Here is a 72,089-nt window from a genome sequence, read left to right on the forward strand (position 1 = left end):
TGCACACGGTGATCGCGGTCTGTATTTGGGCTCAGACAGGCTCTATTGCAAGAGACATTCTGTGGGTGAGACGCTCCACGAGGGAGACACCTCATGCGGAGGCGGATTCCTGTTCCTGCGTCAGACCCTTTTTGAAGAGCTTTACACCCGGGCACGGATGTGTGCCCGGGCAGGTATCTATAAGTGCACCAACTATACACATGTGAGCAGCGCTGCCACACATCTGGGTGGGGGTCCAGGACACTTGGACACTGGTGCCAAGCACCCGATTATTGTGGGCACTATATGGTTGGGTTGCTATTAGGCGGAGAGGCCAAGGGCTTTAACCAAGGGGATATTGGTGCCCTTGCACCCAATGTATGTTTTGTGATGCATAGAGCTGTTGATACTCTATATTATGATACTGCGTGTTATGTTACTGATCCCTATAGTAAACCCTTTTAGCCATAACCTTTTGGTGTGGGCTGGTTACTTTATGGATGTTCCTATGTGAGGGCCATTCACACTCCTAGAATTTGACATAGGTGGAGGCGCTGATTGAAGAAACGTTCCATAGAAGCACCCAATAATTTATTATTTATTAAAAAAACAATTTGGTAAAAATAAAATATTTATTAACATTGTGCAGACACACACATACACACACACACACACACACACACACACACACACACACATATACATACATTTCAGCACCGGTAACGGCGCAAAAAGATTATTTTCCCCGTCTTCCCCGCTGTCGGCCGGATGCACGCTCACTGCCATGCGCGCAGCCCTTGTATTGAAGGGCTGACTAACCTCAGCCAATTATAAGTGCTGCATGCGCTACCACTATATAACAGCACTAAGGCATTATAACTAGCAAAGGTTATAGAAGGTACTACAGGAGAGTCAGAAAAAGGGGAGCCTGCTTTTAAATCTAAGGCAGTGAGCGCACATTTTGGATGTGTTTGCGCATCAGCGGAGCCAATTCGGCGGCCATGTTGTGGTTGTTGCGAGGTTCGCCCAATGCGCAGAGGTTGGCAAGGGTAGCGGTGGCCATTACAAGTGTGCAGGAGCTTTTGGAAGTTGCGCAGGCGCAGTTAAGCGTAGCGGCGACCATTACAGCATCACACAGGCGCAGTAAAGCTAGCGCACGTGGTCCCAATGCTGAAGAGGTCCTGAGTGGACTACAATTCCCAGCAGGTCCTGGGGAATGCCCTTTCACCCACATCATGTGCAGCCAGACAGCAAATAGAGTTTGCAGCTTCTCCTGTTGTAGAAGGATACAATGTTGCACAGAGACCACGCTACTCAGTTGGATCCAGGAAGAGATTGGGGAAGGTAGTGTACAGAGAGCAGTGCTCTGTTGAACTAGGCCAGAGAATTCCCCAGGCCCAGGTAGGCCCCACTCCCCACTAGGTTAGTGGGTAAGTTCATAGGGACGGCCCCTTAGGTAGGGACCCTGCCCTTATCTGAGTCTGAGTCTTGTCAGTGACACAGCTGCAGTGCTGTGTGCTCTGACAAGAAGAGACAGTGTGGCTTGCAGTGCAGCCACATCAGTTAGTTTGGCAGAATCAGGAAAGGCCCTGTTCTGTGCAACAGGGGGTTGCTTTATACAGTACAGTGTTATGTGATATCACCGGTGCCAGTTGCACACGGTGATCGCGGTCTGCATTTGGGCTCAGACAGGCTCTATTGCAAGAGACATTCTGTGGGTGAGACGCTCCACGAGGGAGACACCTCATGCGGAGGCGGATTCCTGTTCCTGCGTCAGACCCTTTTTGAAGAGCTTTACACCCGGGCACGGATGTGTGCCCGGGCAGGTATCTATAAGTGCACCAACTATACACATGTGAGCAGCGCTGCCACACATCTGGGTGGGGGTCCAGGACACTTGGACACTGGTGCCAAGCACCCGATTATTGTGGGCACTATATGGTTGGGTTGCTATTAGGCGGAGAGGCCAAGGGCTTTAACCAAGGGGATATTGGTGCCCTTGCACCCAATGTATGTTTTGTGATGCATAGAGCTGTTGATACTCTATATTATGATACTGCGTGTTATGTTACTGATCCCTATAGTAAACCCTTTTAGCCATAACCTTTTGGTGTGGGCTGGTTACTTTATGGATGTTCCTATGTGAGGGCCATTCACACTCCTAGAATTTGACATAGGTGGAGGCGCTGATTGAAGAAACGTTCCATAGAAGCACCCAATAATTTATTATTTATTAAAAAAACAATTTGGTAAAAATAAAATATTTATTAACATTGTGCAGACACACACATACACACACACACACACACACACACACACACACTCATATACATACATTTCAGCACCGGTAACGGCGCAAAAAGATTATTTTCCCCGTCTTCCCCGCTGTCGGCCGGATGCACGCTCACTGCCATGCGCGCAGCCCTTGTATTGAAGGGCTGACTAACCTCAGCCAATTATAAGTGCTGCATGCGCTACCACTATATAACAGCCCTAAGGCATTATAACTAGCAAAGGTTATAGAAGGTACTACAGGAGAGTCAGAAAAAGGGGAGCCTGCTTTTAAATCTAAGGCAGTGAGCGCACATTTTTCCTGCTGCGCCCCCTTGTCTGGCCTGCTCCGGATTCGCACCCCCCACCCCTCCTACCTGCAGTCGCGTCAGATGACACTCTGGGGTCAAGTGACGTCAGGTCACATGACCCGCGGCGTCATTTCACACCGCGTTGTCATGGAGACGCGTCACAACGTCTGAATCCCGGTAAGTTTTCTTGTTGCAGAGGCCTCACGCAATCCCCCGGCATTTAATTTAAATGCCTGGGGAAAGAGCGCAGAACCTCCGCAACCGCCCGCGCCCCCCCAGACAAATCTCTCGCCCCCTGGGGGGTGCTCCCCCCAGTTTGCGTACCCCTGATCTAAGGCATTATAACTAGCAAAGGTTACTGCAGGTATAGCAGGAGAGTCAGAAAAAGGGGTCCGACATTGAAACAGGATCCTTAGATACAGTAGTAGGGACATGAGACATTGAATCAGGAGTCTTAGAACCATTAAGGGTTACAGCACTTATTGCCGAGGAAACAGTGTGAGGTATACTTTACCTTGAAACAGGAGTGGTGGAGAATTAACATTTTGGCTCCTGGAATTCACGGTAAGCTTGCTGAAGCGGAGGGGTAGGTGCCGACAAAGAATCCGGGGGTGCAAGAAGAGGATGGTTGGCAAGGATTTGCAAGCTGTTGGTGATGGAAGCGATTACAGTGTCCCACATAGTTAGGAGGGCGGAGTGTTTATCCAAGATTTGGCCCCGGATGGACAACACCCTCCCTACATCAGCGGGGTCCATATGTGGCCTGAACATTATGTGACGGTGCTCATTTCTGATCAGGAAGGGGACCCGCAGGGCTGAGGTAGGGATGCAGAATAACCGACCAGAGCCCAGAGACGGGGTCCTGTTAGAGTATCCGTAGTCGGTAAGCAGGCAGGAGGTCAGGGCTGGCGGCAGTGGTGGAAAGTCCAGGCAACAGGCAAAGGGTCAGGGCAGGTGGCAGGCAGCGATGTTGGGGTCATGGTCCAGGGTCAGCAACAGGGATTACGAATGAACAGGCTAGCCAAAGCAACAGGCTAGCCTCTGGAACAGGGAAAGCTCAGCCAAGGCTAGGCACAGCTACAGGAACAGGGAAGGCTCACGAACAAATAAGGCTCAACTAATAGAACCCAAGGTGGCCAGGAACACAGGGAAGGCTCACGAACAAGGAAGGCTCAGTAACTAGAACCCAAGGTGAGCAGGAACACAAGGAAACATATACAATGCTCAGGCAGGGGCTGAAAGTCACCGGCTGCTATTTAAGCCCTTGAACAGGTGCAACCAATATAGCAGGCTGCCAGTAATCAAAATGTCCATAGCTGCCAGGTAAGGGCGGGTTCCAGCCAAAGCCAGGACTGGAACCCTTACAATATTGCCTGCAGACAGAATAGAGTTGACTATGGCAGCAATTGGGTAGTTGGAGACAAGTTCCAGATAACAGTGCTCAATACTGATGGAAACATATATTTCAAATAAAGTTGAAAATGGCAGCAATTGCTTTGGCAATGGCTGGGGCATCAAGTCTTAAGAACTTAGATTGCAGTAAGTCAGGTCCACATTAGCTGCTTAGTTTTAATTTGATGAGCGCTTGTTTAATCTCCTCTTCAGATACTGTGACAAATTGAAAATTGTGAGCAGTGTTGGGAGAGGGTGGGGATATTGGGATACTCTCAGAATGAGGTTCATGTTTGTGGTTTGGGTTGCGTTTCGCTAAATAAGTTAGTAGCACACCCCACAAAGTAATCATTGAATGCATTTGTAATGTCAGTGGGATTTGTCAGAGTAATATCCTCCTTAGTGATATTACTTGGTTGTTGATGGCTAGAAGGCTGGAATATATTGTGGATAACCTTCCAGAAGTTAGCTGGGTTTGGTGTATTCTGGCAAAGATTGTCAGAGTAATATTGTACTTTTGCATGTCTTGTTTGCATTGTATGCATATTCCGCATGCATCTGTAGTTATTAAGATCCTTGGTAGTGCCAGTTACTTTGTAGCTTTTCCACAAGGCATTCTTGAAATGGTAGAGCGCTATAAGGTCAGTTGTAACCCACGGACGGAAGGTGGGCCCCCCGTACTCTTATTCTGCGTAGTGGAGAACATGGATTGGAAATAGTCGAGCGCAGAATCGGGGGAGGGAAATAAGTCAATTCTGTACCAAGGGCAGTTGGTAAGGTCAGCCAGAAACTGTTGTGGGTTAAAGTTTCTAAATGTTCTAGTGAGGAGAAACGTAGGGCTTGATTGGGGTGGTTTCATTTTCCCTACATACTACACTATTGCATTGTCACTGAAAATGTCAGGAAGGATGCCAGAGGATTGGATTCTGCTGAGATTTGAGGAGAGAATCCAGTCAAGCAAGGAGTGGTTGTCAGATTTCAGGTTTGTCTGTGTGGGTTGGGAAATGAGTTGCATTTGATTAAGTGACTTGAGTTGTATCTGGATTTTGTAGTTTTTAGGTTCGAGCCAATTGTAGTTGAAATCCCCAAGAACTAGCAGCTCACTCTTCTCATTCAGAGAGGAAATGGAGCCAAGAAACTGGGTGATATCAGTCAGGAACTGTAGAGGGGCTTTAGGGGGGCGGTAAATGCCAGATATCAAGAAGACGCTTAGAAAAGGGGAGGCAGATTTTGCCAACTAGGATTTCCAAAGAGGGTGGGCTTGGGGGGCAATTTAACAGTGTAAATTGTAAGGTGTCTGCAATATAAAATAACACCCCTCCTCATCATGTGATCATTTGCTAATTTTCATTGCTCCACTTCCATTCTTACCACTGAAGACCTGACTTTGACCCCATGATCACTAACCCAAACGTAGCTCCCAACTGTGAAAGTGTTAAATTAAACCTCTTTAAGTACAATCCAACACAATACACAATATTTATTGGAACCCCTTGAACTTATTGATTAAGCCCTTAGCAGTTGCTTGGTTTTCGTATGCCTGTATTAAACATTCAGTAGCTTGAATTCCTTTAAGACTCATGTTTGTTTTAATCTTCATGTAGAATCCCCTGCCAGCAGGGACCAATGTAAGTGATGCACAGCTTCATGCATGGACCCCCACTGGCTGCTGCTGTGAGCAGATGTAAAGTGATAGTTACAAAAAAAGCACATCGTACCATTATTTCTTCAGTATCCGCACTGAATGAATGGACTTTTGATGCACAGATTTGCAGACATTATTTAATGCGTGTTCAGGTTTTTTTTTAATGTGCTGCACATTACAATTCAAAGACAGACAATCAAATTTATTGTATAGTCAAATAATTTGTATTTTTAATAAAATTAATAAAATGTCTACTGATGCTGTTTTTATGCAGAAGAGAAATCGCATGCCTAGTTATTTTGACAGCAAAAGATGCAACCATACATTCATTTCCTATTTAGTAGTGTGTACATGCATAGGTTTGATTCTTTGGGCAGGTTGTTGCAAAATCCACCAGTTCCTCAGTGCAGTCAACTTAACATGATGCAACAGAGAGTGATGCTGAGTACCAATTAACATTTCAAACTGACTGAAGCTATTTTCAGTTTAAAAATGAAATCCCCTGAAAACCAACTTTTCTTCTTACATTCCACCAATATAATGCACAAAATCTGAATAGATGATAACACTACACATACATACTTCTCTCACTTGTGGACCACTTAAGTGTGTACCAATCATTGACGCAGTAACTTCCATTCAATTGCATTAGTATCTGTGGGAGACACACTTCATCACACAGTAAATAAAGGCTATAGGTGTAAATTGACTGAGCTATGAGTTGTTAACACTCCCCCAACAAAGTAGCCCTGAGCTCTTAGTGAAGGGCGTCATGACCACCAGTCCAAGGCTCCCCCTTACCCCTCTCTCCCCACTATATAATGGCCACTATATACACAAACCCAAGATTACCTACAGCAACCTGGAGTAGATGATACACTAGATTTTACGTAAACCTTTCCCAACTATTTACAATATTACACCCTAAGTAGCCAGCTAGTCATTGGCAAACCACCAAGGGTGTGATATATTCCTTTGTTCCTAACACTATACCACTTAACCCCCTTGCATACCAGAGGTTAATAATAGTGTAATAAGTCATGGTACAAATAGAAAATAAACACACAATTTAAAATTGCACTCCGCATAAAGAACAATATTAAAGTATAGATTAGAAGAGATATAAAAAAAAAGTCATTAACCCCTTACATGACAGGGAGGCAGCTAGGCCTAAGTAGCCTCATTGAAAGCATTGGAGTCAATGTGGGAAAACAACAACAAAAAAAACACTTACCATCACTCTATTAGATATTTTTTTTCTTTATGCTTATTTATTTTCTTATGGTTCTGCCATTGGGACAAATGATTATTTTAATGAATCAGTCCTGCAGGTTCAGTGAGAACTTGGATGCATTCTTTCTGTTTTATTCCCTCACTAACCCCTTTAGTACCAATGAGGATACACCAGCTCTTTTCGATACGGTCTAGGTAGTCTTACTGGCACTGAAGTGGTAATGACCATTTGATATCTTTTATAATGTAGACATTACATTGTGTGCTTCTTTATTTGTACCATGACTTACTGCCCTATTAGTAAGCTTTGGGAGGTCATTAGTTGTTTTGGGGTGGGTGATGGGTGGTTGAGCTCCTAGTGTGGGTGGTGGTAGGGGTTAACTTATTGTTTGCGAGAGGGTTTAGTAAGGCAATACCAAGCAGTGGTCTTTGGTACATCACAGATTTTTGCTTTTTAAGCTGAAGCTCCAGCCTACATATGTAAGTCAGGCTACATGAGCACTATGGACACCATTTAACATGGTGAGAAGCCAAGTAACCTACAGTAGTGCAAAATGTGTATCAATTTAGGCTTTTCATATTAAAAACTAAATGCGCAGTGTCTGGTGTTCTATTGTCCTGAGAGTCCAGAGATGAGTGCACCGCTGCAGTCCGTGTACCAAAACCCGATATAACGTACGCTTATTTAATATGGGCCGCGATTAATGCAACAGATGATAAGATGGCAACAGTTGGTCAAATGTATCAGTATTTTATCGAAAACTATGACTTTTACAAATTTTCACCAGATGCTCATGTGTGGAAGCGTGCAATAAGGAAAAAGTTATGTATGATCCGTGTTTTTTTCGTATTGATCCCGGTGTTATTGGAGGTATTGGTGTGTAGCATCAGATTTTTCCCGTACCTTTGATCATGGAGACTTCAAAAGGCGAAAGGTCATGTTAAAACCAACTAAGAAACGTCAGTCGCTGGCAAGCAATGCGACAGCGCCAGCTTCCAATAACCGTCCGACCTCAGTGAAAACCTGGTTACTGGAACCCTTGCTGTCTGTCCCCGCCTGGATACATGCAGCCTGAGTCGGATTTCGCGTACAGATTCCAGCAAGCTTGCATGTACCAAAGCGATTTCCAGCTTCAACAGCTGTAAACTACAGGTGTAGTAGTCCCACTGTCAACTGTCAACTACGGGACTAGCAGTGGCTCGGCGCTAGCTGATTGGCAAAAGTCTATGGTGAGTAATGTTGACGTATTTTATTCTGTTTTTGAAATATCAATATCAATGCACAGTCAAGCGATTCTCCTGTAAGCAATATCATTGGCTGAGCAGCTTCTACAGTAGATACTGAACAATTTGTGGAAAGTTAGGCGCATGCGCATTGGAACTTCTTGAAACGCATATGTGTGTCATCACATCGACAGTAGGCGCATGCGCATGTGAACAGGAGACGCCCCCCGAGAAAATTATTGGTGGGACTGACTGTGGGAAGTTCTTTAGGGGACTGCCTGACCATTTCAGTAAAACTTGTACTTTTGTTTTACCTCAGAAAAGAAAACTTTGTCATCTCATGCGGAAAACGGCACATGGAGGGATTTCGATGGATAATATTGCTTTGTGTAACAATGCCTGCACATTGCTGAATCGGATTTAAAAAACCACGTACCGGAGTCAACAGTTTAGTGGCCGTTGCTATTGATTAGGATAGAATACTGTAACTGAGAGCTTCATAGAAAACCTGAAACAGTTTGCTGTTGTTTTCAGACCGCATACAATACTTTTTAATATATATACAGTACTGTATAATAAACCCGAAAAATAAAAAGTATGCATTTATTCTACATGTATTCCAGTACATATGTTTATTCTACTACCCGTACAGCATGTATTGTTTTAATACTCTTGTGATGTACAGTACTGAGCATGCCTACAGTATACGGTACAGTATGCCTGGACAGTACTGTACTGTATGTTCTAGAAACACTGTATTTTGTTACAGTATAAAATGAGACAATGGAACAATTTAAAACAAATCAACATTTTCTTTTATTGGTGGAGTAATTACAAAAAGTGTACAGCAACAACAGAATGGTGTTAGTAAAAAAAATTATTTATTAATAAAATTTAAAACACGCAATATCTCCTTTATTAAAGTACAGAAAGTCAAAATATTTACAGTAGGATGGTGTACAGTACAGTAAGTCAGGCCTGCACAACTCCAGTCCTCGAGGGCCTCAAACAGGCCCGGTTTTCAGGATTGAAACCCGGGCCTGTTTGCGGCCCTCGAGGACTGGAGTTTTGCAGGCTTTGTGTAAGTAAAAACATTTCTTTATTAATACAAGTTAAAACAAGCAACAAGTCAAAAAATAAACAACAGTTGAACAGTCACGCAAATTCGATCCCCACCAGATTGTCCTTCCAGGGCTGATGCCTTGTATGACGCAAAATGCCATTTATGGCATCTCTCACGATTTTCATTACAGGATCTGTAATTGAAAAATAGTGCCGCAATTCATCCACAATAGTCCTTCTTACATTTTCAGGAAGCACCCTTTTTTCGCGATTTCCTTCGTAGTTTACATTGTTGGCCCACCCGCAGTACACCAAGTAGGACACGTGGTGCTTGAAAATTAACATGGCATAATTCTGGAGTAAACCAGCACTCATCACCCTATACTTCTCCCTGAGTGGATTGGGCAGGTCGCGCAGGATGATGTCGGGCACCGTATCGATGCAAGCGTATGTGGGTTGGATTCTTGGAGCGGGTGTTCTTCTGGGAGCAGGTGTGCTTGTGGCGGCGGGCGAGGGAAGGTTGTCTGGGAGGATACTTTCCTCCTGTCTTGGTTGCTGTGTTGTCTCCTGCTTGGTCTTGACGGCATTGTCATGTCATCAACGGCATACATGTACACATATTCTTCTGGTGGAGGGGGTGCGCTTCATGATGGAAGGCGGTCGAAGGTCCCATTCATCCCCTCCATGCCACCATCCTGCTCCTGCATCGGAGATACAGGGGCATGAACTCCGAGCAAATTATGTATCCCCGCTATGTCAGTCTCTATCTTCTCCATCGGTTGATCCATCTTCTCCATCCGTAATCCATCTTCTCCATCCGTTGATCCATCTTCTCTATCCGTTGATCCATATTTAGCATGGTCTCTAAAAGAATATCTATCTTTACCAGCATAGTAGGATATCGACACTTAACCCATTCAGCATGCGGTCTGAGCTGGATCTTCTGCAATGGGTGCTGTGGACATCTGGGTGGATGGGTGCTATGGAGGATGAGACCGGGGTTCCCTGGAGAGAAGCGGCAGTGTCGTCGAAGAAGGATGGAGGAGGTAACCTGTGGATTTCCGGGAGAGAAGCGGCAGCGTCGTCGAAGAGGGATGGAGAAAGTGACCTGTGGATTTCCTGGGAGAAGCGGCAGAGTCTTCTAAGCGTAATGGAGAAAGTGACCTGTGGATTTCTGGGAGACAAGCGTCAGCGTCGTCGAAGAGTAGTGGAGAAGATGGGCTGTGGGTTTCCGGGAGAGCAGCAGCAGCGCCATGGACGAGTAGTGGAGAAGATGGGCTGTGGATTTCCGGGAGAGCAGCGGCAAAGTCGTCGAAGCATAATTGAGGAAGTGGCCTGCGGGTTCGATGGGTTGGCTGCCATTTGTTTTGCCTTGAGTGTACATCACCAAATTTCTTCTTGACATAATAAGGCTTACGTGTATTAAAACCCTTAGCCTTTGGGGTCAGCAGAAGGTTTTCTTTATTAGCCTTAGCCTTTCACTTTGGACTTGGCTTGGAAATGGCTCCTGCCTTTCACTTTTTCTGCGTGACAGTCACGGCAGAGGCGAGTTGGTTCCTGCGTACGTAGAATCGGGGTCGATCCATGGAAGCAGATGGCACAATGCAGTATCTGGAAAAGGTAAAGTTCAGATACAGATCATCGAGTGGTGGGATATGCAAATTGTGTAACCTTTTATGCATGGCAGCTAGGTACAGGTGTTAAAAGTGGGCGTACTCTAATGTGAGTCATTAAATTATAAATACACCATTAATTTTGTGGATTCACTGCACATTGAATACACATCGACTAAACATTGAATATACATTCTTGTGCTTGTATTTCTTTCTACTCGCAGCAATGCCTGTTAAAAAGATTTTAAAGGATCTCAGCATGAGAATTAAGGAGAGGTACACGAGCAGACAACGAATTGCAGATATCCAACGCTGTTTAGCTGCTTCTGGCATCGTTGTGCCATCAACCACCGTGTGCTATCAAGCACATGGAAAGACCAAACAATGCACGAGGACCCCAACGGTAACTAACGCGTAAGTATATTTATATTACTATATAATATAGTATATCTATCTATTATTGTTTATATTGCTGCATATAAATATAACTATATAGTATAGATCTATCTAACATTATGGTTATTTCTGTTTATTTATATTATTATGTAATATAGTATATCTATCTATTATTGTTTATATTGCTGCATCTATTTATGTTTACTGTAAATGATGTGCTGTACTTGTGGCCTACTGCACTGTAACTTACCGGATTGTTGTTTTTTCTGTACACTGTAGGGAGACAACTCTTCTGGTCGACAAAATAAGTGAAGAGAATGATGAGAAGAGTGCCTTAAGGGTCAAATACAATCTGCAGAAAAATCACAATTTCACTGTATCCGAGACCAGCATAAAGAAGATGAGACGCAGAATTGGATGGAAATATGAACGTGTGAGGTTAGTACTGGACAGTACAGGATTTTAAAGTGTTGTTTAAGAAACTGTACTGTACCTATAAAATTGTTCCTTGTCATTACAGAGCATACCCTATGATAAGGGACGTTAACAAGATCAAGAGAGTGGTCCAGGCCCAGGCATGGATCGACAGTGGAGAAACTTTCCAGGATTGCATCTTCACTGACGAGTCTACTGTATCGCTGGAGAGATTTGCCACCTTTGCATTCCACAAAAAAGGCTGCATATCTATGAAGCTGAGTCCAAAACACCGAGTGAAGATGCATGTGTGGGGTGCCATCTCTAGGCGTGGACCAGGATGCATTGTCATCTTTGAAGGTAAAATAAGTCACACGCTTTTGCCTTATGCACTGTACTGTACTAATGTGCAGTATTTAGAGCACTTTTCTTTTCTTGTTATAGGAATCATGAATAAAGCTTTTTTCCAAGAGCAAATTGTGCCTGAGATTGTGAAATACATCACACGTGAGTTCCCAGATGGTCACCGTTTCTACCAGGACAACGATCCAAAGCACACCGCGTCAACAGCGAATATTCTTGAGCGCGGTATCAACTGGGTGAAGACGCCAGAGGAGTAAGTGTGGTAACCGTGTCTCATTTTTTCCCACATGTTCATTCATGTAGAGAAAATAATAATAAAAAATGACGAAAAAAAAAAAAATATTTTTTTTTGGTCACTCTTGAACTTCGCAAGCAATTCACGCATGCGAAGTAATAATCAACTACAGCTCCCTTCCCAAAGAGGATTACACGCAGGCGCAGAGAGGTGACTCAAGCCAACAATAGGAAAATTAAAATATTTAATTTTTTTTGGTCACTCTTGAACTATTTTTCCCCCAATGAGCATTAATAATCAACACAGAAGAATACAGTAAATCAAAACTGAACGTTATACACGCAGGAATGTGATGACAGCAATGTGATTGAAACCAGAAAGCCATCCGTTCAAAGGAATGGCGTGGGAGAGGTGTACTGTAGATAAGAAGTTTAAATACTGCAGTGCAGTACATTAACCTGTGTGTGCGGGGGCGAGCGAGGGAAGAGCGCTATATAAGCCGAAATGTGATACTGTTACAGTACACGCCTATGCGTTTCAACAATGTTCAAATGAGACATACATGCATGTATAAATATGCAAATTTACAATTACAGCGTGCGCACACACACGCAGACTGTGTACTAACGTAGGTTGAACTGCTACAGAATTAGACTTTGAAGACAACAGCTCGCGAACACCCACATGAGTTTTTAGACAGTATTGCAGTATTGCAGACAGCGCTAAGAATAATACCAGAACATATTCCGAAAGAAAAAAAAACATACTGCATCTGCCCGCGGTTATCACAGTTGCGCCGCTACGGCCGTATTAGGATAAAGGCGGCCGCCACTGTAATAACCCTTATTTAATAATCTGTAAAGCTGTACATCTTAACTGCCCTATACTACACCGACAAAATTTATAATGCTTTCTTCCAGATCTGACTCAAGCTTCACATGGAAGACATCGGAACCCCCCCTAACCCAGAAGACAGGTAGGGAACACCTCCGCTCCAATGTATAACATTGCGGGAATGCGGGTACCTGAACATTGAGGGACTGCGGATCAGGTTAGATCCCAGGCGGGATTGCTGCTTTAGATATTGTGAAGCGGGGACGTCCAGACACTGGTTAAGGGGTTCAGGAAACTAGTCACTCACATCTGGCTTTTATTTCTAGATCCAACATTTACTTACACACACACACACACACGTAACAAGGCCTAATTGTAGTATAATGTAATACAATAAATACATTTGTCAAAAATGAATGTTCTGACTAGGAATTTATTAAATGTATTTTATTTATATATTTTATTTTAAAGCGGGGTTGGGGCCGGGACTAGGGTTTGGGGGCGGGACTAGGTGGCGAGTAGATTTTTTGGTTGGGCTAGTAGATTTTTGGGTGATTTGTCGAACACTGTATGTGTGTGTGTATATATATACAGCACATATTACCAGATCTTCATCCGGAAAGAAGAGACAGCACACAGCTAGGTTGAAATGACAATATATTGAGGTAACAAAAACCAAGGCACTACATCCGACGTTTCGGTCAGCTACATGTGACCTTCCTCAGGGATGTGCATTGAAAGAGTGCCAGTGAACAAACATATATACCCAAACCAATCAACATAATTAAACTCACCCGTGTGTATACCAATTGCAAACATGCAAACTGAAACAGGTGGTGTTGGTGACACGCAATCACTTTGTGGAGCGCACCGCCATCCCGGTGCCGTCGCGTGATGTCACACTATGTGCCGTATTCACGCATGCGCAGTGCGAACCGAAGCCTCATATAACCTATATATGTAAAAATTAAAAACTGTCCAATCAGACTACAAGGAAAGAAAGGTGTATCGTTGGTTATTGGGTTTGAGTGACCCTGTGACAGGAGTGGGTGACCAGAGACGTGGTTCGTCACATAGAAAACGGGGTGCCTACAACAAAAGAAGGGATTACAACACCAGTGACACAGATTTATCTGATGCCACCGACAGTATCGCAGCTGTATCTTTTTTAGGTCAAGGCAAGGACGGGCGAACCAAGCCACCATCTGGCCAAGCAGATACCGGAGAAAAACCAGGAGAGGAGGTCGCCGGACGGCGCTATCCAGAGCGCGCCATTGGCAAGCCGAGAGGACCAAAGGAGCCACCAAGGAGACGGAAATTTTTAATCTCTCCAAACATACCCTCACAGCTCACAGCTGCAGAGACCAGTGTTTTGCTTAAGGGCCTAAGATTTGTTCCCACCTATGCTCAGGATGCTTTTAAGTGGGAGGTTGATCTCTACAAGTTACATCGGCACCTCAAACTTAAGGACTTTTTCTTTAAACCTGGTTCACCCCCCATCACTAATACGGAAGGCACCAAATTTAGAGCCAAAAGTTCTTTTGATCCGCAGGTCTCCAACCACAACATCGCGACTTTCATGAGTCTCCTAGGGAAGGAAACTAGGAGCAATATTCGGAATAACAGAACCAGTTTCCGGAACCTCAGTGATGACGAAAGGCGGGCACTGAAGGCCCTACGCAATAATAATGACATCATCGTGAGAGCTGCAGACAAAGGTGGAGGCATTGTAGTCTTGGACTACCAGGACTACAAATTGGAAGTGGAGCGACAACTGGCGGATGAAAAGAACTACAAGCGCCTATCTGTTGATCCTACGTCCACATATAAAATAGAAGTTGATGCCATCATACGGTTGGGGGTTTCCAATATGTGGATTTCAGAGGACACTAGTAAGTTCCTCATGCAAGATCATCCACGGATGCCCGTCCTCTACACCATACCAAAGATACACAAGTCTGCTACGCATCCCCCGGGTAGACCCATTATTTCAGCCAGAGCCTCGCTATGTCACCCACTTTCACAGTATGTGGACTTTTTCTTGCAGCCAGTGGTTGCTCACATGTCATCATACGTAAAAGATACCACAGACTTTATAACGCACATTAGCTGTTTGAATTTTGACCCCACGGAATGTCTGCTTGTCACACTTGATGTGGCAAGTCTCTATACTAATATCCCACATTAAGTTGGCCTTGAGGCTGTTCAGAGCAAGCTTCAGCAAGCAGAGACCTTTATAGGTCCCCCGGTGGAATTCATCTTACTTTTGATAGAAGTGATCCTCAACAAAAACTGATTCAAATTCAAAAATAATTTTTACCTTCAACTCAGCGGTACGGCCATGGGTTCGAACATGGCGCCATCGTACGCCAACCTGTACATGGACGTTTATGAACAGACGCACCTGCTTTCTAAATGATGCCCCATATGCGCAATACATAAGGAAATACCTATGCTATATCGATGACATTTTCATCATTTGGAGCGGCAGTGACATTGAGTTATTGAACTTTGTTGAATACTTGAACAATATTCCCTCAACCATAAGGTTCACTCTATGTTACAGTAAGGAGGAGATTCCATTTTGGACACAAGGGTGTATAAAGATCAAGGCACTCTAGCTACTTGTTTGTACCATAAACCAACCGACAAGAACACTCTTCTACATGCGTCAAGTCACCATCCAGCACCCCTAAAGAGGGGTTTGCCATACTCACAATTATTAAGAGTTAAACACATTATCAGTGACCCTGAGAAACTGGATGATGTGTTAGTCTCCATGGCAACTCGTTTTTGGAAAGAGGATACTGTCCAAAAGACGTTAAAAATGCATTAGAGCGTGTTAAGCATATGGATCGAGACACCCTTCTTACTCCTCGCTTAATTGATGAACAGTCCAATAGATTTAATGTTGTCAGTACATATAGCACAGCATCAAGGAGCATACAGCGCAGTGTGCGACAGAATTGGCGTATCTTGGCGAGCGATGAGAAGATCGGCCAGCTGTTCCGGGACCCTCCACTTTTCTGTTACAGACGTGGACCCAGCATAGGGGACATTATTACACAAACAGACCCTATTGACAAATATGCTCAGCCCAAGACATGGTTAACTATCAAACCCGGTTCATATAAATGCCGGAGCTGCACTAATTGTCAGTACATGCACATTGGGCCAACATATTGTCATCCACATAGTGGTGTACGTATTAAAATTCGACATCACCTTAACTGTGAGTCAAAATGTATAGTTTATTTGATCAGTGTAAGGAATCCACTCCTGGCTTTGATTATAGCTTTTGCAGACTTCTGCAGTTGCAAAAACTTCCTCTGGCAATCAATGGCACATGTGCTGCTTCTCATTGCAGCTTCTGCATGTGCTACATCATTGGAGGAATACTCACACACCCTCCTCCTGTGATTGGATCTCCGCCCTTTATATCCTGGGCGTTGGCACTGAAACAGTGCCGAGCATAATCTCCTACCTGGGACGTTACTGTCTCTGCCACAAACCGCCCCAGGCCTCTCTCCTAGCGTTCTTACCTTCCAAGTTCCTGAGTATCCAGAGGCCTGTTCTTTCTCCTGTGCTGAAGCATGTTGCCAGCACCGGTACCTGCTGCATTCCCTCCTAGCAGTGGCTACCCTTCCTTTCCTGCGGCCTGCTGCTATCCCCTTGCAGTGGCCTGCCTTGGACTTCTGCGCTGAAGCGTTGGTTCTCCCCGACGCTGCCCTGCGGTGAACTTCAGCCAGCCTGCTGTCTCCTCCTGCTAAGATCGGCCTCATGGGCCGAGGCCGCTCCTCGCGCAGAGGCCACTCCCGCGCTCACGCTCCTAAGCTGAAGCGGGGAACTCCTGTCTGCTTGTTGCCGATTCCTTGCTACGGCTACGACCACCCGGATGTCTTCTATCCTGACCCTGCTTCGGCCATCGATTGTCCTGTCTTCTCCTACCCCGACTTTGGCTTCAATAACGACGATGCTGCCTTCTCCAATCCTGACCCTGCGATGTACGACTGCGCACTCCGGATCAGTCTGCGCGGACTAAGGTCGGTGATAATGTAACCCCACCTCAGCCCCGCGGTCCGGTCCCGGTTTGTGGCGAGCATCAGCGTAACAATCAGATGCCCATGTGGCCTTTACTATATTGGCAAAACACTTAGGATGTTTAAGGAGCATATCGCCATCCACCGGTCCACAATTAGGAAAGCGCTTATGGCTACAGATGATCAGGACTTTAAATGTCTGCCGGTTGCTAAAAATTTCAGGGACATGGGACACTCGCTGGCAACATTCCATTGTACGCCAATTTTTCAAGTACAGGCATCAACACGGGGTGGTGACAGAAATAAGCTTTTGCTACAGCAAGAGGCGAGGCTGATTTTTGAGTTGAAAACCGTTGCCCCATATGGGCTAAACGAGGATCTCAAACTGGGATGCTTTTTTTTTTTTTTGTGATTTTTATGAACCTTTTGGACATTTCTAGTTTTTCTATCTTTGACTTTAACATAGTCTTTTTGACTACAATTGGATATACAGTTGATTTGTATACAATTTGTCTCCAGGGGGGGGGGCGGTGGGAAGGGGGGAGGGGAGGCGGTGGGAAGGGGGGGGGAGGCGGTGGGAAGGGGGGGGGGAGGCGGTGGGAAGGGGGGAGGGGAGGCGGTGGGAAGGGGGAGGGGAGGCGGTGGGAAGGGGGAGGGAAGGCGGTGGGAAGGGGGAGGGGAGGCGGTGGGAAGGGGGGAGGGGGGCAGTGGGAAGAGGGGAGGGAGGCGGTGGGAAGGGGGAGGGGAGGCGGTGGGAAGGGGGAGGGGGGGCAGTGGACAGGAAGGGGGGCAGTGGAAAGGAAGGGGGGGCAGTGGACAGGAGGGGGGGGCAGTGGACAGGAGGGGGGGCAGTGGACAGGAGGGGGGGGCAGTGGACAGGAGGGGGGGCAGTGGACAGGAGGGGGATGCAGTGGACAGGAGGGGGGGGCAGTGGACAGGAGGGGGGGGGCAGTGGACAGGAGGGGGGGGGCAGTGGACAGGAGGGGGGGGGCAGTGGACAGGAGGGGGGGGCAGTGGACAGGAGGGGGGGGGCAGTGGAAAGGAGGGGGGGGGCAGTGGACAGGAGGGTGGGGGCAGTGGACAGTAGGGGGGGCAGTGGACAGTAGGGGGGGCAGTGGACAGGAGGGGGGGCAGTGGACAGGAGGGGGGGCAGTGGACAGTGGACAGGAGGGGGTGGACAGTGGACAGGAGGGGGGGGCAGTGGACAGTGGACAGGAGGGGGTGGACAGTGGACAGGAGGGGGTGGACAGTGGACAGGAGGGGGGGCAGTGGACAGGAGGGGGGGGCAGTGGACAGGAGGGGGGGGGCAGTGGACAGGAGAGGGGGGGCAGTGGACAGGAGAGGGGGGGGCAGTGGACAGGAGAGGGGGGGCAGTGGACAGGAGAGGGGGGGCAGTGGACAGGAGAGGGGGGGCAGTGGACAGGAGAGGGGGGGCAGTGGAAAGGAGGGGGGGGCTGTGGACAGGAGAGGGGGGCAGTGGACAGGAGAGGGGGGGAAGTGGACAGGAGAGGGGGGGCAGTGGACAGAGGGGTGGGGCTGTGGACAGGAGGGGGGGGCTGTGGACAGGAGGGGGGGGGCTGTGGACAGGAGGGGGGGGGCAGTGGACAGGAGGAGGGGAGGCAGTGGACAGGAGGGGGGGCAGTGGACAGGAGGGGGGGCAGTGGACAGGAGGGGGGGCAGTGTCACACACACACACACACACACACACACACACACGCAACACCTACCTGTACTTCCGGCCGCCGCCATCTTCTCACTCAGCGCCTCGAGGGAGGAAGGGGGTCCGCCATCTTACGCGCCGCGTGGCAGCCTGTTCCCACGCCAGGGAGGGAGGTGAGTGTAGCGGGAGGGAGTGGTGTGTAGCGGGAGGGAGTGGTGTGTAGCGGGAGGGAGTGGTGAGTGGAGCGCGAGGGAATGGAGCGGGAGGGTGGTGAGTGGAGCGGGAGGGAGTGGAGCGGGAGGGAATGGAGCACGAGGGAGGAAGGGGGTCCGCCATCTTAGGCGCCGCGTGGCAGCCTGCCTGTACCCCCGCCGGGGAGGGAATGGAGCGGGAGGGAGTGGTGTGAAGCGGGAGGGAGTGGTGTGTAGCGGGAGCTACACTGTGTGAGGTAGCGGGATAGGGGGAGGGACATTGGTGGCATGGTGTAGCGGGGTAGGGGGCCTCGCGGTCTGGTTGCGGTAGGGAGCTGTGTGAGGTGCAGGAGATGAGGCATGCTGTGCGGTTCGCGGGAACTACACTGTGTGAGGTGGCGGGATAGGGGGAGGGACATCGTTGCCATGGTGTGTGAGTGGAGGCCACGGCCTCGCGGTCCGGTTGCGGGAGGGAGATGTGTGGCGTGGAGGGGAGGGGGGGTTTGAAGAGGCAGTCTGCAGTGTTTGGTGTTGTGTGAATGTGTGTGTGTGCTGTGTTTGTGCGTTGTGTGTAGATTCTGTACCTGATTCGGCAGTCTGTGGTAGCAGACGTGAAGGTTTTGATAGCTGTGAAGCGTGGCCCCAGAGCAGGTTGAGGATTAGAGGATTAGGTGTTGCAAAAGCAAAGCGTTCCCAAAACTCAGTGAGGGGTGGGACAGTGTGGAAGTATTAGGGCAGTGGTTCCCAAACTTTTTCGGTTCAAGGCTCCCCAAGGCAATCAGAATTTTTTCAAGGCTCCCCAAGGCGATCAGGATTTTTACGCGGCGCCCAAAGTAAAAACAAAGGTGTACATACATACATAGGTGTACAAACATACCTATCAGTTGCAGTGCGCAGTTGGTGTCTCTCTCAGACACTCTCACTCTCTCTCACACACTCTAACTCTCTCTGACCTCACTCTCTCTCTCTCTGACCTCTCTCTGACCGCACTCTCTCTCTCTGACCTCACTCTCTCTCCTCACTCTCTCTCTCAGAACTCTCTCTCTCTGACCTCACACAATTATTACACTGAAGTTGCAATGCCGGGCAGGCTGCAGTCCCATTGGATGGGAGCGGTCACGTGACCGCTCCTCTGCTTCCCCTCAGAGGTTTTTTTTTTTTTTTTTTTTAATGAGCTAGCAGCCCTTGTTTCCCGCTGCTGGCGGCCCTGATCGCGGCGCCCCTCTAGCCAAGCCGCGGCGCACCAGGGCGCCGCGGCGCACAGTTTGGGAAACACTGTATTAGGGCATTGGTGTTGGACGCAGGCCAATGAGAGGTGTGCGGGGGCGGGCATTGGACGCAGGCCAATGAGAGTCAGTGAGGGGTGGGACGCAGGCCAATGAGAGGTGTGCGGGGGCGGGCATTGGACGCAGGCCAATGAGAGTCAGTGAGGGGTGGGACGAAGGCCATTGAGAGGTGTGCGGGGGCGGGCATTGGACGCAGGCCAATGAGAGTCAGTGAGGGGTGGGACAGTGTGGCATTGGTGTTGGACGTAGGCCAATGAGAGGTGTGCGGGGGCGGGCATGGCCTGAGCCGGAGTGACAGGGCCAAGGTCCAATGCGATTGACCCTTGGGACGCAGACATACAGTGATTTCACAAATATATAGTAGATATATATATATATATATATATATTAATAAAAGTGGCATTTAGTTCCCCTTTCAACCTAATTACATGCCTTATTTGGACATTACTCAAAAAATTATGTTTTGGAGAAACATTCATATAAAAACATTTTCTCAGGGGATTTGTTAATAATGATAATCATTGTGATATTTTTAAAGTGCTTCATAACTGATCACTGCAGGTTTCAAATTCTTCCTGCTTTCGCTCCATATATTGTTATGAGTCCTTAAGTGTCTTCAGTGATAGCAGAAGGCATGGTATATTAACTGATATTTGCTAATGTGCTTTTTGTAGTTGGGCTTTCTGGACTAAATTTGCCAAGCTATTAACAAAATCCTCAATTGCTCTTAAATGCCTTTATTAACGCTCATTTATTTTGTGATTTACTTCTATGCCATTGACTTTACATAGTGCTGAGTATACTGACAAGATATGTGTTTGTCTGCATGTGTATTTATATATGTGTGTATATATCCGTTTTATATATGTATATATGTGTGTGTGTGTGTGTGTGTGTGTATACTGTATATATGTATATGTATATATATATATATATATATATATATATATATATATATATATATATATATATATATATATATATATATAGCAAATAAAAAGATCACTTGTGAGCACATTCACATGTCTTAGGCAGGTCTGCAACCCTGCCTTTCACCATTATCCCCAACAAACAGTGCTTCCACTGCAGAAAGGGATTCTGGGAAATGACATGCAAATGAGCACACAATGTGTAACCTTTTGTCTGAAAATCCATTGTTACATGGAGCCCATATACAGTAAGCTAATGCTTGCTGTTAACACAGCTTTAAAAGCACAGCATGGTGAATGTGCTCACAAGTGATCGTTTAATTTGCTATATGCAATACGGTGGAGGTTTCTTGTTGCCTTTTTCACCCACCATAACTTAAAACGTGATGGTATATGCAATATGTATATATATATATATATATATATATATATATATATATATATATATATATATGTATTTCTATGTATATATATATATGTATATATACGTATATATATATACATGTGTGCATGTGTGCATGTGTGCATGTGTGCATATGTATATGAAAAACGAGAAAAAAGAAAGCGCCCGATCCTAGAGTAATATGAAAAAAATACAATTTAATTTTCCCAGTAAAAATCCAACAAATTTAAACTCACAAACAAAAATGGTAAATCAAGCATGTAATGAGTTATACTCATTCACCAGACGCTGGACTCCACTGATCTGCTCGCACGCCTCTCTCCCACGTGTGGTCTTGGCACCTCTGAGCTACCATCCAGCAGGAGCTTCAGAAAACGCACAGCTTCTCCTGATGTCGTCCGGAAACAAACCGAATCATACAGGGGTTCCAGATAGGAGAAAAAAGTAGCAGGACCTTGGGGGATAGATCGTCAGTGCGTGGCAGCGTCTTAGAGTCTTATTAGACTCCAGAGTGTAGGTAGGTCTGTTGTGATAGCTGTTACTAGCTCACACTAGCAATCCCTACACGTTTCTTCACACTTAGGTGATTTCATCAGGGGATCCTATATGTGCTTCAGTATTAGGTGATACCTTTTTTATTTGGACTAACAATTTATGTTATAGGACAAGCTTTCGAGAGTTCTCCTCTCTTCCTCAGGTCAGCAATACTGTTTACAAAGGAATCTATGGCTAAAGCAGAGGTTTCTTTTAATGTCAATTAAATGTTAATCTTTCCCAAACCTCCCCATTCTTGCATTCCGGCAACCACCAAATCTCAAACAGAAATTAGTCAACATAAAACTTCATAACAAACTGAAAGACACTGATAATGGCACAAAACTGTGCAACAACACATGTTGCAAACACTGCAAACGTATATGCCAAGGTCCCACAGCCAGTCACAACATGGAACACTCGATGTTAAAGGATCATACTGCTGCACATCCAGGAATGTGGTTTATATGATTCAATGCAACAAATGTGACCAAGGATACTACATTGGGGAAACCAGTCAAAAACTTCAAGGCAGAATGAATATGCACAGACACTCTATACTCCACCAGGAAGAAGGAAGATACTGCTAACCAGTGGGACATCATTTCTCACAACCAGATCATTCCATAAATTATTTAACAATCAAAATCCTCAATGGAATGTTTAAACGTACCCAATAACAGACAACATTTGAACACAGAATGATAAGACTCTTTGACACCAAGACAAGAGGACTTAATGTGGATATGGGGTTTCTCACACACTATCACAATTGTTTGTAATTATCCTGCCTGCCTCTCTGCCAATGTTCTAATCCCCAACTCCACCCCACCCCCCCGCAGCATCCCCTTCCCCCACCATGCTGTTACTTGTCACCGTTTTATTACCCTTCTAATTTCTTCAAACATCCCTTTGTTATACACCCTTATCTAAATCTCTGTTTATTTCTGCTTTAAAAACCTCTGTTTTAGCCATAGATTCCTTTGTAAACCAGTATTGCCGACCTGAGGAAGAGAGGATAACTCTCGTCCTGTGACATAAATTGTTAGTCCAAATAAAAAATGTATCACCTAATACTGAAGAACTCATTTATTTTGCAACTGGGCTAACATGGCTATTTCCTATTAAGTACTGTAGTGGGCCACAGTTTCACTTTATATAATACCATAGCCCCCTTTAAAAAGATAAATGATTATTTAAAAAATACAAGAGCAGCTTAACCCTTTGTAAATCATTAAGGTGAAAATCTCAGCCTGATGCTCCGTCCATATGTCTTTCAGGCAGAAAGAATGAATATGCTCTGGTGGGACCTGCCCAACGGGTCTGCTTAGTAAAGAGAAAAAAAAACATACCTACATAAAAAGAAAGGCTTTCTCCAAATGACTCAGTCATCACTTATTCCCCCGGAAAGAGCTGAGGAAGCATAGCTCTGACCAAGCAGTTTGTCTCTCAGAGATCATCTATCATCGAAGAAAGACTTCCTTCTGGCTGTCTGTGCAGCTGAATCTTGCCTCACTCTTCAGCAATCTCCTGCAATCTGGAATCCAACGCCCTGCAGCATGAATAGCAAAGCAAGTTGAGGGGCAGCACTGCAAACAAGAGGCAAACAATGGCCTTTATTACAGAAGTCTATATAAGTATAGACACTGGGAGACATGTCCCCCAAAATGAAATACTTGGGTTATAAAAGATTGAAGTGCAAACAGTTCTATACCTAGCCATCTCTTTGGTTCAAAACAAAATAAAACGTGCTTTTGCTAATACACTGTATATTGCTAAGCACAGATGCAAAACGTGCCTCACGGAGTGTCTGCATATATTAAAATGACTAGTAAACAATTTCAACACAGATTTGACAGGAGCATTTTATTATGTGAATGCCTCACTGGTAGGGCTCTAGACCTTATATTCAGATGAACCCAATTGACATGATTTTCCCAACAAAAATCATGAAAGTTCACCACAGAACATTTGCACGTATTAAAAGTCACGGTGCAAGTCACAAGACCCCAAATGCAGGTCACGTGACCCTTTATATACCCCCACGTTTCCTCCAGTCTAGCAAAAAGTTGCAAAAACGGGCAGCATTTTTCGAGCAGCTTGGTCGTAAAAATGTTCATCAAATATCACAAAACCCATTCTCACATCTCTAGTTAACATACTGCAGCATCATACATTATGTTCCAGCCTGTACTTTGAGAAGTTTAATCCTGTTATTGGAGAAGTGGACAGTGACCTAGTACATGCATACCCCACATTAACGTACGCAATGGGACCGGAGCATGTATGTAAAGCGAAAATGTACTTAAAGTGAAGCACTACCTTTTGTTCCACTTATCGATGCATGTACTGTACTGCAAACATCATATACATGCATAACTGATGTAAATAACACATTTGTAACAGGCTCTATAGTCTCCCCGCTTGCGCACAGCTTCGGTACAGGTAGGGAGCCAGTATTGCTGTTCAGGACGTGCTGACAGGCGCATGCGCGAGCTGGCGTTTGCCTATTGGGCGATATGTCCTTCCTCACGAGTGTACGTAAAGGGAGTGTCCTTAAACCGGGGTATGTCTGTACTGTACTTCATGTGGAGCTTTTACCTTTAAAACCGGCAGTTGGGTGTAATTGAATAACTTGCTCAAAGTGTCTTTACTTTCCCTTTTTCACCCTGATTATACTAGTTTCTAAGTGAACTATTGATGTATAAAATAAAGGACAAGGGGAGGGATGGGCTCTTGCTACAGTCTATTTAAGTAGTGAGAGGTGCCTGGGGCTAGTGAATACACAAGACCACTGGTCTAAGAGAAGACAAGAACAGAAAAAGACACCCCCCCCGTTATCTAGCACTCAACTCTTAAATAATGAATACATTAAAATATAACCTTTATTGGGTATATAATAAAATAAGGTGTCACATAAAACTAACACAACTATAATAACACTTAAATTAATAATAAGTATAAGATAATACCAAATACACAAAAAAGTATAGTTACCCCTATTATGGGGATCAAATAGCTACACTTAAATCAGATACTGAAAGAGAAAAGGGTACAGCTGCGGCCGCCTTTATCCTAGTGCGGCTGTAGCGGCGCAACTCTGATAACCGCGGGCAGATGCAGTATGTTTTTTTTTTCTGGAATATGTTGCGGTATTTTAGTGCTCGTAATATTGGCATTTTATTAGCGCTGTCTGCAATACTGCAATACCGTCTAAAAACTCAGGGGGCGTTCGCGAGCTGTTGTCTTCAAAGTCTAATTGTAAATTTGCATATTTATACTTGCATATGCAGTGCTGTATGTCTCATTTGAACAATGTTGAAACGCATAGGCGTGTACTGTAACAGTATCACATTTCGGCATATACAGCGCTCTCCCCTCGCTCGCCCCCGCACACACACAGGATAATTTACTGCACTGCAGTATTTCAACTTCTTATCTTATCTACAGTACAGTACACCTCTCCCACACCATTCCTTTGAACGTGTGTCTTTCTGGTTTCAATCACATTTTTGTTAAATAAATCATGACATGGTATATCATGTCATGTGTTGTTGCTCATCTGAGGTTGTATTTACCTAATTTTTAGACCTGCTAATGAACAGATGATTGTTATTATGTCCTGATATGTAAAACCATGGAAATCAAAGAGGCTGTACTTTCTTTTTCACATGACTGTATATATGTACAGTCAGCACTCTCACAAAACCTAGCTAGTAATGTAGATGGCATATATCGTAGCTAACTCAGTCATCACAGGTAAACGTAATAACCCAATTAAAAAATTCTGAATTGCTTAATAGCATATGTAGGTGCACGAACTCCCCCCCCCCCCCCCCCGACCAATGGTAGGGATAAAGTGAGGTCTAATACGTATGGCAGTTAATAATGCCTATAGGGAAGGAAACATTTAAGTGTTGTTATTGTTGTGTTCGTTTTATGTGTCAGATTATTTTATTATATACCCAATAAAGGTTATATTTGAATTTATACATTATTCAAGAGTTGAGTTTTAGATAAAGGGTGCCTTTTTCTGTTCTTGTCTTCTCTTAGACCAGTGGTCTTGAACTATTGATGTAGACATATTATAACTGTCTCCTTTTTTTTCTTATATAGCACTGACATGGTACTGTATGCAACGCGGTATACAGAAATTTGCAGGCACGATGGGTCCCTGTCCCGTAGAGCTAAATATGATTTGCTTGAAATGCTTTGTAACTCAGCCTTCATGAATGCAGCTTTATAGTACGAGTCCCTAAAAATATACATAATATGTTATATATACTATGACATTTGCATTTAGGGTTAAGAAGACCTGTCTCTTCCCATACCAACCGCTGATCATCAGGTATAGCATGTTCTCACTAGGTTTTATTATGATACGGGTTATCACACCGGATCCCACGATAAAAGCCATTTACTTAAATGGCGGTTGACACAGGATTGCGGTGGGATAACCCATATTGGCAGTTATTGAATCTCTCCTTCATTTGAAATCCCTACACTAATGTACTGCTTTGTACTTTCTTTGATTACGTGTGTTTGTTTTGAGCAAACAATATGAGACTACCAATAGAACTTTCTCCTCTCTCCCTTTGCTTCCTTCCCCTGCTCTCCTCTCCACTCTGTCCCTCTGCTCTCTCCCCCCCACCGCCAGTGGTACTACATACATTTGAACAAAGGTAGCAGAATTTGCACATGTGAGTATAAGCCATATTCACGGAAAAGGCAAATGTCAGCAAAAAATTTGCACATCTCTATAACAAACCCATTCCCATGTTTGATCTGATCTTATATACAAATTAACTTGGGGGAAAAAAAGACGTGTGCTATTTAAAAAAAAATTTAAATGTCGTTCCCCCAATATTATTTCTCCTCTCACATGAATACTCTGCCAAGTGGTGGTACAGTAGATTAAACTCTAAAGTCCTTTATTTTAGAGAGCACACAACTGAACAATGACTGAAAAACATAAACAAAGAATACATTGAACAAAGGGTAGAATGGTGCCCCACGTTTCATCAATCTTTACACAGCATGAAGCTAACTACCTTTAATAGAGACACTGATTACATTGAGTTACTTGATACAAAGATTAGTCTTCATGTAAACTGCTCCAAATTCAGATTAACAGCCGAGTAAAACACTTGGAAGTTGCGGAATACTATACAGATGGAAATGTCGAAATTGCTCTCATAGTTCTTGAGAATAAATACTTTGTGAAAGGCTCACACCAAATATAAAAGCTTAATACATATCATGACTCTCAATGTTGCATTAACACTGATTATATATCTCATGCATATGAATCTTTAAGTTGCTAAAGTGTCCTGGCTCGGATAACCAATAAAGAAACGTTTTAGCTTACTCATGGGGCTAAGGCTTGTTCTATAGTGCTCGCGATTCCTCCGCCGTGCACGCGCACGTCAATCATAGTTGGCTGTGTTTGGCATCCATTTGTATAGATGGGGCGCGCGCACAGCCGTGAGCAGTGGCGCGGCAGACAGGAGAAAATATAATGAAAATTATATTTTTGCGTTGTTGCCGAGCCGCAGGCCAATCAGAGCGCGCCCTAATGCTGTGATATCATAGTCACGCCCCCTAGCCGCCCGTGTCACCGCCTGAAATATCTAAACGAAACGCGCGTTCCACTTGCATGCGCGGCACCATGCGTACCAGTGCGCACTATATAACAGCTCTAATTCATGCACCAGAGCAGATAGGGACCTGCTACAGGGAGTGGGAGGAGGTTGTCAGGGGGCTGATTTTTAAGGGTAGTTTTTCTCCTCCCCCATGTCCAGCTCTTTGCTCCCATCTCCCCTGCAATCCAGGGGAGGCATTTGATGGTCATAACTCAATAAAAAGAAGAGGGGGGCGCAACATATTTTTTTATAAGAGGGGGCGGGATCAAATATTTTCAACAAATTAAAAACAAATAGAAAATGCACTTACATGATATAAAAAAAAAATAAGATACTGTCATTGGAGGACCAGTTGTCTTGCTTTATGGGGCTGCAATATAAAAAATGTCTTTAATCAGCAGGACTTTCAACAGTTTTTTTTCAGTCACTACAAATCTGTTGCTTTTCGTGGATAATATTGCCAATTCAGGTCGGCTATCTCAAAGAAAGGCTGCTCTTATAGCGCTGGCTACGGTGACTGCGACGTTGCGCAGCGCTGTAGCAAGTACATGCAGTCCGTCGCGGGTGCCCATAGTGGGCGTGACCGCAACGGCGCTGCGGAGACACGGAGCGGTCGCGATCGCCGGTTGTCCAAGGATTTGGACTTTTTCGGCGATGGCCGAGTGATGTCAGCGGCACGTGAGCAGTTCAGCCAATGAGGTCGACCGCTCATGGCCACGCCTCTGCCACACCCGCTGTTGCCCTCCCTTGGTCTCCTGCACCAGAGTGCAGGAATCACAATAGCTACGGCGACGGCTGACGTCACGTGGTCGCATAGCCGGTTGCAAAGCCAGCACTATAAGCGCAGCCTAAGGGTTACCAATCTTTAGTGAGTAACCATTTGACTCCTGATATCATTATCCATTATCATTCTAATTGAGCATTTCACTGTACAGATACTGATATCCATTTCAATAGTGGTCCATTTCAACAGTGGTCCATTTTTCAGGCTGACTATGTTTTCTCAAAGATAAGCAGTAACCACAGTATCATTGCTCTATCATAATAATCACTGCAACATTCTTTCTACTATTCCATTGCATATCTCATAGTAAGCATGATGGATCACATATTCTTTTATATTTTGCCATTGTCTTGTGTTATTTGGGCAGCTAGTTTAATTACTCTTCAGTGCCATAGGCACCTGAAACACTTTTTACTCAAGACGCCAGACTCCTTGGCCAACATAGGGGTTAATCATACTATGGGAACAAATGTTAAAATCTCAAAGCAACAGTCCAAGCTGTGTTTTTCCCCCCATTTAATATGTTCATCAATCCAATCCACACAATGATAAACAATTAGCTAAGTTGCAGATTGATCCGTTCTCCTATGATTAATTGGCAAAGAATCAGCTCAGGGGTTCACTAAATGGCTGTGAGTGCAGCAGAAGAGGACCAAAGATGCAAAGTTCTGTGGGGAAGATCATGGGACCAGACAGTCACTACAGTAGATACAGTACAATGTGTGCACTGCTAGAGAGAGGGCAGGGCTCAAAAAGGGGTTTGCCAGAGCCTGTTTCAGAAGAGGAAGGGGATGTGACTTTGTAAATGGTTGCAATAGAAACAAAAGAGGTGTGTTATAAAACATTAAAATGTCTTTCAGAGTTGTTTAAAAAATAAAAAAAATGCTACATGTATTTTCTCATAGTACAGAACTGATTTATAAAAAACACACACATGTAGAATATTGCTTGGGTCTGAAGCTTAAAGAAGAAATGTTACACAAGTGATTGCTTTCAATTTATTCTCTCTCCCACACAAAGTGCCCATCTATTTGGCAATGCTGTATTAAAAACCATATATAAATATTAAGGCTTTGCTTATTATAGACTGATCATTATTATTGCTCATTAACGGTTATTCGCTTGAATGGCCATTTACAAGCGGAAATAGCTATCACACTTTTATGTATATACCCCATAGATATGTAATGTAAAGGCTTTTATCAAAACATTTGCATCAGAGGCTGAACTTGTTAATGCAGTGGGCAATTGCAGTCTGTATTTCATACCTTTTAGATTTAAACACCACTTTACCACTCAAAAAAAAAAACAAATTGTACTATTACAGGCCATAATATGATTCAGCTTTTTCTTTTCCCTCTTCTTAAACTGATTTATTTTTATTTTATTCTCCATAAAATCAGTTTCCATTCACTTTAGGAGTTGGTAACTTTACAACTTTCAATGCTCTAAGCACAACACCACCTTAATAATAAATAGTTGTTTTTGGGGGAGGGGGGAATCTCTCTGGCTTTTCCCCCCATACGTTTTTCTCTCTTTCGCCCTTAAGGCTGAACTGATTAAGAGACAGCATTTCAGCATCCCTAAATATTTGGTGAAATGCAGTTTATGTGCAAATAAAACCACATAAACTATTTGTAGGTGTTTTTTTTTATTAGTTAAAATTCATAGAGGCTTCACAATGCGTCAGTTGCTTAGAGAGAAGGAAGAGAATTTATTTTCTTACAGTATATGCACAAAGCACCAGCTAAAACAGTATGATGTTCATCTGCATAGGCTACACTTTTATTTTAAGTTAAATTAAATAGCATTTAAAATATATGTGTACACAGTAGTGAACTGGTGATTATAAAAAATGAAATCCAAAATACAATTAATGAGGTATCCATAGTTCAGGAACCAGCCACCTTTAGAAAGATCAAAGTGTATTGAGATTCATAAGTGATTCTTCTGGCTTTTGCTTCTTCTGGAACTACACAAACCTACTGTATTTAGGAGAAATACCTGTTGTAATGGTTACATAGTTACATCGTTACATAGTAGATGAGGTTGAAAAAAGACGTTAGTAATAAGTTTTGATACACTTAAAACTGGAGCTGGGCAAATTGTTTTGGCAGATTTGGATCCACAGCAGATCGTCCGGTTCCTTTGGTCCGTGCATTTCTGCGAATTAATCTCCAAAAGGGCGATTTGCGGTTTTCGTATTTTTTATTATTATTGCCAATACATTTGGCGGATTCTGCAATCCATTGACGGACATGTAGAATCCAATCCGCAAATTCAGCAATCCGTTGTCGGATTTTTAAGAATCTGCCAACGGAGCGCTGAATCGGCGGATTGGTTTCTATAAATTCGTCAATGGATTGTATCCAATCGCTGTTTCTGATTAATCCATGCGGATTAAAACCGACCAAAACCGTTTGCGGATTTTACAATGCGAAACGGATTTTGGGGGAAAATATGCAAAAATCCGGGAAACGGATTTGGGCTGATTCACCCATCTCTACTATATAAAAATCCCGATGCTTCAAGTGTCATAAATGACATCACAAATCAAAGATGGCGGTCGCTTAAATTGTGAAGAAAATTAGAAATGGGCAAATTATTCTCAAACATTGGACTTCGCTGAGAACAAAGTTAAACAAGCGCACGATCGAACGTTTCATCACATTCATTTGCAAAAGAGGAGGGCAAAGTGAATATGGGGGGGGTGGAGGGGATAGACACATTCACCCGGATTTTACCACACCAAATTGAAGGTCAAATATTCGATTGATAATTAAATGTTGTTAAAACATTGTGAAGAATTTGCGAATCTAATTTTTGCTCATTCACACATCTCTACAAAGTACTGTATGTAGCCGGACTTTACATACTGTAGTTGTCAACTTTACAGATTTTTAAGTGGACTTAGGTACAGTCCATTAGGAATCCAAAAACAACGTTGCAGTGAATTTACCACAAAATAGATTAAACTTCCTCGGTGACAGAGTAAACCAGCAGTTTCCAACCTTTTTTTGGTTGAGGAACCCTATAATTATATTGTGTAAGTCTGCGGAACCCCAACCCTCTCTAATAGAGCGTCTGAGATCATATGCATTGCAAGGAACCCAATGTAAGGGTTCCGGTCCAGGGTTTTGCTGAAGCTTGCCCTTACTTGGCTGTTGTGGCCATCTAGGTTCCTGGCAAGCTTCTACCCGAATTGGTTGCACCTGTTCCAGGGCTTAAAATAGCTGTCAGTGACTTCCATCCCCTGCCTGAGCATGTATGCATTTCCTTGTGTGCCTGACCCCCTTGTGTTCTGATTCCTGAACCTGCCCTGTTCCTGAGCCCTCCCTGTTCTTTTGGATTCCCTGTTGCTGACTTCAGCCTGTTACCCCGATCACTGCTCCTAAGCCACCTGCCTTGACCCCAGCCTGTACCCGGACTTGCACCTTTGCTGCCTGCCTTGACCTCTGCCTGGATCACGACTACTCTAACAGGACACTGTCCCCTGGCTCTGGTCGGTGATCTTATACTGTACCCTACCTCAGCCCTGCGGGTCCACTTCCTATTCAGAGACAAGCAACATTACACCCAACCCCTCTCTAATAGCGTGCCTGACATCAGATGCATTGTAAGGAACCCCAACCCTCTCTAATAGCACGTCTGTGATCAGATTCATTGTAAGGAAACCCAACCATCTCTAATAGTGCGTCTGAGATCAGATGTATTGCCAGGCACCCCAACCCTCTCTAATAGCGAGTAGGAGATCAGAAACGTTATAAATTATTCTGTACAATGTACTTTGTGGTATTTGGGATGCCCGGGGAAACCAAGGGCTCCAAGTAACCCTGGTTGAAAAACATTGGAGTAGGCGATAGTATAGTACATTTCAGTCTTCTGGCAATAAAGGTGTTTATTCAACTCTCAATGCCTGATTGCCTCTGTTTCTCATTTTCCCGTTAACTGTGGCTTCTTCGGCCCTTTATTCTATAAAGTGTGGTTAGTGCCGATCCAACGCTATGGCACACAAATCCCCATTGAAGTCAACACTTTAGAGAATAAGGGCCTTACTCTCTCTTCAACCTCTTTCTCCTGCTACTGTACATGCAAGACAAATCATTGGTGTTATGTGAGGACAGAGCACTGCTGAATATTCAGGAAATGTGTAGTTGGAAACTCGATATCTAACAGCTAAAGGCCACTAATTCAGCTGTAATTGCCGAGTAGCTGTTTAGAGTAATTGATCAGTGCATCAAGAATAAGGCAACCACCCAATAATGCCCATGAGCAATTTTGTATTGAATCTATTTATGTAAACAACTTGCTATAAAGTTTACAATTACAGGACTTGCACCTACTGTAAATGGCACAATTGCATTTCAAAAAGTGTTGCAAACTACTTCAAGCTGCAATCCCACAAGTATTTTTTTTAAAAAGATACATAAAATAAATACTCTTAAATATTATAGTGTTCACCTGTATCTTTTTAAAAATTATTTTCCTTTTTATATTGTTATACATATTTAAAATAATGTAGAAAAAACATGGGGCAACCAGCTTTTCTCTGCTAAAAGATATGTAATGTGGAAATGGATGTACAGTATCAGGAATGGTATATGTTATTTTGTTATGTCCATGTGAATTGTAGATATTAAAGCAGAAAAACATGAAATCATGCTTTGGTTTTTTTTTTTTTTTTTTTTTTTTTAATAAATCAATTCTGTAGTATAAGATTGTGACTTTTTTTGTTAGGTATTTAAAACATTTTTTATTCAACTCTTAATGCCATTTTTAATGAGTTTTAAAGCATCCTTTGATTTCTTTAGCATGTTTTAACCCACCTTTCAAGCGTGCAAGATATTTACAAAACTTTCCTATTTGGGATAATTTATTGCAAATGTTCCCAGCAGTTTGAGCTGTAAACTGTTACAATAGAGAATGTTACCTTAGTGATATAAGGATACATTGTAGCTACTGAGTTAGGCCGTGCTTATAGTGCACGCGGCGGTGAAGCGACGGATGACGTCACCCGTCGCCGTCACCGCCAACGAAAGTTGTAATTCGCTTTGCGGCAACGTCGCGGGCGACCAGCTCTTTGGGAGCTTTGGGAGTTCAGAGGCTGTCACATGTGGCTAAAAGCCTCTGAAAAATCAAATTTGACCGGCTTCAAAAATTCGCGCCGCCAGCATCGCTCCTGTCGCTCCTGTCGCTCCTGTCGCTCCGTCGTGTCGCGCTTACTATAAGCGCACGCGATGGCGACAATACATTTGTTTTGCCACGATGTCGCATCTCCGTCAACGGCACTATAAGCGCAGCCTGACTCTGACGAAGCAGCCATTGCAAGGCACAATCAGCATTTGGACAGATTTATAACAGGAGCACAAAACGATTGCCAGCTTAAGTAAGAATGTAAAATTATATATTGTCACATATTTTACACATAAAAATAATTTAAAAAAAGAAGACATATTATTCCATTCCCAGTGTCATAAAAAATAATCTGTGCCAGTCCTCACAATCTTGTCTGATAGCAGTATGGTAACATTACATAATGCCCTTTCACAAATAGAATCTAAACCCATACACATTTTGTATAGTAGGGCAGAGAAAGAGCTAAACATTGCATGGGAAGAGGGTGATCTACCCCAAGTCACACATAGGGCCTCATGCAGTAAGCGACGATTATGTGAAATCGGCAAGCTTATCGATTAGTCATGTTATTGGCGTTTTTCCCTCTCCGTATGCAGTAAGTGCCGAATACATTCAAAATCAACCAGAAAACAAATCCGCCCACTCTCACGATGATGAGCCGATCACACACAGGTGTATCGGCGTGCGTGGCGGGGTGCTGTTAGGTTGCACAATCACAAATCTTGCTGAATCAGGCGAAACAAGCATGTTTTTGATTGCGCGCCATATTTAAAGGCAACGTGTACTGCTAATCATTCTCTGTGTTGTTGGGAGTGAGAGAGAGAGAGAGACGCACAGAGCTGGACGATTGAAGATTTGCATATTGACTGAGAGACTTGTTGTGTATTGGGTGAGCTTTGTCCTTTGTTGTTTTGTTTACATCTTTGTCTTGTTTTATATGTGGAAGTGTTTCGTGTGATTGCCTGTACATTTCTTGTCTGTTTTTTGTGAGTGCTGGAAGTATGCCCGCAAAGCGTGGGAAGAGTGATGCTGGTGGGAGTGGGAGTGCTACTCGTGGGAGTACGCGTCGGAGTGAACGTACTGTTCAGGGGAGTGATGTTGCTGGTGCACCGAGTGGTGTTGCTGGGAGTGGGAGTGCTGTTGCTGGGAGTGGGAGTGCTGTTGCTGGGAGTGGGAGTGCTGTTGCTGGGAGTGGGAGTGCTGTTGCTGGGAGTGGGAGTGCTGTTGCTGGGAGTGGGAGTGCTGTTGCTGGGAGTGGGAGTGCTGTTGCTGGGAGTGGGAGTGCTGTTGCTGGGAGTGGGAGTGCTGTTGCTGGGAGTGGGAGTGCTGTTGCTGGGAGTGGGAGTGCTGGTGCTAGGAGTGTGAGTGCTGGTGCTAGGAGTGTGAGTGCTGGTGCTAGGAGTGTGAGTGCTGGTGCTAGGAGTGGGAGTGCTGGTGCTGGGAGTGCTGCTGGTGGCGCAGTTGCTGATGGGGTGTCTGGTGGTGGCGTGCTTGCTGGTGGCCAGCTTTTGGAGGCTCTTCCATTGGAAGAAGGAGAGTCCAGTCAGCACCAGCCAAGCTCTGACCCTAAACCTGCTCGGAAAAAACGTGTGGAGAAGCCACGTAATCCTCGCTTCAATGACCAGGAAAATAGGGCTCTTGTCACTGGCATTCTGGAGCACTATGACAGTCTCTATGGACATTTAGTAGGTAAGTGTAACTTTACATTTATTATTCAAATACATGTGATCCTAGGTCATCTGAGTTTTGTTCATATGCAAATATGGGTACACAATATCTTTCTATGTTCATTAGTGTGGAAACACAGCTTTTTATCATGCCTTACAAGGACAAATAAACACAGGCGGTCAATTTGCCAGAACTGCATACAATATGAATGCAACCTTGCTTACATGTATAGGTTTAGTAGTGAATGCTCATGTGCTGCACATATTACACATAAAACAGCATGTTTGCTATCTCTTGGAACAGCTAGCAGTGTAGGAAACTGGTGCTTATATTATTATTCATTTACCTCATATCTTTTATATGTTTTTCAAGGGCGGACAAGTGCAGCAAGCAAAAAAGAAATGTGGGACACAATAGTCATTGGTGTCAATGCCTGTGGGAATAGTGTCAGGGACAAGTATCATTGTCGGAAAAGATTTGATGATATTAGGTCCAAATTGAAAAAGAAAATACAAGACCAACGCGTGCATGCTACTGGCACTGGAGGTGGGCCCACACCACAACGTCTCATATTGACTCCATTGGAGGAGCTGCTTCGGCCAAAATTACTTACCGTCGTCGTGGAAGGCTTGGCTGGTGACCGTGACATTGGAATTTATCCGTCACAATTTCCAGCAGGTGATAAATATTACTGTACTAGGCGTGTCGTTGCTTACAGTTATTTTGCATATTTACACTGCTTTTTATACTGTCCACAATATAAGCATACCTGCATCTATATATGTATATGTCTGATTCTGTATATATATATCTCAAAATAGACATATATGTAGTAGTCCTACTAAAAGCAGTAACTAATATAGCACGTGCCATTGCGTGCTCATTTACATGTGAATTCCCAAAATGCATAGCTGCAGTGGAAGCAATTGATGGTGGGCGAAGATGGGGAACAACAGGGTAGTACACATGTGTAACACATGTTCATGAGAAATTATTAGTAGCTACAGGTACAGAACAGAAATATGTATCATATTATTGTGTATTTTATTGATCTTACTCCGACAAACATGACATTACTGCCTATTTTAAGCATGCATCAAAGAAATTGCATGTAACGGCCTACAAACATCACTGGCACTAACACATCTATAGTTGCTTATGAAAAGGTCCATTTTTGCTTTATGTCATATACAGACAGCATAATGAGGCACACGTATCATATGTTATGTCATTGTTTTCATAACTTAAACACTGCAGATGACTACTTAGCTCATCTACCATTGTGTTAAAGCAGCTGCAATTAATATCTCATCACAGCATACACTTCAACAGAGGGGGTGGGGTTCAGCACACACACTAATTACAGCCTCATTTCACGGTCAACTTAGTTCACACCATTTGCACCTGTTTCAAGTCATTGAAAGGTGTGGCTGATTAGGCTTTTTGGGGAAGGGAATACCTTTCTTACAACCTGAATAGCACAACTGAAGTTAATCACACTCATTTGAAAGCTTAACTCTAGCTACTAAATGCCCCAACAACTCATTACTTATCAAAGCGTACGTCACACATTAGTTCACTCATATCTATAGTTGAACTACTATGAAAGACACATTATCACACACTGCATGTGTTGTCTTGTTGAGTCACAGCCACATTCAGGTGTGCCACATCTTCGATTAATGTACCACACATATCCTCTACCAAAAACAACACTTTTTGCAATATGACCACCTTCATGATAACCATTGTGAATGGTCATCTCATGATAGTTATGTACATTATGATACTGATATCACTACACAACATATGATTTTTATGTACTCATTTAATCTATTTATCCTCACGCTTTACTGCAGAAACATAGTATGTTGTATGTTAGGGAACTCAAAAATTCTAAGTACACAGGCATGTACAGTGTTATTACAACTATTTATGTTCACTTTCACACACATTTTCGGTTAAGGAACTGATGTTGTTAGTTAATCATAAATACAGAACATACAATAAGTGTTTGTTCAATATTTACACATGTAAATGTAAAACTTATGTTATTGTTATATATAGTTGCCCCTGGAGGACATGTGTCACCTGAGATGGAACAAGTGTCTTCACCTGGGTCAGCCAGCTCAACACTACTAGAAGGTGAGTGTATCATTTGCTGGCCATATAATATGTGCTCTTCTATATGTTATGTTGTCATGTGCATTATTTGTTTTGCACATCTTCTTTAAATAGGATTACTTAGTGTCAGTGAAAATTAAGTGTAAGGCAACATGTATTGTGTTAGTGATGTTAATTATCATGTAGGACTTCTGAGTTTAGAGCAACTTTTCATTCATTCATATTTCATACTGAGTCCAAACATTATTCGTAAGTCAAGGTAGTTTTTAATGAGGTTATAAAACGTATGCTAACATGTTAGGTGTTACTTAGGACACAGTACAATTACATAGTAACACAGCATACATTAACATGCCATTTAATAATGTGTACATTTCTTTTTAGAACATCATGGTGATGAGGATGATGAGTATGATGAGGATGACGCCACAGAAGAGACTGAAATACAATCATGTGACCATGAAGAGGTGCCAATAGAAACTGTTGTACCGCCAAATCGTCCATCAACTTCCACATACGATGCAATTGTAGCTTCAGAGGGAAAAATAGTGGACGCAGAAAATCGTCGCCATTCAGACATGATGACAGTGCTGGAAAGGATGATTGGACTGCAGGAAGAAACAGTATCACAATTGGCACATCTCCACAGAGTCTTCATTGAAGTGCCTAAACAGTTGCAAAAAATCAACACCTCATTCGAAGCATTAGTTGTTCAGCAAACACAAGCTAATTACTGGAGAATGACTAATGTACCACAATTCAACACCTCCCAGCCAGGATCTGTTCATGCAGGTCAGTTTTCACCACATTCATCTGATATTCATTCACCAGGCCCAAATGTTACCGGTCAAGTAGCAGACATTGCTGTGCAGGTTCCTGATGACATCCTACCGCTGCCATCTGTACAAATTCAGCAGCAGACACCTACAAAGGAGGCGACAAAAACAAAACAAGACACACATGAAACAGACCAACCATCACTTGTGCAGTGTCTACCAACTTGCTCACATGTGTCACTGGGCACAAGCCCTGTCCGTGAACAGTCACTACCCAAAAGCCCTGTAGGTGAGTCGCTGCCCAAAAGCCCTGTAGGTGAATCGCTGCCCAAAAGCCCTGTAGGTGAATCACTGCCCAAAAGCCCTGTAGGTGAGTCACTGGCCACAAGCCCTGTAGGTGAGTCACTGGCCACAAGCCCCGTAGGTGAACAGTCACTGGCCACAAGCCCTGCCCGTGAAGTGCCAGAGGCCACTCAAAGTGGCTCTGTTGTGCCTAAAGTTGGTGGCAAAAGAAAAAGGAAAATTCAAGAGACAACAAGCAGGCCTGTTACTCGCTCGCAAAAGGAACAAAAAAAATAAATGTTATAATTCAGAAAATATGTGTTTGGCCTTGTTTTGTTGACTTCAGATTATCTAATTACTATTGTATGTATGCTGAAGACTGTGTTGTTTCCAAACTTTCAACTATGTTCTTGTACACGTGAAGTTTTGGAAATGTTAACACTCATAATTAATTGTGTTATAAATATTTATGTTGTAATCGTCTGTTCAGTAATGGTCCACCAGGAGCCAGTTGCTAAGTTTAGAGAAGCTGCCATTGACTTTGCAGCAAAACATTGCATTTGGGTGTGTTAATTGATGTAAGAATTGCATATGCATATTAGTCACATGCAATTATTAAAACACCTAAGTAAGTGCAAACATCTTTCTTGTACGTGTACAGCAGGATTATGTGTAAATTATTACTTACCTTTGCCTTGCTTGGCCATTGTAATTTTGTCCTTTAATCAGTTGTGTGTTCGTTTCTATAACATCTCAGAATGTATAATAATATATATACACACACACACACACACACACACACACACTGAGTGAGTGTGAGTGTGAGTGTGAGTGTGTGAGTGTGTATATATATATATATGTATATATGTGTATATATATATGTATATATGTGTATATATATATATATGTATATATGTGTATATATATATATATATGTATATATGTGTGTATATATATGTATATATGTGTGTATATATATGTATATATGTGTGTGTATATATATATATATATATATATATATATATATATATATATATATATATATATATATATATATATATATATAGTACTATATAAACTGGTATACACAAACTAATACACTTCATGCTTCCTTGTGAAAGCACACTATTTTAATAATACAGGCCTAATGTTTGAGAAATATCCTAAGTATGAGACTCTAACAGTATTGTGCTTAAACAAATGTTTATTACTTCATTCAATCATGTTTCTCACCATTTAAATAGGTTTCATACAAGGTATACTTAATGCCATCAATGTTGTGTGTACTCCTGCAATATAAAAAAAAAAAAAATATTATATATAAATATATATATATTTTTATAAGAGATATATTTATATATATATATATATATATATATATATATATATATATATATATATATATATATATATATATATATATATATATATATACACACGTATTTAAACTCATGCAGACAGGGAGTTAACCAGACTTTCACATACACACAGAAATGTAAGCGGGGAAAAAACATTTCTTTTTGCAGGTGTGTTTTTACTGATATGCCTGGCTAAGAAATATTTTCACACACTGGTCTTTGTTAGTTTTCAAAAAAACACTATGTGAACGCATTCACAGTCTAGGGATGTTTTTCACAAACGAGATAAAAGAAGGAGAAATGTTTCTCCCACAGTCCCATATCACGAACCACAACTGTTAACCCAATTAGACAAACAAATCCAATTGGCGTTTGAAATAAGGAGTCAAAGTAGTTACTTTTGTTGACCTTGACAAGGAAAAACAGGAGTTTGTTAGCCATTCAGCACATTCATTTTGATGAGCAAATAACACAGACCTGCACACAGCTTTTGTGCTACTCAGACATGGCTGATGAATTCGTTAACAATATTAATCCCCTTTTAGGGTATAAGTACATGATCTGTGAAGCCATCTTGAACAGTCGCGGACAGAAAGCAAGCACACGCCAAATCGATGATTTCATTCGAGCAAAATATCCTTATTACCAAGACCGTAAGCATGCACGGAATTTTAAGTCCTCAATAAGATTCACTTTATCAAGTAATGACTTTTTTGAACGTGACCAGGATAAGCTACAACACACCTATGGTTTCTGGAAGATTGCCCCGGAAAAACAATTTCTCCTGAAAGACGGCACTTATATTGTCGTGAAAGGCATATTTATTCCTAATGGCAATAGCAATGTATCCGCTACTACTGATCCGTTTGAATCGATACGTGCTGCAATATCTGCAGCCTCCATTCCTGAAACCCACATTGTACAAGAACAAAAGTACTATGATTATGTACCAAGCCTTTCAGCTGAAATTGCATTGGAATGGGAACCGGAAGAAATGAACCTACCTCCCGACCAATTATTTGAAGAAAGCAGTGGCGATTCCTATGAGCGCATCCTGGAGGAGATATGTGCCATACTGGATTCAGCGGTTGGGTTAAGCGTGGATGAAAATGGCTTGCATTTCTGGAGCGACCAGTTGCAGCCAGGCGAAGAGTTAATTCTAGAAGAATGGTAAATATAACAATCGTTATGCGTTGACTCTGCGTTTAAATTTTTTTTTTTTTTGTAACCACCATTTTCACTTTCAATGCGTGGATACAGCGTAACATTGCAGACTGCATAACATGTAGCGATCACAAACAAATTGTTTCCTAATACAATATAGTAGGACCTGAAAGAGTAGTACACATTGCTGACGGAATAAATATACGTACTTTCCTATCCCTTTAAACATATTAGCAACATTTTACCATTACTCTAACACATACCTGTTTTGTTATCATGCAACATCTACAACATTGAAAACCGGGTCCACCACGTATGACGTGGGACCCTTGTCATGGGCCAAGGCGTCCTTAAAAAGGATTAGTGATGTAAGTCCCGCCCCCAAGCGACGTGCGCGCCTCAAAGCCTATTGGCTGTCATGTTTTGTTATAGTAACGGTAACTGCAGTGTGTGATGCGTGCGGCTCAGTGTTTGTAGGCGTACCCTGGGCGTTAGCCGAATGTTAATTGAGTGGGAGGAGTGTTAGCGTGCGTTTCACGCTGGCTTAACATGACGTCACACGTATTGCATTTGCGCATTGTGTTATCGGCCGTGCTTTCTGTTCAAACACGTCTGTTTAAAAAGAATACAGATGTACTCGTTTAGAACGAATGTAGTTTCGTCTTCATTGTATTTGAAATAAAGATGTTATGTTTACTGGTATTTTCAACATGTATTGAACGCACAACGTACGCTTTGTTTTGCGCATGCGCTAACAGTTAGTGGAGCCAAGCGTGAAGTGCGTGCGCACACAAAGATGTGCGCGCACATCTTTCAGTATACAGGCAACGTTCACTTCTTATACATAGTTATGCCTGCTACAAATTTAAAGAAACATTACATACTGATGAACAGTTTTACTTCTAACATATAAGTGAGTGACGTGTGTATCTACACAATCATATAGAGCTGCGTAACGCGTTGTCACGGATGCATATCTAGTAAGGTGCCATCTTTGACCATCATGTGTTTGCTGTATTTCAGAGATGTCGGGGAAGATACAATCGGATCAATGTATGATTTCAGAAGAGTCTACCTTTATATGAGATGATTGTGAGGAGGAGCCACCGACTACTATACTACATATGGAACTAATTTTATATTGCTTGCAGCGCTTATTAACAAACAATTAAAAATGTGATACCCTTATGCCTATATTGCATAAGCACTTAATTAACATAATGATGTTGCAAAAGAGTGCCTCATGAATTTTTATTGAGTGTTCTTTAATGACTACTAACATTTTATGACATGGTGTGTTTTATATATAACAACCATTCCCACTCTGCTAACACATTTGTGTATTCTAATATGTAATGGAACGTATGACTGTCGAAACTATGTAACAATAATAATAATAATATGAGCATGTTCATGTATAGGGCTGCTAGTTGTACGCAGCGATTTACAGACACATGTTTCAGCCTGAGGTCCCTGGCCCGTGGAACGTACAAATGTTTTTTTGCCGCATGAGGCACAGGGAGATAAAGTGACTTGGCCAAGGTCACAAGGAGCCCACACCGGGAATTGAACCAGACTCCCCTGCTTCAAACTATCAGTGCCAGTGTGTGTCTTTACTCAGTGAGCCACTCCTTCTCCCAATGTAAAGGACACTTACAACCAAGTAGCCATTTATTTTTAAAATCTCTTGTTACATGGGTATGTAGATAAAATGGTTTGGGACTGTAGCAAATAATGTTAGTGGCCAGATGTTATGGTCCCCTCCAATGCATGATGTTCTGAATATGACATCACCATCATGTTATGAAGTACGTTTCTGTGTATATTTCATTAACCTAACTAACTATAGTTTACTGTGTTTATTAATCGTTTAGAAATACATAGTATAGTCAATATGATGATATAAGCTACCATAATAAAGCTGGTGTTATCATTTGTCGGTGTTATACATGGATCCTACACCAATTGATAGAGACACAAACAGTTGTCTTAAAAAGTGTGTCTATGCTAGTGATGAATGTGCTCCCGTAAGTAAACAAATAAGTACAGTTATCCCCTTTTCTCCAACCACCTCTATATTACATTAATGGAAATTATAAGGAAACATACATAAAATGTGATGAAATGTGAGTAATCATTTTGTAATACAATGCACATGAAAGCTCAAGAGTAGCTAAATGCATATACATGATACAGAAAGTACATATATGTAACATTTGTGTTTAAACCAATATGTTGGGTTTTTAGTTCCAATAATTATAGGAAGATTGAGGTAGCCACATCTTATGAGAGATGTCAGCAAATATACATACCATGATCAGTCATACTGGAGATATACCTATAATGCAAAGGAACAATATATAAATTGCAAACATTGACATGCCATCTTCAGTACCGTAAACAACACAGCAAAGTGTGTATTTGGTGTTAAATGTACAACACCATGTATATTTCATGACATTCAAAATGTAAATCAGCCTGGTGTACACATCATATGGATGTACATGTTACACTGCACCAATAACATTGTATGTAAGCATACTAGAAGCATGAATGATTATGGGCATAATATGTGTTTTGTCTTAGCATAAGGAATAACACAATGCTAAAATATTATTGCTTTGTTACCCAAGTTGTATTCACATACACACAACTAAAGTACAATTGAAGAGGGATTATATAACCTGTGCAACAATAACATACCGGTGCCACATCCCTTTGTGCACACAGCAGAGAAAAGAAAGGTGTGCAACCCATATTCATCTGTGTCCTAACAGAAGGTTATATAAAGAAACATTATTGTTAATATAACATAATTAAACTATAAAAGTAGTACTAGGAACATATGAGTTTGTACTTACAAGAAAAAAATGAATTGATGAGATTCTGTCGTGTCTGGCCACCACTGGCTGTTTGTTCATTTTCAGCAGCTACATGGGTGGGATGCTCGTCTACCAAAGCCTCAGCTAGGTCTGACTGTACATTGTGCCTGAGTGCAACATTGTGCAAAATGCAACAGGCAAGGATAATATCAGACACTTTTTGAGGCTTGTATAGAAGAGCCCCACCAGTTCTGTCCAGACACCTAAACCTGGTCTTGAGTAGGCCAAATGTCCTCTCTATAACAGATCTTGTAGATATATGGGCTGCATTGTACCTGTCCTCTGCTTCAGTTTGAGGGTTTAGCACCGGAGTCAAGAGCCACGGCCTAATTCCGTATCCTGAGTCACCTATAATGAATGGAGCACACATAAGCTGACATTAGTGATCAAATTGTACAATGCCAACATTCCTAAATCAACATGTGTTTTGTGTTAGAACATGTAAATATGTACTCACCCAGCAGCCAACCAGGTTCAAAATGTCCCTCTTCGAACGCATGGAAGACTGAAGAGTTCCTCAGGATAGAGGAATCGTGACTGGAACCAGGGAACTTGGGTACCACATGCATTATCCTCATCGTGGCATCACATACCACCTGTACATTGAGTGAATGGTAGTGCTTCCGATTGCGGTACACATGCTCACTCTGACTAGGTGCAATCAAAGCAACATGTGTGCAATCGATTGCACCCAGCACACATGGTATCCCTGCTATATTATAAAAGCCAGTCCTGACTTCCAGCCACTCTGTCGCCTCTGTAGGAAAATGAATATAATTCCTAGCGCGTCTATTGAGTGCATAGAGAAACTGGGTCAAGGCCCGCGAGAATGTAGATTGCGAGACCCCGCCCACTATGCCCACAGTTGTCTGGTATGACGCGGAAGCAAGATAATGTAATGAGCACAGCATTTTAACAAGCCCAGGGACTGCACGACCTCTGGCTGTGAAAAAATCTAAATCCCCCCTTATCTCCTCATAAAGAGCTAAGATTGCTGCTGAACTCAAACGATAGCGACTTACAATCTCCTCCTCACTCATCCCATCTAACAGGGTTCTCTCCCTGTACAGACGCGGACGAGGCACAAGTTGTCTCCTCTGTCTTCTCCTCTGATCTCCTGTCCCTCTACCTGTCCCTCGGCCTGTCCCTCTCCCTGTCCCTGTCGTATCCGCGTCACTGTCCCTGTCACTGTCCCTCGGTGTGTCCCTCTCTTGCCCTATATGATTGTCTTCATCATCAAGCATGTCATAGAAAAAATGTTCCTCCGTCTCCTAAACAATCTCAACATTTTGAAATGAGTAGCTGTGAATGAGCAGGTAATGTGCGTCCTTTAAATAGGTATGTGATGATGTCAGGTGACATAGTAAAATGCAAGGTGTTACATTAACATAATAAAGTACTTCTGTGGCAAGCTGTGTGCACTTGTTGTTCTAAGTATTTGTTGTGTGTATTCTGCAGGGAATGATGATATTTGGCAATGATGTGACGTGAAGCTTTGTACAAAGATTGCTTGCAAATAAATAGTTGCATGTGCAATGCATGTAACACTTGTGAACGCAAGAGTCAGTCATGTAATGAGACAAAAAGGCTGAGATTGACGTGGGAAAAGTTTTGTGTAACATGTGTAATTATCCATGTTATTGTGACATGTTGGCAACAATGAATAGTCGTGTGCATATGCATGCATTTGTGTAAGGAGGATAGTTGGTATAGAATGAGTTTACAAGGTGTCCCAATGATGAATTACTGTACATGTGTGTATAAGTTAGGTTGAAGTGCTTGTAATGCAACGGTTACAATGTAAACATGCAATGTGATTGAGCGTCCAATAAGTGACGTCATGAAAATAGGGAGGACCCAAAAGTATATGTAAACATGAGAAGACAGATGTACATGAACGTTTAAAGATGCGTGTCACATTACAAGCATTGTGTAATGTAAAGGAAGATGAATATACTGTGTATGTGTGACATGTGTGACATGTGTGACATCATGTAAATAATTGACGCTGAGTTGAGTAAAATGTGTGATATGATGTGAGGTTCTCCTTTAAGAGTGTAGTATAGTATTTTCCCTTGCCACATCATCACATGATGAGTAATGTGACCCGCAAATGCTGAAAACATGTAAAAGTCGAATGTTATGCAAATAAGACACATCAGCTGTGACACAATGCAGGGAATGCCCCCACACTGTAATGCAAATCCCCCTTGTATTGTGAGCAATGAAACGTAAACAGTACTATACTGTTATACGTCCCCGCTCCATTGACTTCCATTGATGTACAGAAGATTTTTTTTTTCTAAGTGCCGTTCCGGCAGCCTTAGCGATCGTTCCCCCGTCCAAAATGCCAACTTTAGTTGGCGGGAGAAATCGGCCATAACATCTCAATTTCGTAGTGCCGATCAGCCCCGATAAGCTGTTTTTTTTTGTTGAATCCAGCCGATTTAAAAAAGTGGCGATCAGTGTCGAAAACAGGCTTATCGGCAGGCGACTGGCCATAACCAAATTATCGGCTCCGAAACCTGGCGATATGAAGCACTTATCGGCGCTTACTGAATCTCAAACCCAATTTTGGCTATAACATGGCCATATTTCCCTTATCAACGCTTACTGCATGAGGCCCATAGTGTAAAGAACCCAGACAGGAACTGACCCAACCAGCATGTACTGTACATTTAAGACCAAAGCAATAACAACAACACCAAACTATGATAAACCACAACTACCTCACCCCTAACTTTTGTCTTTTGAGGTTTCATTTTTGTTTCCAGGAAATTGCAGATTTTGTTGAGTTTCTGATAAAACAAATTGAGTCCAATCCCACAAAAGTAAGGCTCTATTTGCACACCAAATGTTTATAATTGTCTACTTTGGCGGGTGTTTCGTGATTTTTTTTTTATTCAAGTTGCAACTCCAGTTCAATATGATCAAAATGTAGTAGGCACTCAATTAAGTAAAGTAGTTTATTTTTATATTACAGTCTCAATATTTATTTGATATCAGACCAAAGATGTAAAACCATGTGAGCTCATTGATTTAAGGTGTGAGTGCCTTCATATAAACCTATGTCACTGAGCCAACATGCAGTATAACAGTACCTCTGAAATATACATGTTCTCAGCAGATCGTCCGGTTCCTTTGGTTCGTGGATTTTAGCGGATCAATCTCAAAAAGGGTAATTTGCGGTTTGTGGTTTTATTTTATTACCAATACAATCTGCGGATTCCGCAACCCGTGGACGGATTTGTAGAATCCAATCTGCGGATTCAGCAATCCGTTATGGGATTCGTAAGAATCCGCCAGTGGATTACTGGATCTGTGGATTGGATTTTACAAATCCGTCTACTGGGTTGTATCCAACGGCGGTTTTTGATGAATCCGTGTGCATTGAAACCACCCAAAACCGTTTGAGGATTTTACACCGCAAAACTGATTTTGCGGGTAACATCAGCGAGAATCCGGGAAACGGATTTGGGCGGATTTGTCCACCTCTACCCGTTCCCCCGTTGTATTCCTTGAATACTGTGTCCTTGCTGAGGTACGGTCTTAGTCCTACAGTACTTCCCTTACTTTAAGCTTTAGCCCTGACTTCAAGCATGCAGTCATTTTTATTCCATCGAATAGTAAATCAGAGATGCTGTGCTTATCCAGCAGATATCCCACAGAAAGTGTTTGGATTGTATGGATTTTTCTTTTTGCGCAGGAATAAAAGGGGAAATAGAGAGACACGGAAGTTCATATATCACTTTCTATGTAGGGTACCATGCAATGTAGTATGAGCAAGCTCACAGGTTTAAAATCAGAACTTTGCAAACAAACTAGGCAAACGTTTGAGTTTGTGAACAAAAAAATATCAAACCGTCCCTGCTTATTTTGAGGTTTTTTTCTCCTTTTTTTGTTTTTGTACAAAACCAACTGTTACTGCCAAACTAAAACCTAAACATGAATCATTTGTAGAACCACATTCAACAGCAGTCAAAGTTCCCATACTTATTACTGTATGTACATCAGGTAACTACTCCCTAATGCTTCCTGTTGACTTTCCAAACAGGAGAACATGGTGAAAAACTGGAGCAACGTATCATAATACATAGACACAGGATGTAAAAGCTCAATTTTTTTTTTTAATCCAAAATTGCCTAGAAACATAAGCCAAGTAGATCTCAAATACTGTAAATCAGTCAATAAACAGATACAAATGTAAAGACGAAATGCTTCAACTTGGTCATCCTTCGATCACTGGAAGGAGATGAACTCCACTTACTAATATCATTCCATCTTTCAGGACATCACATACAGTAAAACCACGGGCTTGCATTACTAAAAAAAAAATCGGACATACAGTAAGGATTATATTTGCTGGAGAATTTTTTTGAACAGGGCTAGAGGGAGAAAGGGGGGGTGGGAGGAAGAGAGATCCACATTGGCAACTTCATCCAAATAAGACACATAAAGCATTCAGGCAACTGCAGAGCTGGAAACGCTAGGAGCAATCGAGATGGCGGCAGTGATGTCATTTATTTGACATTTGACAAAGGATGGAGGGAACTTTGGGAATGTCAGTGCAATGTACAACATGCAAATGAAAGCTGACTTTTGTTTTTATGCATGCACTGTTTCATTTGCTATTTAGTGACAGTAAAAGTGTTTTCATAAGTGAATCTTTGTTTGCGTCTCACCTCTAGCTCTAATTGCAGATTTAGCATTGGCTGAGGTGTGTGGGTGAGCTGAATTACCAGAGTTTGGAAACAAAAGTGTGTTTTAAAAGACCTTGAAAGTGCTTAGTAGTACAGGAATAAATACAGAACAATGTTTCAACCAATCCAGCTGCACAGACATTTTTCTGCCTAAAAGGGAAAAATATGGAAAGGAAAAAAAAAATAACCCACAAAGCAATTGTTATATTAATTGGCCATTTCATTTTTCAACTAACCTTGAAAAACTCGATAGAAACTGAGCAAAAGAAAGCCGTGTCTAATTGCTGAATGCTCTCATCTCAAAGTCCTTGTTTTTTTCCTTTCGCTACTTTTTTTTTTGTCCTACTTTTGCAGATATATAAATTGTATCTCAGTGCTCCAGTGAAATGTGCTCAAAAAAGCAGTTATATAAGATTTCTCACCTCTTTAGCTATTCGTCTTAAGGGGATATGTATCAAGTCTCGGAAACTGAAGAATTGGTCCAAAACGGGAGCAAATTGCATCCTCTTTGACTGGGCGTTAATATACCACGGTGCGATGCCCACTATTACAGCCAAATCAGCAATACGTGCCATTAAAGTCAAGGGCAGATATTGCTGATTGAGGCACAATGGCGCAGATCTTGCTTTCATGACTATTAGCCTGACACTTATTCTGCAAACTTCAACACACTTGTTAACAATCCATGCTTGCTTTAGGGTGTTCCCTGTCATTTTTACTGTGTACAATCATCATTTGTAGCCACATCAATAGATGATTTGCCTCTGTGTACGGGGTTGAGAAGGGATTACCCCATAAACAACATACAACTTGGACTAAAACCTTTACTTTTCCAAATAGAAGTGTGGGTTTGTTACAGGGTGTAATTCAACAATAATCCCCAAAGGACAGCTCATTATCCAGGCTTTAGTTGCTGTCACTTTGCAGCTCACTGCATTGTCTTTTATCTTTAATCACTAGTGCACTAACCACATACTGTACAGTATGTACTGCTGTGTTATGGCCTCTTTCTAGTTGTCATGGGAAACTTATGAAAATATTGGGGGCTCTTTATCAAAGTCTACTGGATGCAAAACTGGTACCAAACTGTAGTAAAACCTTGAGATGGGAACTTGACCCAGTGTTTTGTTACCTAAATGTGTTAGTATTTTTGTTTTGAATTATGGGGAATATTATTATTTTTTTCTTCATCAAATTCACAACATCTTGTAATCTGGGGCAGTTTTTTTAGTTATTTAACTATTGCTCATTTATAATCAATTTAGCAAAAATAATGATAATATTTTTTTTTTGTAGTTTATGTCTGTTGTTTTCATTGTCCAGCAATGAACGAGTTAAACCCTCCCCCCAAAAAATCAGGGCAGGAGTAGTTAGTAATAGTGATATGAAAATCTGTTGGATTCGCTTTTCGTAAATTTCGAGCAACGTTTGAAAAGGATTGCAAAACCTGCAAATATTTCAATTGTAGAACATACATTTTTACAGAAACAGCCCAAATTGTTCAAAATTCACTATTTCATTTGTTTAGAGAGGCGAAAATAGCAAAGCCGTGACTTCTTAAAATGTTTTTTTTTTCAGTTTCATTAAATTCCAAAAGCGAAAATGAGCAAAATGCTATGCCCATTGACATTTTAGCGTTAAGCGAGCCTGTTGCAAACATTTGTATTGTGGTAAACTTTTTGACGAACTGAAAAGGATGAATTTCGCCGAGTTCTCTTAAACCTGAAAAAACAAATTGCCCATCTCTTCTAGTTCAAAGGCGGAGACTAATTACAAAGAGCATTTTAAATGGTCTGACAGCAGGCCCAAAACACTTTAATGCAGTACAATCCTATATATATAAGCACTAAGAATCTACTTGGGACATCACTCTCACCTTTGTGTCACAGATGAAACAGTTAGGACCTCCACACATACAAAACCAGCCAAGCACTGTGCACACATGGAAGTTTCATCGATGGCTGGTACTGCTGTACGAGTGCTGGCTTGTTTGTCCCCAACAACATATACATTGTTTTAAATTAAATTATGACTTCAGGGAATATAAATAGTGCTTTGAAAAGGTCCTTCATTCAATCCTGATGAAGCAAGCAGAGTTAATCTTTCTGAAACACTTGTCTGGTTAATCAGTCTCAGAGACCATACAGCCTTCTATGATGTCACACACTAAGGGGCCTATGTTAGTAGCTTTCATTAAAAAAAATAGCCGGGCCATTTAATTTGCCAGTTTTTTTAGCGTTGCTATAATGGTATTCAGAGAGCCTCGATTACCTGTGTGTCACGCCTGTATGCCCGCAGACCTGGCAAGACCCCAGTACTGAGGTGGGAACGGTATGATACCACACACCCACAGCAGTGGAGGCAAGCCCGGAGTGTGGTATGGCATTGCTGGGCCTGTTGGAAAATAGTTAGTATACTTGCAACATCTTGTAGGGTTAAACGTAAGAATGGTCGTGTCCGTGCGCCAAAGTCCAGGGGTAGAGAAAGCAGAGTAGTCAAAGTTCGTAAGCCAAGTCCAAGGATTCCAGAGGTCAGCAAAGTAGAGTTTGTAGCAAGGTTCAGGGGTACAGAGAGCAGGGTAGTCCAGGACGAGCAGGGGTCAAAGCCAGGGGAATCCAAAGATACACAGGAGCAGGTACAAGCTGGAACACAGAGGGAGCAAAGCATAGGACAGCACACACAGGGATAACAGGAACTATGCAGAGCGATGATAGAGAGGACAGACAGGGATTATAAAGGAGGGAACACCAATGGGAGAGAGAGGAGGAGCAAAGAGAGAAGTGGGAGACAACAGGGATAGGTCAGGAGGGGAGAAGGAGGAGACAGAGGGGTCAGACAGCGAGATTGCCTGCAGGGCATGGGAGGAGGAGTCAAGAGGTTGATAAACCTTAGAAGAGGAGCATGTGCGCGCGCCCTCTGTAAACTGAGAGTGCGCGCGCACAGGCTGCGTCAGGAGACGTGCGGAACGCCGCGCCGCGAGCACACCAGCGGAGGGAAACGGAGGGATGGAGGGGACCGCCACCGGAGGTGAGGGAAAGGCAGCGGGCACTGAGGGTGTCTGGGAGTGGGGAGCATTGTCGCCGGGGCTCGGGGACCACGCGTGTGCGCGAGACTTGCGGGACGTGCGCTGAGGCAAAGGGACAGCATCAGAGGTTGACGGAGCAGGACAGGAGTGGATAAGCGCAGGGAGATAGGCACGGGAAGGGACAGAGGGAATGAAAGAAGGGGAAGGAATCCCCTGAACCGTCACACTGTGATAGCAAAAATCCCAAAATGGGCAAGTGGCCAGCGACGTGATGATCGATCTCTGAAAAGGCCTTACCGGGCGATTTCTTTCAGCTGCAGAGAGAGCAGCAAAGAGAGCCACCTCTTGTTTTGTTTTTTTTTGCACACTGCACACTGCACACACAACACACACACTGCACACACACTGCACACAGCACCAGCACACAGCACCAGCACACACACACACACACACTGCACACACCACACACACTGCACACTACACACAGCACCAGCACACAGCACCAGTACAGACATAGCACAGCACACACACTGCACACACGCAGCACACACACACACACACAGCCACTACCCCCCTGCCTCTGGTGTCATGGCTGCTGGGGACGATCAGTGCTGAGCTGCTGGGGGGGATCGGTGCGGGACTGCTGGAGGCAATCTTGGGACTGCTGGCAGGGATTGGTGCGGAGCTGCTGGGGGGGATCGGTGCGGGGCTGCTGGGGGCATCGTGGGGCTGCTGGCAGGGATTGGTGCGGAGTTGCTGGGGGAAGTGCGGCTGATGGGGGATTGCTGGGGGAAGTACGGTGGCTGCCGGGGGATCATGTAGGGCTGCCGGCGCCTCACTCCACCTCATCCCGCCTCTTCCCCATTGGGCACGCAGCGGCCATTTAAAAAATATATATATCGTGACCCCGGTTATAGCGCGCTTGGATCGGATGGCCCCCGAGGACCGCGCTATAACGGGTTTGAGCTGTACTTGGTTATTTAGTTAAACCCTTTGGGCAAAGTGTCATAACCCTGCATACCAACGTCACGGTATAACCAAATTAATGCAGGTCCTACACTACACTGAACCCTTCCTTTTACATCTGTATGAGGGGAAAGAGCCATACTGTTCTTGCAGCAAAGTGAAAAGACCTCCCAAGGTGACATACATATATATTCATGATGTGGTTGGTGTAAGAGTTTGAGTTAGCTGGGAATGTGTGTGTTAATCAATTTCTGACTGGCAACAGTTGTATGGAGGTAGGTGGCACCTTCCCCCAAAACTCACTCCTCCTAACCTTTGTATCTTGGGAGTACTTTTAACTTTGCTGCAAGAACAGGATCTACCATGGTTATTTCCCCTCATACAGAAGTAAACGGAAGTGTTCACAGTGTAGTGTAGGACCTGCATTAATTTGTTTATACCTTGACGTTGGTATGCAGGCTTATGACGCTTTGGCCAAAGGGTTTAACTAAATAACCAAGTAATTATTATTATTATTGAAGTATTTACACTTTATATTTATTACCATATATGATTTGTCAATTGGATGTAGCATTGGGCACCCCTGTCTTTTGCTGTATACATTCGCCATGCTCAGTAGTACTCAGTAGCATTCTTTGGCAAATGCTCGTTTTCTTTTGATTGTTATTTTTTTCGATTTCTATTTATTGTTTGGATTAAATTGTTTTGAATTTGACACGCTTGTTTTTAGTACATTTTAGGATTGGTTAGAGTTTTAAATGAATTATTTGTTTTGTTGGCTACTGGTATAAATTCATTAATTGTTTTGTTGGTTAGTGTTTAAAATGAATTAATTGTTTCGTTGGTTAGTACTTTTATTTCTTGAATTCATTTGTAGGCTAGTGCTTTTATTTCTTTAATTTGTTGGTTGGCTAGTGCTTTTATTTATTGAATTTGGTTGTTTAGGTGCTTGTGTATATCTTTTATTATTGTGTATTTTTGGCCTTCATGCTTTTTTATTAGGGTGACCATTGACTGCTATAGTGGCTTATAATGCCCATATTATATGGGTATGATGTACCACTATGCAAATCAATGAGTAGAGGGTGGATATAATGGTTCCAGGGTGGGTGGTTAGGCCTCCCAGGTGGGTAGTGGGGGATGATTGGTTAACCCCTTAATTACTATATTGAAACTAAGGGGTTAGGGGCATTAGATTGTATTGTTTCTTGTATTCTTGCTATCGGAGGACATGGACCTGGAGTATGCAGACGAGAACGCCCTTCATGATGGCAGGGATAAGTTGAACGTTTTATTTACTTTATTAATGATGACTGGCTAATGTTTGATTTTATAATGGGGACATGCACTATTATCCATTTCTGGATAATAGTAATTTTGCCCATTACTGTACTGTATGTATTGTGGGGGGGGGTGGTGAGGGGGGGAGGGAGTTGTTGGGTGTAGAGGAGGTGGGTAGTAGGTCTGTTGTGTGTATTTTTATTTATTGTGGGTAGAGGGATTGGGTGAAGGGGGTAGTAAGGCAATTTTTATTACATGGGATTCAGGCCGGGGCCTCCGGTGCTGATATTAATGGGTATCAGCTCTGTAGACTCCCGGCATCAATCAGAGGCAGGAAAAATGCTTTTTTTTCTAAGTCCTCTCTCCATTCTAGAGCCTCGTTAGGCCCTGATAACCTACTCGAGGCTACTAGAATTGCACGAATGTGAAAACCTGCCGATAAGTGGTTTATCGCGCCTCGTCTGGCAATTTTTTTTTTTTATAAAACAAAATGCAGATAAAGGCTTTTATCGGCCACTTATCGAGTATATCTGAATAGCAGTAGGCCTTTTTGGCAAAAAGGCCTCGTTAAGTGGCTTATCGAGGCTTATAGCACAGGCCCCTAAGTCTCCAAAGGGAATTCTGTAACTCTGCACCTGATTGAGGAAAGCGAAGCAGGGGAGTCTGGGTAATGGTGGGACCACACTGGACTCATTAAATTAAAGTAGTACTGTATGTCTTTGGGCACACCCTCCCACACTTGTATCACAGATGAGACAGTTAGGACATAAATAGAATAAGCTAAGTACTGTACTCATATGGATGTTACATTGGTGACTGCATTATTTTGGTTATACCTTGACGTTGGTATGCAGGCTTATGATGCCTTTGGCCAAAGGGTTAACTAAATATCCAAGTACTTAATATTATAATTATTGAAGTATTTTACTTTATACTTTTCATCATATATGTTTTGTCAATTGGATGTAGCATTGGGCACCCCCTGTCTCTTGTTGTATACCAGTGCCACGCTCAGTAGCTCTCTGGTTGACATAAATATATATTCATTATGTAGTGGGTGTGGGAGTTTGAGCTTGCTGGGAATGTGTGTTAATCAATGTCTGACTGGTAGCAGTCAATTGGAGGCTGTGGCACCTCCCCACAGAGCTCACTCCTCCTCCTTCACCTTTTTAACATGGGAGGTCATTTCACTTGCTGCAGGAACAAGACCTATAATGGTTCTTCCCCTCTTACAGAGGTAAAAGGAAGGGTTCACAATGTATTGTAGTACCTGCATTATTTTGGTTATACCTTGACGTTGGTATGCAGGCTTATGACGCCTTTGGCCAAAGGGTTAACTAAATAACCAAGTATTTAATATTATTATTATTGAAGTATTTTACTTTATACTTTTCATCATATATGTTTTGTCAATTGGATGTAGCATTGGGCACCCCCTGTCTCTTGTTGTATGAAGGATGGCTTGTTTGAGCCTCCATAAAATTACCATGGCTACAACCATCTTGACCACAACCATCGTGTGTTTATCTGTGTGTTTTCACACTCATCCCAACCCAACTCCACAAGTTAAATGTTGCATATGCCCCCTGTGAGTGTTCATTATTAAGTTGTTGCCGATCATCAGCAAGGGTTATAGATTTGGATTATGGATCATCTTCCACATCTTGCTCATCACCATCGCTGTCAATATTGTCTTCCGGATATAATCTCATCCCCACTGGAAATAATCGTTAACTGTTCATATATCTGGTACAGTTTTTTTGCATAACTTTTACATATGATAAACAAGTCTTACAAAAGCATTTTGTCTCAATATGTGTATACATCTGCCTCTGTTAACATTCATGCATTACTTATATTAGTCTTTAAGAAGACCACTTATATTGTGATTGCAAATCGCTGGGTTTTCCACATTGTATACCAAATTTCTTACAGACACATCTAGCCTCCGTAAAAATGGATATCCCTCCTATGATTGCCCCATATTCTTGTGCTATGTTGAACTGCTAGTTGCTACGAATATCTTGGACATGAAAGTATAAGGTCTATTTACCAAAGTCTCCCAGCTGCAAGACTGGAAAACCCTGTGAAAAGAAACAACATGTTTTAATATCTCTTGATATCTCACGATAAATCTGCTTTGCATTCATTTTGACCAAGGGTTTAGCTGGGTAAATAATCCTCTATGTTCCTTATAAACAAGAATTGTATTTTAAAGCAGAAAAAGCTTTTGAGTGAAACAGTGAAAATTAAAGTACTATTACACATATTTTACCCTAGAAACCTTGAGATATACTGTACTTATATACAGTATACAGTATAAGCAGCAAAGTGAAAAGTGGGACAAACACAATGATTGAATGCAGATATCATAAATAAAAAACAACAGTGTTATAAAGTATTCAATATAATGTAGTGCACAGTGTCCAAGGGTCCAAAAAACATTTTCAACTTTTTTGTTGAGAAATGTGGAGGGTACTCCAAACGATAAGGCTGCGCTTATAGTGCCTGGTGACGCCACGCCAAAACAAATACATTGAATCCGTCACATGCGCTCATAGTAAGCGCGACAGCGATGTAGCGACCAAAAATTTTGAAGTCAATGAAATTTCATTTTGGGAGAGGTAGTCGCCACATGTGACTGACTCTAAACCAATCACAGAGCGCCTATTGCACTCTGCCCTCCCCCTTCGTGAGTCACTGGCCTTGTCATCAGCGCCGTCACTCAAAACTAAAGTTCAACTTTTGCCAGTGGCGACGGCGATGGTTGACGTCATCAGTCGCCATCACCGGCACTATAAACACGGCCTAAGGCAGCTTCTTTTTGCGATGAAACCACATCCACACAAAATCTCGAAAATAAATAAAAGAAGAACGTGCTCCATAGTGCTTAGCCGTATAAAAATAATTTAATAAATTGGCTAAAAGGAGTGGTACGAGGTACACTCACAAGGAAGGGAAGTTAAAAGCACTGAGAGAATAATACTCATGGTCACCATGATGGAGCAGTCATCTGGAACCTGAACGCTGGGTGTAAAGATGAAACGTGTCAGGTAAAGCTGGATACCAGGATTGCAGAAAGTACAGTAATGTCCAGTAAAAGTATCAATCACCAGCCTGCCAATGCAAGCAAGTACTGCAAGCAAACGGACTAGTGTTCCAGCAGGTAACAACAGCAAATGCCAGTATTCAAAGCGTTAACTGCTTTCTCCGCGCTCCAATATTCTGTAGGTGACGTCACAAGTGTGCATGTCTTTTCTTTGTTGTTATATATATATATTTTGTCGCACAGAAATGGACTACGCTAGCCATGGGTTGCCACATTTACGTTTTTATAATACGAGACGCCGAAATCCAGGATGAAATTGTAAAATCATAATAAGTGGTGAGTGATTTCCAAATGCTTGGAGCTGAACGGTATCTCTGACTTGAGCGCTACAGATAAAAGTCTCCAGTTCCATCTGATCCTCCTCGCGGTTCCCGCACGGGAACCCCCAGCTGTAGCGGGAGAACGCGCGCCACGGGGGTTGGGCACAAAATTCCCCTGCAGTCAGTCGGGGGACTGCTCACGGAGTGTCCCTGGAGAGCGGGTCGGAACCGGAGACTTCACCTGTATATTCTTTGGTTTTTATCATCTCTGCTCTTGGCCAGGCGGGGAAAGATGCACGCTAAAAAAACAAGTCAAATGAAGGATGTGGAAGTAACACCTATAGGGGCGGAGATCATGGTATTATGAGATGACCTGGCGGTGTCCTGACTTTATTATTTTAATAATTTAGTAGGGCGAGATTTTCTGGAAAATGTATCTATTACACTCAGGTAGAAATCTATTACGTTTTAATGATTTCATTATAGTAATTTTAAATGCAGGAATTTCTCTTCAAGGCACTAAGATACGGGCCAATTATGTGTCCCGACAGATCTATTAAGGATAATGGGACAAGTCCATGAAATAAGGGACAATCCCATTGTAGAGGGAGAGGGGGGTTGGCCCGGTATTAAAGGGGTTGCACCCCATATGGCCACCCCCTGACATCACCAGGGAGGCAAGGGGTTAACTGGACTGCGGTCCAGGAATGTGGTTTACACCTTGTCCTGTCATGAAAAATGTATGTTCCCCTGTTCCCATGTTTCATTATAATCCTGTATTTTAATGTTTTAAAGTGCATTTCTGTATCTCCAGTTCTGGAGGTCACAGAGAGTTGATATTTGGCCAATATGTGGAGTCACTGTAGGCATTAAAAACTGGCAAATTTCGACCCACTGAGCCCACCAGAATGGAACTTATTAATATGTGTAGATATTAAAGAGTATATGTATGGTATTTTGGATCTGCTCTGAAAAATGCAGACTCCATCTGCTATGCTAAATAGGTCAGGAAGGGCAGCCGGATGATTGAGCCTAAGTACTAATCAACAGACCAAGTACTAATCAACAGAGACTCTGCCACTCTAATTGTTACCTGAGGGCGGAGAATCATCAAACTGGAGTGGTTTGTAAGTGTTATGTCTACACCTACAAACAATGAAGATCCTATCAGATACTTCATTTGGTAGATTTGTTAGAAAAAATACCCGGGCGCTATCTCTATATGGCGTGTAAAGAATGTAAAAAAGGAAATATAATACAGCCATTTGGTAGACTGGTCGTTGCCCCTGATTGAATTATGGGGCTACAGAAATAAGACCCTCAGAGTCCCAGTACACATGGGCTAACTAGCTGGGGGGCATGGTTTAATCTGTGTCTCCACGTTAGGGATTGGATATAGATAATTGTTCACCAATAGTCTGTATTCAATGTTAAGAATAGGGTTACACAGGTATATAAACTGTGTCAACCCTACAGTTTTTAGTTCTTCTTCTGATACCATCTTGAATGTCACCGGATCGCTGGAGAATTGCTAGATGATACTTCTCCATCCCCCAACCCTAAGTAAGTGTTACCTTCTTGTCTGTTAATTGTACTATATTGCTGTGTTCACCTTTTTTAAGGAATAAATATATTTTATTATATCTAAGCCTCGTTCAGTTCAACTCAGATATTTGGTGTTCATTATATCTTGTCATAAGCTACCGTGACACCCATATATATGGAACGTCTGGCCGTACGCTAGCTGTAAAGTTGTTAAATGGTATGTACTAAAATAGAATGTTTCTGTGTGTCAAATAAAAAGGAATAGTCTACCAAGTTCAACTTGGTGTAAACCCTAAAGTGACGTTGCTATGAAATTGCGATATCTCAACCCAAAAATGGATTTGACGTACAGTAGCATGGATGTTTCATTATACGTTACCAAAATGTATTATTTTCACAGTATGGCTATTATAAATAATATTACACTAATCATTTATTTTTACTAATATAAGCTATAAATACAAATATACATACTTCTGTCTTAATTTGAATTGTATCAATTAGTTATCAACATGATATATCGTAAAAACATTTAAAACAACAAATGGTGCGTTATGAAGCCTTCATACACATCAAGCATATTTTATGAGTGTTTCTATTACTTTTTAGCACTTACATATGAACACACAAATACATGTAAAATATAATCTTAGTACAGTACATAGGCCCCATTATTTCCTACGAAAGAACTCTGCAAACATTTTATTTTTCTGAACAAACTAGAATAGAACTACCTAAAATATATGAAATGCCATGAAAAGATAAGAATCTTTTAAAACAGGAGAAGACTATTTAAAAAGAAGGTTTATTAAAAACTAGATCACAGATTGATTCCATAAAGTTAATGACGGTTAGTGTTTTCCAGTGTTTTGAAGAATCAACATGTACTGTACAGTGTAAAAGAAAGAATTGAGATGGAGAATAGATTGAGAGAAGTTTAAGAACCAAGGAATCAATTGTTGTCTTCACAGCAGGAGAGATAATGGGAAGAATTGGTTGGCCAAGTGGTTCTTATCTACTGATGACTTCTAATGTTTATATATATTGAAATGTCTCATTGAAAAAAAAGAAAAGGTTTTCAGTCAGGACTTGAAGAGGTGAAGAGGCAGAGTTTGGCGAGTTTTAGATGAATGTGGCAGATAATGAGCAGTTTTTCACACTTGAGAGAACAATAAACACATACTGTATGTGATAGAAGAGAGAGATGCTTAAAGAGATTATTAAGTGGGTATTGAAAGTGATTTAATGGTGCAATGCCACTGTAAAAGGGGCAAGTCTGTTTACAACAGCTAGAGCTGTTGGGTGTCGGACAGGTAGTGGTTAATCCCTGCCTGGAGAAAGGTGAGACTACAAATAAACTCACCTTACTCCAGCAAGGGTTTTATGGGCAAGAAAGCGAACGGTTTTTGTCGCTCCCTTCTCTGCATAAAGACCAAATGTGTGTGTGTCCTTGATGCCAAGGGACAGCAGATATCTATATAGACATCTTTAGACATATATGGACTTTCATATGCTGGGGAAGCTGAATTTTAGTCTAGGATAGCCCTATACTTTATTGTCTTGTCATATAATGCACCTTGGCTTAGGATGCACTTTGGCTAAAAAAAAAGCCTACATTTATTTCCCCAAAGCATGTCTCCTGTCTTCACCTCTTCACACATTGCCAATAGCCACATACTGTACTGTAGTCAGACAGAAAACCTTCTTCTAACAATCTAACTGGCTTCCCTAAACAAATCTAACAATGCTAATACCAAAAGTTAGTCAATTTTCATCCTTTTGAAAAATAGTTACCGTACAAGTTGAGTTTCTTAAGGGCCTCTTAATGGGGAAGCGTTTGTCAAACAAAAATCCTTATGATTTCAAATGGACTTTTTTCTTTGATACATATGGTTCAGCTATTTTGCCTCAGAATTGCCACACATTTGCATTGATGCATATGCCTTATTTCCATGCATAAGGAATGACCTGCATTTTTTAAAGTACAGTACAGTAAATACTACTGTTTGTTTGCCATAAAAAATTATACCACCATAAAGATTTTAATTAAGACCTGCTTCTCCATCAAAAAAGTCACTTTTCTTCTTAATTTGCGGCAAATATTTTCAAAAGTTACTGCACATGTCAGCTGCTTCATATATCTTGTATTTTGCCTACTGTATCTCCCATTCCTTTCATGCCCTAGCACTGCTTATTGCCATTGCAAACCTAATTGAGAAAGACTTTTGGTGAGAATACCCAATGATCTGAGACTATGATCATGAATGTACGATCTTACCTGCATTTGGTTTGCCAATGACTTTAAAAAAAGTTATACAAATTCAAAAGAACTGTTTAGCCACAAACGTTTGGGCACAATTGCCAAAGTCAATGAGAAAATGGACAATTTCGGTTAAAATTGTTGAATTTTTCCAGAGAATAATCTACCACGAAATATTGTTGTTTTTTTTTTGTTGGAAAGGAGAAAGAGAGAGAGAAAAATAAAACTTTTTAAAAAAAAACGGCAAATTTAGCATGGTCTGCAAATTTGAGCGAACAGTTCAAACATCATTAGTGTATGCTTTTCAATGACCACATGTACTTGATAGCTTTTGTGTCCAGTTGCACTAATTGTTTATTGTGATGTATATCTTGATAGAGATCCAATTGTTTTCAATAATTAGTAACACCTACTGTAGTTTCTTCCTGCAACAGACTATTGATTAAGCCCTTTGATTTAATCTCCCTTTTAGCTTTGCCTGCACTAATGTATTAGGCTTGATTCATCAATGGTTTTTGTGGGTTAAGATTTAAATGTTAGAATCAAGGTGGCACTGCCAATAATAAGGTGATCATGTAGCAGAGTATTAACTTTGAATCCAGTTTTACCATTTTTTAAATTATTTGCCATCAGTATGTCGAAATGTGTACTTAAACCCATGTTTTAGTGGTGTCTCCGAGGAGTCTCTTGGACTCCTGGATATAGTACTCTCTATCCATCACCACTATCCCTCCCCCTTTTCTGCTTGTTTTATCATGATGGATTCATTTTTATTCTGGATCCAGGGTCATGTCTGGGGTATGAATGAACCCAGCTTGCTTCAACTCAGCCCTCTTTCCAAAGCACAACAAGTCCTGTATATTTTCTTCACTTTATTTAGGAAAGCAGCAATAAAAACAGGCACTTGTGGATGAGATGTTTGTGTTGGAAAAGTGTATCTCTGTGAGTGCTTTGTAGTAAGGGCAGGTGAAAAGGATAAGAGGTAACAGAACGTACTCACTCAGCCAATGTTGAAGGTAAAAGGAAGTGTGAGGGAATTCTGGGTAGCAGGAATAGTCTTGGGACAGACTATCTGGAAACAAACAAGAGGGGAGGGCAGAATAGCCCATTCTGAGAAGAATCTCAGAGGTTGCTGTAGCAACTCACTGGCTACCTGCTCACAGGCAGAAAGGGCAACATATTGATACATCACACAGGCATGGTGTGTGTATGTGGAACAAATGCCTGCAGCTGAACGTAAAGAGCTGACAAGCAGAACGGGGGTCAGGCAGAAATGTGATTCTTGTTCCATGATAATTTTTCTCCAGTCGCCTTTGTGCCACTTTCTCTAATTGGCTCATATTGTCCTTATGGACCTTATAATTGCGACTGGAGTCTTCTAAATCATACGTGACCATCTCCGTGAAAGTTTTTACAAAATGTCCCTGTGTGTGTTTTGGGTAAAAAGTAGCACTATTTTTGAAGGTTTTTGGTACGGGTGCAGTTGCAGCTGAATGAGTTGTGGCTAGTGGAGCTTGACTACTCACACTGGAAATTCGTCGTTGATAAAATATTTTTTCAACGCCAGCTTCCTTGCAAATTTCTGTTTGGCCCACAGACAGGTGCAAACGTTAAGCCCTTCCCCAAAACCTTCTTTTCAACATCAGTCAGTTCATATCTGCTGATGTTAAAAATGTTCTGATAATTAACATTATTTCCCACACACATTGCGTCTTCTAGTTCCACCTCTTCTTCCTCTAAAGTGCCTTTTCTCTTTTTTGTATTGTACGATAGAAAAGCATCTAGGGTTGGTTTGGACACTGGTGATTTTCACCTCCGGGAATATGTGTTCCCTTTCTTTGCGCCACTCTAAAAAAGAAAACGGTTGTTTAATTCCCTGTGTTGGTAATGATTCATAACTGCTGACCTCCTCGTCACCCTCTCTCTCTGATAACACCTGGAATTGGTTACTGATAGGGATAATTGAAGTGATATCTTGTGTTATGACCGGTGGAATATCGTTAACCGTGGGTTTGGTTGAACGTTGCGTGATGTATTGTTGTTTATTATGAAGGGGTATCTTAGATTGAGTCTTTGGAGTATGAGGATTCGTTTTTTTGCACTTGGAACACGTCATTTTTGGATTTCTCCTTATGGTGACGTGTATTCCTAATTTTTACCGTTTCCTTTTTTCCTCGTGTCCTGCTATTACTAGCTGACTCGTTTGGAAATTTGCTCCAATTCCTATAATTCCCAGACTCGTAAATCTTTCTGTCTCTGATAAATTTCTTTTGTTCATATCCATAATATCCATACGAAAACCTACTTTAAAACAGTACATGCCAACAACTACGTTATGGCGAATAGTCATAATAACCCCCAGTGGTTAAGAAACATCCCTAAGGGTCAGTTCGTTCGCTTGAGGCGCAACTGCTCAAATGAAGAGGATTTTGTGTCTCAAGCAAACAAACTTAAATTAAAATTTATGGAGAGACAATACACAGAGGAGGAACTTGCACAGACTCTGTCCCAGGTCCAACAAATTGAAAGAACCAGTCTTTTAGAATATAAGAAGGATAAAGTAGATCTGAAGTTGAAGAATCCAGTTTCATTCATCTCTCAGTATAATTCTATGCCCCCTGTAACAGGGGAGTTATCCCTGTTCAGGTAATGTGCCTCTAATCCAGCAGTGAGGTGGTTAACTGGTGGTAGTCAATTAACAAACACCAACTGCCTGATTAGATTGCTTAGAAAAGCCTGTCTTTTGAGACAGGGAGTGAGACTCCTTAGCTCACACCTGAGCTGAACTTGGAGACAGAGTAGAGATTCCTTAGTCCACAACTGGGCTGAACCAAGGAAGGACAGATGTCTTGAGCGACAAGCTGACCACAAGGCAAAGGGGACTAGATTCTAACCTGGAGCCTGACATTTCCTGTGCACACAAAGGTGCGGTTCCAAGAAAGCAGAGAAGCTTCTCCTACAGAAGCCCAGCTAACAGATAAGACTTTCATTTATAAGACTTTTTATATCTGTTCATTTCATGCTATTTGTTTGGTGGCTGGGAGACATGCTTATCAAAAGGGAGTTGTGGACTGCATAGTATTTCACTAGAAATACTCCCAAGTGAATAGAAGCTTTGTTTACCCCTTGTTTGGATGGTTTCCTGATATTAAGGAAACAGGCGCAATAAAAGCCTTATTTAATTTCACCATAACCAGTCTCCCTTGCATACCTCTGTGAGCGTCCGCCTACAGCCCCCAAAATTAGGCAAGTTTTGAGTAAGCATTGACCAATTTTGCTAAGAGATACTGCTCTATCACAGATTCTTCCACAAAATCCCTCTATCATTTTTAAGAAGGCACCTAATTTAAAATCAAGACTAGCTCCCAGTTGTCCGATTACCCGGAATGCGTTGGATCAGGTTTGTAACAGTAAGGTTTTTTTTCACCTGTACAACATGTACAGCTTGTAAATATAGTTCTAATCAAACTACATTTATGTCAAGTGTTACACAACAGATGTATAGTGTCCATTCATATATCAACTGTCATTCTACATTTGTCATTTATTTGCTGCGATGTCCCTGTGGACTACAATATGTGGACGGACAGGGAGATTGTACCAAAGGCGCATATATGAGCATGTATACAATATGAAGAGAGGCCTTACTACTCATAGTGTGTCGCATCATTTCTTGGTGCACCATCAACAAAACCCAAATGGTCTAGTGTGCCAAGCAATTGAAACTTTTCCAGACAGCTGGAGAGGTGGAGATCAGCTTAATGGGATCAGCAAGCGAGAATCATATTGGATATACGAGTTAAAAGCACTGTCCCCACAAGGTCTAAACATTGATTTTGACCTTGGGGCATTTTTGGTAGACTAATCCAGGTCTGGGCACTCAGTGTGAAATGGCAAGGGGGTTTGTTCCTAGCCATTACGGTACTCTGATGGCCTTGTGGTCAGTAAGACATTATGGTTTTTTTTCCACTGAGTTCATTAACAGACATCCTTTACTTGAGGCTGCTGGGTGTAAGAGAATACAGGTTTTACGCCTAGTTTATTATTAGCTATCATTTATCTGAGGCTGTCAAGTGGAAGCTAGTGGGATAATGTAATGTTTATCCTGGGTTAGATAGACGATCTGCGATGATACATCTAGAGGTTTGATTCCACCTAAATATAAAATCCAAGTGGTATATATCTGGTATAATTTTGTTATTGTGTGTTTTGTGATTGTATGTTGTTGTAAAGGTTTCAAGTCAGTATGTTCATTTGTATTGTATTTATAGCAGAATGTCATCATTAATAGTTTTATTTTTTAACTATATTGATTAATTGATTATTTCAATTATAGTTCACATGAGAGTATATATGTTAGTGCACTCCAATACCCATCATGCCCCTGACGAAGTGACTTGCATCACGAAACGCGTAGGGTGGTCTTGTGACTATAGCAAGTTTGTGGACATTTGTGAGGAGTGGAGCCGATCCCCTGTCAGCCTTTCCCTGTCTATATCGCTTGGGAATGTGGTTTGGCTACGCGCTGTAACTATAGTGAGTGATCGGGACCTTCAGTGCCGGTGCGCACGCAAGTGACGTCACCTGGATGCGATGCGACCAGCGGGTCTGCTAACGGAGCAAGAGGCAGGCGTGACGGCGGCATCCCAGCCCTGTGAACACATTGTGGAGCACCCAGACTAGGGTACAGCATGGATGGAGAGACTTAAGTGCCATAACACTATTTGGAAACTGCCCTGTCATGAGTAGGATTCCAATTTTACACAACTGGATGGAATCTCCAACGTTCATGTTTCATATTTCCTTAGACATTTGATTTGTCTTTGTAATTGTTTTTAGTATTAAAGCTGCAGTTCAGGCAATATCCTGCATGTGTGTGTTTTTTTAATAAATCAGTTCTGTAGTAAGAAAAAATACTTTTAGCATTTTCTGTTTAAAAAAAAACAACTTTTAAAGACCAATTTTCTTGTATTCTATTTTAACAAGCATGCTTGTTCCTATAGCAACGATTTACATTCCCCATATTTAAAGATGTCGCCAAACTTTGCCGATCAATAGACGGAGAACTAATTGACCGGCAGCTATGTAGTTCTTTAGGTAATTAGAGATTGCCCACATGAAACTATTGAAGTAAAAAAATAAAAAATAAATAAAAAAAAGACTGAACTGCAGCTTTAAATAGTATTAATTTTCAGTCATTCTGTGTATGTGAGTGTGTGGATGCATTTGGTGTCATTTTGTTTTATACCAGTGTTGCACTATGATTTTCTTTTTTGTTTATCTCCACATGTCATGAGACATCTATCAAGAATCATCAGATATTGATTGGACACTAAGGACTGGTTAACCAATTCATTTGGGATCATTCTGTGTGTTGTATGGTTAATCTAGGCGCCAATGATTTTGTGTTTCAGAGGAGAGTGGCTGTTACACAAAGCACAGAAAGCAGGAGCATGGTGAGTGACAATTACACAAACATTACAGAGGGTTAGTGGCCAGGATCTGTGTGACAAACAGCCCAGAGAGATAGAGCTGTTGCAGACAGAGGAGTTAGGACAAGAACGGATACAAGCTTTTACACTGAAGCAGCTCAGATCAGAAGAGATAGAGTGCAGATCTTGAAAGGTTTCCAGCCTGAATGTTTTGCTGTGCTTTGCCTGGTCCTATTGAAACTCACTTCATTTAGGGGAGGAGTATGTAATATTATATCTGTGCAAAGCTGTAGTTTCCCGCCCAGCTGAGCAGTATTTTCACACAATGTTTAGAGCACCCCAGGTGGGGATTTAAGAGACATTGAAAGATATTCACAAAACATTAGTTCCTATGACGGTTGCGCCTGCCAACCTGCAACTATTGCTGTACCAGTCCTGCAGTGCCCTGCACCATACAGATGTCTGGATTCCTTCCCCATGTGCACCAACTACAGTACATACCATTCTAACTGGTTCGGACACGGTTTTAGAGTACCACTGTTCTTATTAGTCAGGGACAGTTAGGTGGACCCTGTCCATGTGGTACTAATCAAGCAACACGTGCATACTACAACACCAAGACCTACAATGGTACAGACTGTGTTGGAACATTATACCTTGGGAGGAGGTGGAAGGCAACTTATTGATTGTTTCTTACCCATTTAGCAAGTAAACTACCTGTTATTATTCTCAGTGTCTGGTTAACATTATTCCATAAGGGAATCATGAATATATATCTGTGTTAATGTTACAAGGTGTTCCACGGAGGTACCAGTGCTGGTCGTATTGCCCATTTGTTGTCCTGGCCCAAAATCCCTATCTACCGTATTCGCTCCCCAACCCTGCTGTCACAGAGCTGGTCCCCTCAGGTATATTGATCAAGACACTTATCAACATTCTACATTGGGTAGAAATCCCCTGGAGGCACTGAACCAGGAAAAGTATTCTTTTCTCTACCACCAAAGAGCTCAGGTCGCTCCCTCGCTTCGCCCAGTGGGAAGCTAGAAAGTAAGAGACTGCTAATTTATCCCTTACTATGGGTAGCAAATATAAGTACCTCCCCAAACGATGAAGTGAGAACTACCAGTGGATGAAGTCCCGAGTATTATGTTTTGGGTTTGGGTTTTGAGTTTGCTAAGACTGTGTATGTCCGAATATAAATTGGAAACAATTGTGTGAGGTCTTGTGTCCCCTCCTCCATCGTTTAAATTCACCCATCCCACTTAATCAGTGAGTTCCGGGACAGGCGTGAATGATAAGCTCATAAAGAGATATCTTCCTTCCATGGGAGGGGTGGATGCACTTGCTGTTGTGACGGGCATGAGAAGTATATATTATTTTTTTGTGCAGTTTTTTTAGCTTTTTTTCCGCTATAATTATTAGGACACATCTGTTTTCTGACCAGTTTTAAATGCACTGTAGCTCATAAATAGCACATACTGTCGCGGCCGAGTTTATTCTTACCTTTGCCCGGTCTCGGCCGCGACAGTAACCGGGCGCGCGCCGGGGTGTCCCGAACGCGCGCCGAAGCCTCGGAGGAGCGGCCCTCCGATCGGGGCTTCTCCTTCGCCTCTCCGGGTCCGCCGGGCCCCCCGGAAACCCCCACCGCCGTCCCAAATATCACGGCACACCAGGGCTCCCTCGGGGAGCCCTGGGCATGCGCGCAGAGGGCGCAGGCACCCGATGAAGCGTGACCGTGCATCGGTGACGCGCGACACGCCGAGGGAGTGGGGCTAGCAAGCCGGGGCATCCCCCGGCTTGCGGAACTAGCCCTGCTCGAATAAATCGTGTCGGTAGTGTATATGTCTTCTTAAATTGTAACCATTTAGGCACCGCATATATGTTGCACCACAGGCTGTTGGAGGCAGTATTTTTGTTCACTTCTCTCTATGCAGTCGTAGAAATGCATGAGACAGTATAATATTGGTAGTGTAGAACCTACTGAAATGGGCATACCGTGACGTGGTTGTAGGCTTAAAATATTTTGAAGATCGAAGATAGTCTATGTTATAACGCAGCATTCTGTATTAAGAGTGAGTGCAATAACATTTGTATGATATGCTTTCATACCTCGCCAATGTAACCCTGGAACAGTCCTACTGAAACTTCGGAGGGGGGAGGGAGTTAGAGAGGGAAACTAACCAATTGTCTGCGATTAAAAAGTGTTTGGGATATGTTAAAGCTGCAATACAGATTTTCTGGGTGTGAAAACAGAAGCAGCTTACTGTAGGCTAAGTCCCCACTGGCGCTGAGCGCTCTCATGCTTGTAGAGTGCCCCAAGCATGAGCGCCGGGTGTCCTGCTTGTACGCGCGCGCAGGGGAGGGGGGGGGGGGCATTGCGGGTAGTTGAGCGCACGGGTAAGTATAGTTTTTTTGTTTACCTAAGCACCGATCGCGGGTGAGCGTGTGTGCCCGCGCACAAGCGCCGCGCGCACCGCGTGAGCGGGGACTTACATATATCTATTTGTAAGTAACCGCCGCAAGCGCTGACCCCCGCTCAGCGCTAGTGGGGTCTCAGCCTTAGATCTAGTAATGTAGTTAGGTCATAGTCACAGAAGCTATAGTACTTCATTAGTCATATTCTGTTTCATCTTTATATTTGCGGAAATAACTAGTTAGGCAATTAGAATGAGGAAGATAATATATATGACTAGGTGAATATATTATAAGGGGAGAATAAAAAATGGAAGACTGTTTATAAAAGTAACTGGTGATGAATCCATAATATGTTTTTCTACTTTCAAGGATGATTATACACAGGAATGTATTTTTGTTTGGTTGTTTTTTTCCTTAGAACATTTGAAATTAGATGTAATTTACTTGTATGTGATTGTAATTATTTATATAGCATCTATTGCATACAAAAATCCATATTTTTAATTATTTTATCGACAGTGTAAAATAAATCAGACAGAAGTTTACAGAACTGTTGAGTAGGTAATTATTTTGACCTTTATCCAACAAGATATACCTTTACTGGCATATAAATCCCTTTTAAAATGTCCATATGCTTACAACGTTCTCATTGTTCTCCTCTATGGCTCTGCACTCCAGTGCATTAATAATCTATGAAAATGATTGTGAAAGATTTACCAACAGTTTTTCATGACTGAGCCAGCCTCAGATAAATCAGAGTTGGTAGAGGAAGAGAGAGAAGGGAGAGGAAAGTGTCACGTACAGTAGCATTTGGCACAGCTATGATTAATGGAAGGAGACCGGACTGATCACTCACATTGTGACATTTACAGACTGTATTGAGTTTGTTGAAAATACAATACTAATGGACGAAATCAACTTGGGGATCATCGTCCCAACTACCACTGTTCATGTGCAAAGCAGTAGCGTGCAATGTTACAGTGTGTAGCAGAATTAAAGCAAGGTATTATACTCTCTATCTCAGCTAGTTAATGGTTCAGGTAATTAATTCTTTATACAAATACTACTAGTAATTATATTATTATTTTTATTATTATTATTATTATTATTATTATTATTATTATTATTATTATATAGTTTACGTCTGGGGCAGCACATTGTTTTGTGACATCTCTCCAGAGGTCTAGAATGAAACAAGTGAATTGAGCTATACGTATACAGTTCCATCTATGAAGGCCATGCATAGCTGCGCTTCTGGTCTTAAGTGCTTCTTGCAGTCTGTTCCTCTTGATGTGGAGTTCAGAGCTTTTCAACCATTTTATTTTCTGATGTTTGAAGCACACCATGAAAACAGGGATGTCAAATCCCATGGGGATTATTTCTTAAAGGGTGATCAATGAGATAGTTAGAATATACAACAATTATGTTTGTCAGAATCAGCGGTTCACTAGTTCTTATTTTCAATCAACCAACATGAAAGGAGTATTCTACATTACATTATGTAGCAGCATTGAGTATACACTAGCTGAACAATTCCAATAATTTTATACATGTTCCCATCAACTCTTTCCAAACCTACAACTGAGAATCTGGACTCCTCAATGGGTAACAGTGAAGCAGTAATAGGCATAACACAAATTCAAGATGGTAGACTTGGCATTAGTATACAGTAATATGGAGATACAGTATATGATGGATTTGCATTAACCTTTACTTTATGGAAAAAGGAAGGTGGGAAGTTGGCATAATTATATCATTAAAGAGTGTGATATGCTGAATTTAAAAATGTACATTCATTTTTTGGTTATGTTTTAATGTGATTGTGTCATCAAAGCTACACAAAACAGCTTACAGGGAGGCTAGGAATAGTGATAAGATTTTTGACTATTTCCAAATCGGTGATGTCCATGTGAGTGATGGAGTGCTGACGACTTACATTTTGGACTGTACGCTAACAGTTTATGACATTATTGAGCTTTTCAACATCAGTCAGCTGCTCCACCAGCTAACTCCAATGAAATTTTCGATAATTGCACTACTTGGTCTTCCCCCAAGGACTTCCATCCCCTTTACTTATCAGAAACTCAACTGGTTACAATAACGCTGAATATTTGCTTCAGAATGGCTTTTAAAAGCTCTAAAAACATAGCTGGGCGCCTCATGAAATTGATATAGCCAAGTGAATCACTCCAAATGTATGAAACACTATCTCCCATGCATAAGGTAAAATCCAAACGTGGTGACAACACACTGAATATCAAATTAAGCTGATGCACCCAAGAATGCCAAAGTCAACACACATCTGAAAGTCAGGCCTGATGCCTCTTCAGTCTGCGACAAGAACTGGTATCTTCCTGATTGTTTTTTTGTTTTTTTTACATTTAATTAGCAATTAAACATGCCAAGATGATGAGTAATATGCAAATAAGATTAATTAAATCCCTGCATCATACATCCCATGAATCAACGTGCGAGGAGTTTATAAAGCTTGAAACTCAGAAAAGACCGAGGAAATGGTTCAATTACACGGGAGATATACTTAAGCAAATAAAGGTAATTGAAGAACTGAGAAATAAAGTGTACGAAAAAGCTACTGCAGGTAACGGCGCTCCTAAAAATTAGTTGCAACTTCTCCCTCTCAGAAGAGATGCATAATATACCATAAATAAGTATCCTCTCAATGAAAACACATGCCATTTTATGAAGTCATTTGTAAACAGCTCTAGGACTAACTAGGTCACCCCAATGTTTTATCAAATAGAGGGCTTTCTGCATGCAAATCCATATTTGTCAGTCAACTTCAATCATGTTTGCTCCTTAACTGCAGAATTCAGATTACCATCCATGATCGAGTTTGCTTTTTGTTCTAGTCATTTGATTGTAACCCAGTGCCTGATCACACGCTGTAGATGGTGATGTTTTTGATATGACCTATATTACCTTCATTGCATCAGTCTTTAGATTACATCGCCCTACCAAAATAAGAAAATAAATGGTTTTCATGCTACATTGAGCAGCTTCTAATTTCAAACTAGAGTGGCGCAAAATACAAAATGTTCCAGTTAGATTTGCAAATTTATTTGAAAGAGAATAGCCCATTAGTGTTCCCCCCCCAAAAACCCCCCAAAGATTTTGAGCACGATCGTGTTTACATATTAACCCAGGGGTTCTTAACTCCAGTCCTAAAGACCCCCCAACAGGTCAGGTTTAAAGGATATCCCTGCTACAGCACAGGTGGCTCAATCAGTGGATCAGTCGAAGAGCC

The sequence above is a fragment of the Ascaphus truei genome, chromosome 5 (assembly GCF_040206685.1).
Source record: "Ascaphus truei isolate aAscTru1 chromosome 5, aAscTru1.hap1, whole genome shotgun sequence".
NCBI lineage: Eukaryota > Metazoa > Chordata > Amphibia > Anura > Ascaphidae > Ascaphus > Ascaphus truei.